Here is a 71,648-nt window from a genome sequence, read left to right on the forward strand (position 1 = left end):
CTGCCTACGCCTACTGGACCGGTGGTTCAGATGATAAAAATCTTCCTGCAGTGTGGGATCCCTGGGTCAGAAAGATCCCTTGGAGAAGAAAATGGCTACCCACTCCAGTATTCTTGCCTGGAGAACTCCATGCACAGCCAGGCTACCATCCCCGGAGTTACAAAGAGTCGCACATGACTGAATGGCAAAAACACACACACAGTGGACTGGCGAAAATTAGGAAGCCAGGAGCTACCAAGTATTAGCAAGGATGTGGGAGATGGGAGCTCTTCATCCTGCTGGTGTTTGGACTGACATGGTGCCAATCCAGCCACCCTTCTCCTGCGTGTAAAACCCGGAGAGATTCTTCCGCAGGCCCGGGAGGGGACCCTAAGAGGTAATGGGTCTCTGCCTGTGCTGAGGTGTGAAGAAGGGACCAGTCAACAATAAGCCACGTCTGATGTCACAGTAAGTGAGCCCCAGGGATGCGGGAGCAACGCAAACTGGAGTTAAGAAACACCAGGTGCGTGGGGGGATAAAAGAAGATAGAAATCTGTAGCACGAGGCCATTTCTATAAATAAATGACCACGACACCACAAAACATTCCCACATGGTTCACAAGGATCACGAGTATTCAAGCACACAGATTGGACCCGTAAGAGTGGGTGCCTGGGTGAGAGCGGAAGAGCAAGGAACATTAAGAGGGAAATCAGCAAGAGAGGGGTTTATGGGAACTGAGAACCATTAACTAAACTTTCTTGGCATCCACTCCGTAAAAACAAAATGAAGATAAAATGGGTATGATGGAAGGGTGGCCATAGCAATGTTTTCCTCAATGAGCCAAAGTGGGCAGAGTACTCAGCGCGGACATGGCACACAGTCAAGCTTCTGAGGTGTGAGTCTTCCAGCCAGTGGCTTGTCTTCCTTCTCTAGCTTCCTAGGCAGTGCTGCCCTCTCATGGCCAAAACAGTGATAAGATCGCTCAGTCTTGTCCAGGCTTACTGAGAGCCCATGGACTGCAGCATGCCAAGTTTCCCTGTCCTCTATCTCCCAGAGTTTGCTCAAATTCATGTCCATTGAGTCGCTGATACCATCCAACCATCTCATCCTCTGTCGTCCCCTTCTCCCACCTTCAATCTTTCCCAGCATCAGAGTCTTTTCCAATGAGTCAGTTCTTCGCATTAGGTGGCCAAAGTATTGGAGGTTCAGCTTCAACATCAGTCCTTCCAGTGAATATTCAGGGTTGATTTCCTTTAGGAGTGACTGGTTTGATCTCATTGCAATCCAAGGGAGTCTCAAGAGTCTTCTCCAGCATCAAAATTCAAAAGCATACTCAGGCCACTACCAGGGAATCAGATGAAGGGTGTGAAAGAAGGAAGGAGGATGGAGTCATAAGAGGAAGGGGATTTCTGGTTGGGAAAGATATGGATCAAGTGAGGCTTCCTGGAGGAGCATTTATGCTGAAGGATAGACACTATCTGGAGTCTGGGATATTGATGAGCTAATGAAAGAAAATGTGGAGTTATTAATATATTATCAAAAGCTGATCGCTGTGGACAGTGACTGCAGCCATGAAATTAAAAGTCACTTGTTCCTTGGAAGGAAAGCTTTGACAAACCTAGACAGCATATTAAAAAGCAGAGACATTACTTTGCTGACAAAGATCTGTACTGTCAAAGCTGTTTTACCAGTACTCGTGTAGGAATGTGAGAGCTGGCCCATAAAGAAGGCTGAGTAAGCAAGAATTAATGCTTTCGAGCTGTGGTTCTGGAGAAGACTCTTGAGAGTCCCTTGGACAGCAAAGAGATCAAACCAGTCAATTCTAAAGGAAATCAACCTTGAATATTCATTGGAAGGACTGATGTTGAAGCTGAAACTCCAATCCTTTGGCCAAGAGCTGACTCATTGGAAAAGACCCTGATGCTTTTCCAATGAAAAAAGGGGGTGATGAGATCTTTCGATGCAACTCAATGGACATGACTTTGAGCAAACTCCGGGAGACAGTGAAGGACAGGGAAGCCTGGCGTGCTGCAGTCCATGGGGTCACAAAGAGTCAGACACCACTTATGGACTGAACAACAGCCATGACTAAGCCATGCTGTGTGCCCGTCTTCACACTCCTGATATTTCATCCTCCAACACCCTGGGAATGAGTGTTAACACTTTTGGCCTCACTGACAGCTGTGAAAAGGAAGACTCAGGGAGCAAGGTGACACACCCAAGGATTCACACCCAGTCTGGGGGACTGGCTGGTATGCTCAATCGTTTTCACTTTGGGGTGGATCAAGGAAACCAGTGATCCCAGGCACAGTTTACCCCTGAATCTTGGCATCCAAACAACCCTTTAGCAGAATTTCACATCAGGTTTGCACAAGTAATGGAAATGGAACCCCCAGAGAGAGAGGGAAGCTCGCTGTGGGATGGCCGGCAGGGCCTCACCTCGGAAGCTGCTTCTTGCTCTTTGGCAGGCAACTGGGGTGCCCACACTTGGGGATCAAAGGTGGGGTCTCACTCTCTGCACTCAAGGATGTGTCTCTAAGACACTGTCTGAAAAATGCTTCATTTCAGAATTTATTTCAAAGCCTTTTGAATTTTTATTAAGGATATTATTTAATGACCAGTTTGCAAAATGTCTCCAAAGTATTTCATTTTTACTTTTTGGACTTGGTAATATATTTCTAACTCTTAAAAGTTAAAGGGAACAAGAGAAAAGCAAATCTCTTTTCCATGCCCTTTAACCGCAGCCCAAGCACACCACACTCTGCTGTGCAAGTAGCCTTTCCCAGGTAACAGTGGGTCTCGGGAGCACTCTGGGCCAGCACATCGCCTGCTTCCTCAAGTTTCCTAGCTGCACAGTGTTCATTCCATTGCAAGCTATGCGATTGTAGTGTAAACAGATCTCTTAGATATGTTCAGATGTTTCCAATATTTTGTGATCACACATAGCCTGCAAGGAATAGCCAAGTACCGTGTATGCTTGTCCCTTTGCACGTGAACAAGGCTAATTAGAGGATAAATCACTAGAAGTGAATTGCCAGGTCAGGGGACATGCACAATGTAATTCTGATAGATGTCGTCCACTGTAGAGGCTGGACTTTCCTGTCAGCTGTAGAGGCTGGCCTTTTCCTCTCTGTAGAGTTTGGGCTTCCCTGGGGAAGGTAGGAGTGAGCTCCAGAAGCTCACCCACAGCCCGGTGGTTTGAAATTCTGGCTCTTTGCCAATCAGATAGGTGGAAAACAGAAGCTCTGTGTGATTTTATTGTCATTTAATTTGAGTGAGCTTGACCATCTTCGCTAGTGCGTGTGAATTCTTATTCTAGATCAGTGTTTTTGCCATAAGAGAGCAAAGCCTTCGGGTGCCCATGCATGAATGAGAAGGCAGCCTGGTGGAGGGCAACGGTTTGAGCTCCCATTCCACTGCTTACTTTCTGAGACTCAGATTCCTTGTCTGTAAAAAAAAAAAAAAAACAGGAATAATAATAAAATCTCCTCCAGAAAGATCTAGCAGAGCACAAATCTAAGTTTTTAATGTTAAGTGCCTGGCACAAGTTCCTGGCTCACACTTAGTGCATAAGAAATGTTTGTTGAGTGAATAAACAAATACGTCATAATAAAAACTTTTATTGAGCTCTAGCTGTGTATATATAAACCCTTGCTCTTATGTTAATCTATTTAAACCTCACAGTGACAATGGGAGGGACACCTATTTCCCCCTTCTACAGATGAGGAAACTGAGGCACAGAGAAAACCAGAGTGTTAGTCACTCAGTTGTGTTGACTCTTTGCGATCCCGTGGACTGTAGCCCACCAGGTTCCTCTGTCCACGGGATTTTCCAGGCATGAATACTGGAGTGAGAAAACCAGAGGGTCTTGCCGAAAGGCTCAGCGATGGAGATGGGATTAGTGGCCTTGCTGTTTGTCCCTCCACCCTAGGAGAGAGGTACCACGGTCAACCCCTGTTTCCATTGTCTGTTGCTACAAAACCTTCCAACCTGAGAGGTGGAAAGCATCATCCATTTTACCGTGCTCATGAGTTCTGAGGATCGGAGTCCAGACAGAACAGAGCAGGGCTAGCTTATCTCTGCCGGGGCTTTGGCTGGGAAGACGCTACAGCTGGGGCTAGAAAGGCCAGGGCTGGCGGACCCACTCCGGAGATGGCTTCTTTAGTGGCAGGTCTGGCTGGATGATATTCTGCCTTGTGGGTGGCAGGTTGAATGGAAAAGCACTGCTAAAGGTGAGGCTGGGAGTCATGGAGGGCAGGGTGGGGAGCCAGCAGGTCCCAGGGCTGTCCCCGTGTTCTAGGGTCTAACAGCCTAAGAGCCTTAGGAATTCTGGGCCTGGCACCCCCACGAGCAGCTTCCTCTCCAGGCCTCTCTGCACCTACTGTTTCCTTGAGCTGGGACCCTCCCCGCCCATCACATTCACACCTCCTCATTCGTCAGTTCCCAGCTTGGCTCTCTGGGCCTGGAAGTGGAGCTCCCAGATTTGCTGTCCCTCCTGCTAGATCCTGTTCCCTGTGGAGGGGCCTTATCATACCATTGTATGGACTTGTCCACAGGCTGAAAGATCCAGGGACAAGATCTGGGTCCTTATCACCAACACCCAGCACAGTCCCAGGCACACAGCAGGCACTTTATGCATATTTACCAGGTGGATAAAGAGATGAGATCAATGACTTTTGAATGGCTTTAACTTGAGCCTCAATTTCCTCTTCTATAGACTGTTTTCAGGGATGCTATGAAGGTAGCAGGAGATAAAGGATGTGAAAATATATGCGCATAAGAGGCAGGCAGAAAAATGGGAGTTAATATAATCTATACTGAGGGGAGGAAAGTAAAGAAAATGAGATACTGCCCCTAAAACACTTAGCAGTGTCTGGCACACAGTAGCTCCTCAACACATAGAAGATATTCTTGTTATTAGTCCGCATTATTGTTATTACTTTTGTTTTTTTTGGTTATAAGAAAGCAGATTTCCTGAGCCAGAAGGACCAATAGCATGGTTTTCATACACGTGGAAATGGAAATGGAGACTATGAAGCTCCAGGAGTTGGGGGTAGGGTGGGGATGTTGTGAGTCTCGGCAGGAGGATCAGAATTGCCACCGTCATGGAGACTGGCTATGGGATGTTGGGTGAGAGTCCTCTGCTGAGTCCGTTCCCCTTCTGTGCGAGAAAGGGCCTGGGCTCCTGACCTCACGTCCGACCCTCTGGAACTGCGTGAATGCCACTCATCCCATTGCCACTGGTGGTCTGTTGCAAGCCTGTTTCTGGTTGGGCATCGCCCTCTAGTGACAGAAGGTGGGTAGAACAAGCACGTGGTGCCTGGTCAGGCAGGTATATGAAGTGAGCACAGGCCATGCAGAGAGGCTGCCTGGAGAAAGAGCCTTAGTGGGTCTCACTGGAGTGGGGGGCCTACAGGGGTCAGGTAGGGGAGCCTAAACTTGGGCTAAGCTGTTGTTCTCTCCTTCTGGGTAGCATCCGGAGGGGCCATCCCCCAGAACCTCCCCATGTATTCTGTCTGACTGCCCTCTCTTGTTGGGTGGCCCCACCAGTTTCTGAGCTTCTCTCTGAGCTTGATCTGTAAGAGGTGGTCACTTGGGAAGGTCCTCTTCCAAGGAAGGGGCTTAAATTCTGGAGAGATTGTGGGTGAGGCTGAGATTGTCAAGGCTGGATATTGTCACCTTGCTTATTTAACTTAGAAGCAGAGTCCATCATGTGAAATGCCGGGCTGGATGAAGCACAAGCTGGAATCAAGATTGCCAGGAGAAATGTCAACAACTTCAGATATGCAGATGAGACCACTCTTATGGCAGAAAGCAAAGAAGAACTAAAGAGCTTCTTGATGAAAGTGAAAGAGGAGAGTGAAAAACTGGCTTAAAACTCAACATTCAGAAAACTAAGATCATGTACTTTATGGCAAATAGATGGGGAAAAAGTGGAAATAGTGACAGACTTTGTATTCTTAGGCTCCAAAATCACTGTGGATGGTGACTGCAGTCACAAAATTAAAAGATGCTTGCTCCTTGGAAGACTAGCAGCGACAAACCGCAACAGCGTATTAAAGAGCAGAGGTATCTCTTTGCCAACAAAGATTCGTATAGTCAAAACTGTGGTTTTTCCAGTAGTCATGTACACATGTGAGAGCTGGACCATAAAGAAGGCTGAATGCCAAAGAACTGAAGCTTTCAAATTGTGGTGCTGGAGAAGACTCTTGAGAGTCCCTTGAACTGCAAGAAGACCAAACCAGTCAATCCTAAAAGAAATCAACCCTGAATATTCACTGGGAGGACTGATGCTGAAGAAGCTCCAATACTTTAGCCACCTGATGTGAAGAGCCAAGTCACTGGAAAAGACCCTAATGCTGGGAAAGATTGAGGGCAGGAGGAGAAGGGGGCGACAGAAGATGAGATGGTTGGATGACATCAGGGCCACAATGGACATGAGTTTGAGCCAACTCTGGGAGATAGTGAGGGACAGGGAAGCCTGGCCTGCTGCAGTCCATGGTGCCACAAAGAGTTGGAGATGACAGCGACTGAACAACAGCAGGAGCTGGGGTGGAGGGACAATGAACCGCCTGAGATCCAAAGGTTTGGGGAGGGGTTTGGGCCCTGAAGAAACTTCATCTCCTAACTTGAAAATGTTTAGGAAAAAAACCTTGTCTGTAGCCCCCAGTTGGGTGGGGCAGAGAACCAGGTCCTCTGAGGCAAAGAATATAGTCAGGGGATAGCAGGACTGGAACTTTCCATTTCTGTCTTCGTGTCTTGGAATTCAGAACATTCAAAATCCTAGAATTTGATGCTTATCAGAAAACTCCATGTAGAATATCAACTCTGTAGAATCAGATTACGCCTTGAGATCAGAATCAGAAGTGTAGTCAACTCAACTTTAGACCTAGTAATCCGGGACTGGGAGTCAGCGTCCCTCGCCCCCAGTCTGGTCTTGGAATGAATGTTGCTCTCACCTCAGTTCAGTTCAGTCGCTCAGTCGTGTCCCACTCTTTGTGACCCCATGGACTGCAGCACGTCAGGCTTCCCTGTCCATCACCAACTCCCGGAGCTAACTCAAACTCATGTGCATTGAGTCGGTGATGCCATCCAACCATCTCATCTTCTGTCATCCCCTTCTCCTCCTGCCTTCAATCTTTCCCAGCATCAGGGTCTTTTCCAATGAGTCAGCTCCTTGCATCAGGTGGCTAAAGTATTGGAGCTTCAGCTTCAGCATCAGTCCTTCCAATGAATAGTCAGGACTGATTTCCTTTAGGATTGACTGGTTGAATCTCCTTGCAGTCTAAGGGACTCTCAAGAGTCTTCTCCAACACCACAGTTCAAAAGCATCAATTCTTTGGCACTCAGCTTTCTTTATAGTCCAACTCTCATATTCCTACATAACTACTGGAAAAACCATAGCTTTGACTAGATGGATCTTTGTTGGCAAAGTAATGTCTCTGCTTTTTAATATGCTGTCTAGGTTGGTCATAGCTTTTCTTTCAAGGAGCAAGTGTCTTTTAATTTCATGGCTGCAGTCACCATCTGTAGTGATTTTGGAGCCCAAGAAAATAAAATCTCTCACTGTTTTCATTGTTTCCCATCTATTTGCCATGAAGTGATGGGACCAGATGCCATGATCTTAGTTTTCTGAATGTTGAGTTTTAAGCCAACTTTTTCACTCTCCTCTTTCACTTTCATCAAGAGGCTCTTTAGTTCTTTGCTTTCTGCCACAAGGATGGTGTCATTTGCATATCTGAGGTTATTGATATTTCTCCTGGCAATCTTGATTCCAGCTTGTGCTTCAACCAGCCTGGCATTTCTCATGATGTACTCTGCATATAAGTTAAATAAGCAGGGTGACAGTATACAGCCTTGACATACTTCTTTCCCAATTTGGAACCCAGTCTGTTGTTCCATGTCCAGTTCTGACTGTTGCTTCTTGACCTGCACACAGATTTCTCAGGTGGCAGGTAAGGTGGTCTGGTATTCCCATCTCTTTAAGAGTTTTCCACCATTTGTCGTGATCCACACAGTCAAAGGCTTTGGCGTAGTCCATTTGCTACTGTCTGCTCCTACATTTGTTCACATTAGTTAAGTCTGGGACAGGGCCCTGAAATCGGAATTTTTAGGTAGCACCAGAAAATGCTGTTAGGCCACCGAGGTTTTTGTTGTTGCTCTTTAGTCACTTCAGTCATACTTGACTCTTTGCGACCCCATGGACTGTAGCCCACCAGGCTCCTCTGTCCCTAGGATTTTCCAGGCAAGAATACTGGAGTGGGTTGCCATATCCTACCCCAGGGAATCTTCTCCACCCAGGGATGGAAGCTGCATCTCCGGCTTGGCAGGTGGATTCTTTACCACTGGGCCACCTGGGAAGACCCCTCCCCCAGGTTAGGCAATGGATTTAACCCAGTTATGCCTCCTCTTCATCCATCAAAAGGGAGCATTGAGGCCCAGAATGAGGAAATGATTTGGCCTTGACCTCACCGATTGTCGGTGACAAGCTGAGACTTGGACCTGTGCCTCCCAGTGCTAACTGCCCCCCCGCCAACAGCAGCCCAGGGAGTTTAGACAGCTCTGGGAAGGTGTCCTCCTAGGTGTCCCTGACCCTCCAGACATGTCATACAGGCACAGATGGGTTCCTGGGGCCTCTCCTGTGATCTCGGGGCTGAGAGGTACGGGAGTAGGGGAGCACAGCACCCGTCTGCCTCTGGCTGAGCCCCCTTCTCGTGAGAGGCCTGGAGGGGCTGAGGGCCCATTCCCCACCCAGTCTCTTACACACCCTGGTCCTCTGGTCCCTGGGCATTCCAGAGAAAACTACCCTACATTGTTTAGGTTCAATTACTCCAAATTCATCAGGATCATGATTTTGCAACACCACTTGATGCCCAAGAAGCATCTGAGAGTTTCTTTTCCCTTTATTAAAAAAAAAAAAAAGTAGAGTCTTGAAACAACAACAGAGCATTTCAGAGGCACTAACTTTTGCAGAAAAGAAGCTAGTGGTCTGGCCAGGTGAGGGGCTCTTGCTGACCTCAGGGAGACAAAGAGTGAGGCCTTGGGGGACAGGGCCCCCAGAGTCTGCTGGAGGCAGTGATAGGGGATTGCCTGTGTCAGGTGGAGGGGAGCCTGAGAATGGGCGCTGTCTCTGGGTGGGGCTGTCCTTCTTCATCACCTTCAGCCTCTCCTCCGGCCTGCTGACACCCCCATTTCCAGGCCACCCTGGGACCCTGGGGTCTCATGCGCTCCTTGTTCTTGGCTGCTGGCAATGCCAATGCAGGAAGCACCACTTTCTGGGGAGTTAGGAGAGCAAAGGAGACGGGAGGCACTTGATGGTGGAGTGACAGGCAGTGAGGAGGTGCCTTGTCTTGCTCTTCCTGCTGGTGTATGGCCTTGGCTGGTGGTTGGGGGGCGTGCCACAGGCTGGGGTGTCAGGGGTGAGGTGGGTGAGGAGGGGAATCCTCCCTTACTTCTGACCCGACAACTTCCTTCCTCACCTCCCCAAGGCTCCCAAGGCTTCCTTGCAGCTGTGGGTGTGCTGAGCAGGTGAGCAAGTGGAAGGCACAGCCCATGGGATCCCTGGGTGACCTTGGACAAGTCCCTTCTCAGCCTCAGTCTCACCAGAGGTACAACAAGCAGGAGGAGCTGGAGGGAATGGAGTGGCCTGGAGAATCTCGAAGTTCCTTTCAGCCTGCATGGCCTCTTCTGGGATGAGCTGGGACGCAGGACATAGGTGACCAGCAGCTCGGGAAACAGGGGCCAGGGCACCTTGAGAGGGAGGGTGCTGAGGGAGCACTGATGCGTGCAGCAGGCAGCTTCCAGAAGGGTGGACTCGGCACAAGGCTGGCTGTCCGGCCAGAGGCCCCGTCACGGCTCTTCCATGGCCAGCTGGGGTATCCAGAAGCCTGCGGAGCCTCTTCCAGGGGCTTCCCAGGGAAGCTGGGGGCTGTGGAGATGCCTCTAGGGATGGGCTAGAGCTGGAGGCACCCACAGCTCAGGGTTCCAGAGTCTCCTCTGGAGTGGAAGTAGGGCTCTCAGGACTCAACCAGCCTGCCTGGCTGTGGCCTGGGCCCCGCTCTTAGAAACACCTTCTCTGCAATGGGGCTGAGGAGGATCAGGGAAAGACCTAGAAAAAGAAGTGTGCTTTCTTTAAGGAGGAATAGAGAGTGAGAAGTTGGGGGGGGTGGGGTGCACAGGAGTTGGTCTCTGTCTTAATATGTGCATGGTGGTGGTGGGGACACAGTGGAGAAAAACAGGAGGAGAGGAAAAGATAAAAGGAAAGCAAGAAAAAGGAGAAAGGAAGGGTAGGAAGGAGGGGAAAACCGAGGTGGCAGAAATGTAGGAAATGCAGGAGAAAAGAGAGAGGAGATGTGAGTGAGAAAAAGAGAACAGGGAAGGGAGAGGAGGGGGAACAGCTAGAGAGTGAAGGGGTGAGAGAGAACTCCTGAATTGGCCAAGGCCCTGGCTGCAGATTGGGCGCCTAGGTGGGCGCTGGCCGGGGCCTCCCATCCCCCCTGCCGTCCAGCTTCCGGTCCTTGCGAGGGCGCCGCTCTCTCTGGCCCTTCTTCCGATTGGGGTTTCTTTCTGCAACAAGAGCACAGAGTGTTGCTGCTGAGGCCATCCTGACAGATGAGGGGTACCCGCACTCCCCGCAGCAGGCTCTGAATGACACAGCGGTGCTGACCTGACAACCACTCCTTTTGAGAGTTGGGACGGCAGTATCACGTACCCTAAACCGGACACTCTCAATTCCTTAGGGGCTGATGAGGGCACTGACTTGTGGGGCACCACCCATGCTGGGCATCTGCCTCATTTAGGGCTCGAGGTCCATGTGGGGCCCCCTTTGTCAAGAGATAGGGTGGCTTGGAGGGCCGTTGGGGTTGGGGGCGGGACAGGACCCGCCCACGTGCACTCACTGCGAGGTTTACTGGGCTCTTTGCTGGAGACGCAACACCTTTCACCGGAGTCTCAGCACCAACCTCCCCACTTAGCTCCCAGCCCAGCTCTGCCCTCAAACAACAGTGACAGCAGCACTTGGTTGATGCTCCCGCTGTTGCCAGCGGTGGCTCCAGGTGCCCCGTGTATCTCATCTCCAGGATATCCGGGAGGCAAGGGCAGCCCGGATGCCCCATATGACGCCGTCACCGGGGTCTGTACCCACTGGCTCTCCCACCGTGGGGAGTGGATGCAAACCCCAGACCTGCCAGGGAGTCCTGACCCCGCTGTGCCCTCCACCCCCCACGGAGCTGGCGTGAGTGTCTAACACAAACACACAATCAAGTCCCATTTCTCAGGTAAGGCCACTGAGGCCCAGGAGGGCCCTCGCTTACTCAGAGGCACAGCCTGGGCTGGAGTTCTGGGCATTACTTTTGAGTGACTCCCGGCTCACCCGGAGCAAAAGACCATGTCATCTCTGTGGCCTGTCCCCCAACCCCCGCCCTTGCTCACACCATCCTGGTCACTGGCAGGTTCATGCCACCGCCACACCTTCGCTCTGGCTGTGCCTTCTGCCTGGAATGCTCTTCCTGTTGTGAGCGATTATCCACAAGCAAGAAGATGGAGACATGGGTGGGAGCAAAAACGTGAAAGTTGCTCAGTCGTGTCCGGCTCTTGGCTACGCCATGGACTCTGCAGTCCATGGAATTCTCCAGGCTAGAATACTGGAGTGGGTAGCTTTTCCCTTCTCCAGGGGATCTTTCTAACCCAGGGACTGAACCCAGGTCTCCTGCATTGCAGGTGGTTTCTTTACCAGCTGAGCCACCAGGGAAGCCCAAGAATACTATCCCTTCTCCAGCGGATCTTCCCGACCCAGGAACCGAACTGGGGTCTCCAGCACTGCAGGCTGATTCTTTACCAACTGAGCTATCAGGGAATCTGGTGGGACCAAGGACAGCCCTAAATTTCTGATTAAAAAGTGTCTGCACATCCAGGCCATCTTCTTGCATCACTAGCCCCACACTCTTCTACAGGAGCTGCTGGTTGCTTCCCCAGGTCTGGGGTCTCTTCATTTCTGTGGTCCCATCTCAAACTCATCCCCTGTCCCCAGCTGCCCACCATGCGTGGGACAGTCCCCCCGGAAGAAGGCACATCCCATCCAGTTCCCTAACGGCTGCCCTAGCTTCACGTAGCGAGGAATCAGCTTGCTCAGAGCCGAACTCTTGTCTCGTGTGTGAATGAATGCCAAGTGCTGTGGGACACTTGTCCCCTTGCTGACTAGTCTAGGGCCACCAGTGTGCTGTCAATCAGGAGGTGAGACAGCTCTGTTGGACTTTACAGAGAACTGGTCGCCATTTGGGAAACTGAGTCTCTGATGGCAACACGGTGGTGCCTGAGGCCCTGACTGTGGACGGCTACCGCCTTCACTGTGATGTTACTTCAGTCAGTACTCTCTGGTGTGTTGGACCCAAGCACGGCCATAATGAAACTTGTTTCTCCTTATAGTTAGGCACCAGGCGTGGGTGCATGCTAAGTCCCTTCAGCCGTGTCTGACTCTTTGTGACCCTATGGATCATAGCCCACCAGGCTCCTCTGTCTGTGGGATTCTTCAGGCAAGAATACTGAAGTGGGTTGCCATGCCCTCCTCCATGGGATCTTCCCAACCCAGGGATCAAACTCTCATCTCTTACATCTCCTGCACTGGCAGGCACGTTCTTTACCATTAGTGCCACCTGGGAAGCCCAGCTAGGTACTATACTGATTTTTCTTTTTTAATGACAAGTGCAAATAGGTCACATTATCCATGACTTTGTTTCAGTGTCAAGCGGTTGTCCCAAGTCCTTTATTATAGGAGGTATCAGTCTGAAGGGGTCTCAAACCCCTGCTGGAAAGGACAAGCTTGATCTTCGTAAGGGATCTGAGGCTAACCCTTGCAGGTGGACACTGGGGAGGGCAATGCTCAACACACAGGAAGCTGTGACTAGTGGGGCCTTCGGGCAGCCTTGTGCTGTGCTGTGCTGAGTCACTCAGTTGCCTCTGACTCTTTGTGACCCCATGGACTGTAGCTCACCAGGCTCCTCTGTCCATGGGGATTCTCCAAGCAAGAATACTGGAATGGCTGCCATGCTCTCCTTCAGGTGGTCTTTCCAACCCAGGGATTGAAACTAGGTCTCCTGCATTGCAGGCAGATTCTTTACCATCTGAGCCATTAGCGAAGCCCTCAGGCAGCCCTACAGGGACGCTTTGTGGGGGCTGGGTCCTTCAGTCACTATGTCCTGCCTGTTGCCCACCGTGCCAACCCTGGTGCTCACCTCCTGGGCAGGGCCTCCGGATGGGGCATTTCCTTGACTCAGACAGCACCTGGCAGGTGGCCGCCTCTTCTCGCCCGGCCCGGCCGGCCTCCCTCACACGGGTCTCCAGGCCCCAGGCCGAGCCGCAGGTCTTCCCATTGTGTGTACAAGGGCTCCAGCTGCCCCAGGGGTTCAGCTCACACTCCTCTGGGGGTGGGAGAGGGAGACAGACAGATGGATGGGGTCAGTTGGCAGTGAGTGTCCCTCAGATCAAGTGCAGGGTCTGAGGGGTTCAGCTCCCTGAAGACACCATCTCCATGTGTTAGAGTCCCAGGCTACCATTAAGGAGCCAAAGGGGAACGTTTAAACAGCTACTTATGAGATCCTGGGATAAGAGCGCTACTAATGCAAACACAGGCCACTGCGGACAGGAAGCCTGAGTGACCGACTGTGTGGCTTTAAAGGGGAAGGCTTCCCTGAGGAGGTGACATAGGAGCCAGAAGAAGAGCAGACTTATCAGGTGGCAGCGGAAAGAAGTACATCCCAGATAGGTGTGCACAGCCCTGGAGGCCTGGCCATCCTGTGTGGGGCACGAGGATGCTATAGTGAGGGACAGAGGGGAGGTTCAGGATGGGAGGGACAGGAGACAGGCTGCAAGGTTGGCTGGGAGGCCCTCAGGGCCAAGACCTGGTTTCTGAACCTGATCGTGTGCTTCTGATAAGCTTTAGGAGGTGGGAGTTATGCTGTGCTGTTGTCATGGACAACAGCAAAATGAGGTCATGGAGAGAAAAGGTAGGGAGTAATTTTTTTTAATATATAATATATAGTATTCTTTCACATTTGATTCTTTTAAGAGTCCTGGAAAGGTAGGCAGAGAATAGGGCAGCTCTTAATACCTCCACTTTGCAGATTAGGACACGGAGGCCCAGAACAGGTAAGGGGTAAGCTGAAGCTCCAGTCCTTTGGCCATCTTATGCAAAGAGCCAACTCATTGGCAAAGACCTGGATGCTGGGAAAGATGGAGGGCAGGAGAAGAAGGGGGCGACAGAAGATGAGACGGTTGGATGGCATCACTGACTCAATGGACAGTTTGAGCAAACTCCAGGAGATGGTGAAGGACAGGGAAGCCTGGAGTGCTGCAGTCCATGGGGTCAGAAAAGAGTCGGACACAACTGAGCGACTGAACAACTAGGGAAAAGAGGCGCTCGCACAGCAGAACAGCAAGTGTTTACGATCCAGCAGGGCCCAGTGACCAGGTCTCCAGACCCTGGAACTACAGTCCTTCACAGACGCATTCATCTGGGAAGCACAGACTGAGTACCTGCCATGTGCCCCCTGCTGTGCGGAGTGCCCAGATGAGGCAGGGAAGGCACAGCCCCGGGTCTGCCTCCCAGAGCTCACTGTCTACAGCAGTGGGGCTGGAAGGGCAGAGTGCTTGTACAGACCTGGGGAAGCCCTGGCAGCAGTAGGAGACCAGGGGGCCCCATCCTGAGCCACCTGGCGGGCTTCCTAGAGGAGAAGACTCCTGATCTGAGTCTTGAAGTGGGCATGGGGAGGTCAGCCAGATTCAGGGAGGGGCAGGAAGGACAAGTGCTCCAATTGAAAGAAATGAAAGTGAAAGTGTTAAGTCGCTCAGTCGTGCCTCTTTGTTGACCCCATGACTGTAGCCTGCCAGGCTCCTCTGTCCATGGGATTCTCCAGGCAAGGATACTGGAGTGGGTTGCCATTCCCTGCTCCAGGGCATCTTCTTGACCCAGGGATTGAACCCAGGTCTCCTGCATTGCAGGCAGATTCTTTACCATATGAGCCACCAGAAAAGCCCATAGTTGAAAGAAATACCCAAGCGAAATCCCCAGATGACTCTGCCCTCCATGGGGAAGCTGGAGCACAGACTCAAGTGGGGGAGGAAAAACCTGATAGGTTGGAGAGGTGGCAGATGGGGACCACATTGCCCACAGCCTGGAGAACAATGGGAGCCACTGAGGGGCCTTGTGCAGAAGAGAACCTGATCGGATTGTCATTCTCAGATCATCGCTCTGGCTTCTGGAAAGAGAGACAGTGTGGGCTGCAGACAGTGAGACTGGAGGCAGGCATATGGGCAAGAGGCTGTGGCCAAGATCCTAGCAATGGGCAGAGAATGAGGAGAGAAAGGGATGTTTGGGTGTAGGGTGGGGAAAAGGGAAAGGAAGGCTGGGGCAAGTTTGGGAGCTTTATTCTGCTTCATTTCCCCCAAAGTTTTTTTTTTTTCTTTAAACCACCTAACATCTGTATTTATTCTTGTGCATCTTCCGTCTCCCCTGTAAAATGTCATGTCTACAAGGGCAGAAACTTTGTCTGTTTTGTTCACTAATATGTCCTCAGCAACTTAGAAAGTGCCTGGAGCATAGAAGATGCTCTAGCAAATATTTCCTGAATGGATGAACGAGATTGGATTGGATGTAGGATGATAGGCAAGAGTCCACAGTGATGCCCATGCTTCCAGGATGGCCAGCCTGTGGCTGGTGGAGCAGATCACTGATGGAGGAAGCCCAGAGGAAGCACCAGGCTGGGGATGGGCAGGGAGGGAAGAAGGCACCCACAGGGCAGGTGAGGATGTGAGTCTGCTGCCCATGAGAAAATGAAGCTGAGGAGAGCGAGTTAGGAGCCATCAGTGTTTGGAATGACCATGAACATGAGCCCAGAGAGACTGTGTGGGCAGAGATATGTGATTCAGGTGAGAACGCTGGAGAACAGCCTCATAAAAGGACAGATCACAGAAGCGGTGCTCACACAGGAATCTGAAAGGAGTAGGGGGAAAACAGCAGTCATGACAACTAATATGACAGGTAATAATAATGACATATATTGAGCACTTACTGTACCAGCTACTGCATTAAGTACTTTAAAGTGTATTAATTTACCCCTTACAACAACCCTCTCCCATGAAGTAGATTTTATGTTCTATTGTAATTTTCTTAACATTTGGAGAAGCTGAAGGATACAGAGCTTTACTGACTTGCTCAGGTTCACTAACGGATGATTTTTAGAGATAGCATTTGAACCCAGGTCTTATTCCAAAATCAATATTCTTCTTCTGTGCTCTGCAGCTGCCCTTGGCAATAATAATGATGTAGATGTTGGTAGTAATGGTAATCATCACAATAGTGCCTATGATGGGTCTAGTGTATTGAAGGGTTCCTATGTGTCCCTGACACGGCATTGGGTTTCCCATCATCACGTGACATTCTGCTACGGGTTCTTCCAGGTCTCCTAACACCCCTCACCAGCCCCTGCTCCAGGGAGGGAGGGGACAGGGCAGGGAGAGGATGCCCCCACTCACCCTGGCACTCCCGTGTGCTCTGCTGGGCCGCAGTGCCTGGCGGGCAGGTGGGCAGACACTTTCCCTTGTACAGGTAAAACCGCCTCTTGCACTGGATGCAGAAGTCCTGGCTGAAGCAGCTTTCACACGTGGCTCCGCATTCTGTAATACAGCCAGGACCAGCCCTGGTGAGGGGAGCTGCCTGGGGAGGGGACCCTCTGGGGCTGCCCAGGACTGGGGAGGGCCTCTGAGTCTGCATTCTGTAATACAGCCAGAGCCAGCCCTGGTGAGGGGAGCTGCCTGGGGAGGGGACCCTCTGGGGCTGCCCAGGACTGGGGAGGGCCTCTGAGTGACCCAAGCTCTGTAATACTGGGGTCCGGATTCAGTGTGTCTCTGGAGAAGGGAATGGCAACCCACTCCAGTTTTCTTGCCTGGAAAATTTTATGGACAGAGGAACCTGGCGGGCTACAATCCATGGGGTCACAAAGAGTCAGACACAATTGAGTGACTAACATCTCATTTGATGTTGTCCACAAATGGGGCTGCATTTCAGAACTCCTTTTCTCATTTGAACTGAGGCTCAGTGGGGGCAGGTGTCATGTCCAAGGTAGGAAACATGATTATATTGATTCTCTTTATCATATGACCTGAGGCTCAGAGAGAGCTAATACCTTGCCTAAAGTCACACAGTGAATCTGGGCTGGGAGTGAGGACTCCCTACTCCATTTCCACCAAAGCTCAAAGATGGTCATGATTTGCCCAGCTCACAGTGAAAACCAAAGTTAGGAGTTAGGACTCCTTTTCCCATTGAGCTAGGCCCAGGGAGAGTGAGTAGCATGCCAAAGGCCACAGAGCAAACTAGTGTAGAGGTGGAAGTTCCCTGTTGTTAGTGTTGAGCTCAGAGAGGGCACTGACTTGCTTAGGGCTTCAGAGCCAGCCTGAAAGCTAGCATATATCTGAGTCTGGGCTCAGGCATACATTGCTTCCCCAGGGGTTGTTGTGTTGAGAGGTGGGATGTGGACCAGGAGTGCGCAGGAGCGCAGTGCTAGCATAAGACAAGGGAGGGGCCACATACTTTTGCACCTGTTGACTTCCTGGCCGCGGACGCCGAAGTAGCCGGGGGGACAGTCGTGCACACACTTGCCGTACTGGCGGATACCTTCCCGACTGATAAACAGGAAGAGCCTCTGCTGGCAGGTTGAGCAGCCGTTCTCCTCTGAGCAGATAACACAGCCTGTGCAGTTGCCCCCTGGACCAGTGCCCACTGCCAGCCAGACCAGGGTGGAGGGTGGGGAAAGGGAGAGAGAGATAGTGAGACCACATGTGTCAGCAGCTCAGACTGTCTCATTGGGATAGAACAGTAATTGAGCACGTGGCCATTCAGATGACTGCACTTCCGATGCAACTAGATCATGTGACTTTGGTCATGTGACCAAAACCTGGCTAGTAGGTTATAAGGTAAAGCAGTGTGTGTGCAACTTCTAGAAAGCTTAAAGGGCAGGGGGCATGCCCTTTGTCATCCCCTGATCCTTCCTGTTGGGTGGAATGTGAACACGAGGGCTGGAGCACGAGCATCTGTTTTGGATCATGTGTTAAAGATGTTGGGGAAATAAGATTAAAAGTTTGGTCACTCACTGACATATTTAATCTTCACTAATACAGTGTGTATTTTTGAGTGTGTTTGTGGTGCACATGCATGAGGGGGTGGGAGAAGACCCTCGTCTCCTTGCTGCCTTTGTGAACAATACCCCATTCCTCACTGACGCCATTATCAAGGGCTCCCAACATCCTCAAGTACAGCAAGTAAAGGGAAGGAACTTTTTGTTCCAGAATTGGCAACCAAAGCTGGGGAGAAAAAGGTGAGAAATACCCTAGAAAGAAAGGTCCTCCAGGGCTTACAGGGAGTCTTTGCCATCCGACCACCTCTGATCATGCTGACACCAAGACAGGAGGACTCAGGAGAGTTAGGAGCTGTCAACTTGGGGAAGAGGGGGTTGCTGTGGCTTCCCCTCACTTCCCAAACCCCCAAACCAAGTGAGAGGAGATGCAAGGGTACCCCTCACAGAGACTGTTGCCTGCAAAAGGGGGTGACCAGCACCTCACACCCCGGTTGGATGTTGGCTTTTGTGGCTCTGCTCCTTCCAACCCAGCTTTGAGCACAGAAAAGAGACCAGGAGAGGGAAGGGAGGCAGCAGAAGAAATTGCACATCCTTTATGGCCAGCATGAGGGGTTCTCAGTGGCAAGTCTCCCAGGAGTAGTCAGGCTCAAGAAGCCTCACCCAAGAAGGCTGGTTTCTGGCAGGCGCCTGAGCAAGAGGCAGTATGGTAGACCACTGGGGGTAGGTGGGAGCTGGGGAGAGTCAGAAAGTAACTGGGTGTCATTAAGGGACAGGAAAGGGCCAGGCAGCTTCATAGAGGTGGAGATTAGGGAAACATGAAACTGTTGCGTGTTTATACCTCACCAAGTTCAGCTTGTTTAATAAACTAGTTACCTTGGCACTATGTAAGCCCACTGGCCCTGAGATGTGACCCCACCAACAAAGGGCAAAGAGACCCTCTATTGGCTTGAGGTGATCTCTGCCACCTGGCAGAATAGGACTCAGATTAGAAATTATGTTCAATGACAGAGAAACAGAAGGGTATTTCCTGAAAACTGAGTTTGTGGTCGGAGACCGCCTGACATGGGCGTGGGTGGTACTGCCCATTTTGCAAGTGAAGAAACAGAGGCTCAAAGAGGTGAAATGACACACCCAGCATCCCCCAGAATCAGTGGTGCAGGGACACACGTCAGTCAGCACCACACTGCCACTCGGCGCACTTGCTCAGGGCCTCCTCTGTGTCTGGCAGAGCCTGGGGCTGCAGGCGTGAGCAACACGTGGCCCTGCTGTTCTGGGACCTTACAGCCTGGTTGGGAGGGTTGCAGCCCACAAAAGTGACTGTAACAGCAACGCAGATGGTGCAAAGCAAAACCCTTACTAACTGTTGTCTCTCAGAAGAGTTTAGGGATCACGCATCCCAACCCCTGCAGCTTCACTGGGGACCCAGAGGCCAGAGAAGTTGGAGCCTTCCCCAAGGTCAGGCAGCCAAATAGCAAAGAAATTCCAATTAGAGCTACTGCAGTATTTGTAGAGTGAGATTTCAACATGCTGCAGAAAAAACAACCCAACAAGGACTCACCCCTGACCTGGGAGGGTTGTCAGTGTGTGTGCATTCATGCATGTATGTGGACAGGTGATGGATCTCAACTATCATTATTCATCACCAGCTCTTTGAAGAGCTGTTGCCTCTGCCTCTTGCTGCATCCCTGATCCCAGCAGTTGGTAGGGTGCCCTCTAGTGCCTTGCTGTTGTAATGACACCCCTGACTTTTTGAATCTGATGGCCTCACTCCGGCTTTCATCACATCTCTATAACTCATAGGAGATGAGTCCTGAATATTCTTTGGAAGGACTAATGTTGAAGCTGAAACTCCAGTACTTTGGCCACCTCATGCGAAGAGTTGACTCATTGGAAAAGACTCTGATGCTGGGAGGGACTTCAGTTCAGTTGCTCAGTCGTGTCCGACTCTTTGCGACCCCATGAATCTCAGCACGCCAGGCCTCCCTGTCCATCACCAACTCCCGGAGTTCACCCAAACTCACGTCCATTGAGTCGGTGATGCCATCCAGCCATCTCATCCTCTGTCGTCCCCTTCTCCTGCCCCCAATCCCTCCCAGCATCAGAGTATTTTCCAATGAGTCAACTCTTCACATGAGGTGGCCAAAGTACTGGAGTTTCAGCTTCAGCATCAGTCCTTCCAAACAACGCCCAGGACTGATCTCCTTTAGAATGGACTGGTTGGATCTCCTTGCAGTCCAAGGGACTCTCAAGAGTCTTCTCCGATACCACAGTTCAAAAGCATCAATTCTTTGGCACTCAGCTTTCTTCACAGTCCAACTCTCACATCCATACATGACCACTGGAAAAATCATAGCCTTGACTAGACAGACCTTTGTTGGCAAAGTAATGTCTCTGCTTTTCAATATGCTATCTAGGTTGGTCATAACTTTCCTTCCAGGGAGTAAGTGTCTTTTAATTTCATGGCTGCAGTCACCATCTGCAGTGATTTTGGAGCCCCAAAAAATAGTCTGACACTGTTTCCCCATCTTATTTCCCATGAAGTGATGGGACCAGATGCCATGATCTTCGTCTTCTGAATGTTGAGCTTTAAGCCAACTTTTTCACTCTCCTCTTTCACTTTCATCAAGAGGTTTTTTAGTTCCTCTTCACTTTCTGCCATAAGGGTGGTGTCATCTGCATATCTGAGGTTATTGATATTTCTCCTGGCAGTCTTGATTCCAGCTTGTGCTTCTTCCAGTCCAGCATTTCTCATGATGTACTCTGCATATAAGTTAAATAAGCAGGGTGACAATATACAGCCTTGACGTACTCATTTCCCGATTTGGAACCAGTCTGTTGTTCCATGTCCAGTTCTAACTGTTGCTTCCTGACCTGTATATAGGTTTCTCAAGAGGCAGATCAGGTGGTCTGGTATTCCCATCTCTTTCAGAATTTTCCACAGTTTCATGTGATCCCACAGTCAAAGGCTTTGGCATAGTCAATAAAGCAGAAATAGATGTTATTCTGGAACTCTCTTGCTTTTTCCATGATCCAGTGGATGTTGGCAATTTGATCTCTGGTTCCTCTGCCTTTTCTAAAACCAGCTTGAACATCTGGAAGCTCATGGTTCATGTACTGCTGAAGCCTGGCTTGGAGAATTTTGAGCATGACTTTACTAGCGTGTGAGATGAGTGCAATTGTGCGGTAGTTGACTATAACTCATTAGAAAGGGCAATGCTGTTCCTCCCATTTTCCCATGGTTACAGATGTAGAGACTTGAGTGCTAATTTTATGAATAATAAGTGATGACAACTACAGTTTGTACAATGTTGCTTTAGAAAGATCCAGACTTGATGGCTCCTCAACTTGACTATGCATAAGAATCTCCAGGGAGGCTTGTAAAGCCTCTAGGCCCAGGAATGTACATTTAAACAAGACCAAAATAGACATAATTGGCATTTTGTGTGTGTCTTTTCTTGCTCACACTCTTCTTTCCCTGAGAACCAGACCTGGCAGCTATGCTTGTACAGCTTGACCCTGTTCCCTAGCCAGTGGTGGACAGGCTGTATACCAAGGCCTGACAAGTCATCCAGGCTGGGACCATTAGACCATCTCTCTAGAGAATTTTGACTGTGGGTGGACAGACCATGGTTTAGGATGGCCTCTTGACCTAAGGACATTTGCAGGAGGGCAGGGTGGCCTGTTCCAGTGTACAAGTGTGAGGAGCTTTGGTGGGCACTAACACGCTTGTCTAGCAAAGGCCCATCTCTGACTTTGAGGTTCATGTGGTACCACCTCTGTCCAAATGCAGCTAACATGGGCTTGAGCAATCAGCATCCGGTCCCCTTGACTGCAGTGATTGGTCCAGACACAGGCACGTGTTTCGACGGAAGCTAGTCTTAGGATTGTGTGTGTGTGTGTGTGTGTGTTTACACTCTATTTGATTTCAGAAGATGTAGACCAGAGTTGGTGGACAACGCATGAGGGGAGAGGGTCCCAAGAATGGAGGCCATGCAAGAGATTGCCTGTGCATCTGATCTACTCCTGGGAGGGTCCATAAAGTTTCTTCTCTTCTAAAACCATTTTGAGTATGGTTTTCTGTCTCTTGCAGACAAAGACTCCTGACTACACAGAAGCACACACACACACACACACACACACACACACAGAAATAAATTAGATGCAGAGAGGTGGGGGTGGGGGGAAACTTCATGGGGTCCAGATGGTCAGAGTTTCTGAGCATCTTTTAAGTCCAATTTCTAGTCCCTGAAGTCTTGGCTCACTCCATAGTCCCAAAGAAAGTCACTAGTTAACGTGAGGTAGCTCTCCTCACTTCAAATTACAATCAGAATGCTATAGGTCACCAGGTAAGTGGAGCCCAACGGGTCATGGTAGAGCAGCTCGGCTTTAGCAAGGCTGAGGGCCTGAAGCTCTGCCCGCTCAGCCTGACCACATGGCATACTAAGGGGCCCTGGGGTTCTAGGGCACATGCTTTGAAAACCCCTGGCTCCTTCTGTACCTCAACTGGATGCTGGCCTTCATCACTGCCCTCTCTCCCCTCTGAGGCACATTTCTCATTGAAGTATCAGTATTTGAGCTCTGATTGCAACCTCCCTGAGTTTTCTTGGGGCATCACAGGGGATGACACCCCATGTGATTTCTCTTAGTAAGTATTTCCCTTCATCAAGACCATCCTCCCGCAGTCAAAGTACCAATGGCCCCGAAAGGATGATCTTGTGTTGCTCCAGCATCCAGAGGGGCTTGGAATGACATTGGAGTCACTTTGTCTTTCCTCAAGCAGCCAGGGGATAAGTTGAGACTTGGATGTCCATCTTACGGAGAATGACAGTGTGCTTTTTATCACATCGGGGTTGGTAGTTTACTAAGGGATGCAGGCTTATAACAACTCTGAGCACGTGCATTAGACCAAGGTTCAGTAATCCATCCATCCATCCAACCATTCATTCAACAGATAGCTAGTGAGCCTCTACTCTCTGTGAAGTCCAGTGCTAGGGACTCAATGGTTACGAAATGTGGCAGTGATCACGGGAAAAGTACTTCAACTCTCTGGGCCTCAGTCATTCTAGCTGTGAAAGGGGGTGGGACTTAACTTGCAGATGTGATGAAAGCAGACAGTATAATGCATGGAAAAGTCTTAGCATAGAGCGGTTCACCCTTGGGATGGTGAAGGGCTCAGGACAGAGACAGAGGAGGCAGCTTTGGTCTCGGGTGGAGGGCAGTTTATTCTTTCTGTTGGGATTACGGAATGACCTGTGTTCTTTGAAACGAGGGTTCCCAATCTCAGGGTCACCCACATCCTGAGAATGACCACAAACCCCTTGTTTTGATGGGAGTCAATGGTTCGGTGTTTGCAAGTGATCACTATATTTTTTTCATTTAGGGATCTGAGTGGATTCAGAGTCATTTGCAAGTGATCACTATATTTTTTTCATTTAGGGATCTGAGTGGATTCAGAGTCATCTCTGCATTATCATGCCTCCTGCCCACCTTTCCCTGAGGGGGTCAGAGGCACAGGGTGACATCTAGGATCCTGAAAATTACCTGGTCTCTCAGGCAGGCCCATCTCTTGGCAGCCCACTGTGAGCCTGAAATTGACAAATCCTCAATACCCAAGCCAAGAACTTCAGCTATACACTTAAAAAAACACCGAAAAACTAATTCACTAACAGTTAAAAAATCAGATTTCACATAAGAAGCTGGAAAAGTTATAAATACTTGCCCACACACCAGGCCTGCATTCCCGCAGGGCAATGCTTGGCTGGAATTCCACAGACAGGGCCTATGTTCTCCGGTTTGCCAAGGTCCCCACCACTCCGTTATTATCCCTGACACTGAGGGCAAAGGTCAACCGCCATTATTATCATCCATGTATCTTACAGCTGCTTCATTCATTCACATTAGAAGGCAATGCAGAGTAGGGGTTCCCAAACTTGGGCATGCATCAGATTCACCTGGAGGCCTGGTTAAATCACTGATTGCTGAGCCTTCCCCTCAGTTGCTGATTCAGTAAGTCTGGGTAGGGCTTGAGAATCTACACTGCTAACAGGTTCCAACTTTAAAGTGGAGCAGGGTTAAGAGCCACACTGCTTGCGTTCAAGCAGCTCTGCCCCTTATTCTTGTTCACGTCCCCTTGAACTAGTGCCTTAGCTGCCCTGTGCTTCAATTTTCCCACCTGTAAAATAGGGTTCACACTGACCAACCTGAGAGAACCCTGAGGACCTGAGCAGGCATAACAGTTAACGAGGGTCTCAGTAACGTTGCTATCACCACCGGCCATGCCTCCACTGGTGTTTGTGATCTCAGACTTGCTTTGGCAATCAGCGCAGAACTTTTAACTTGATGTTAACATTTTTAAGGTAGAGTTTCTTCACATTTGGGGTGTGCCCAGGGAAGTGTGTGTTGCATGAGAACAGTGTGTGTTGTGGTGGACTACAGGATTTAACACAGCTGTCCTGAAGGACTCGCTGGGAGAGAGGAGGATGGAGAAGAAGAAAAAGAGACCACCATCACCTATCCCAAGGCAGGGCAACCTGAGGAGGGCCAGGCCCTTGAGAAGGATCCAGAACCATGTATGTGGGGGGGAGACCCCCACACAGAGTGCTGGACGGCGCATTCTCCTATCCCCGCCTGGCAGCGGAAGATGCATGTTACCGATGACCAGAGGAAATAAACAACATCTGGGCTCCCATCTGCCTGCTCAGATCATCACATATGGGAGGCAGTCTTTGCCACTGGAGGCTGGCTCAGAGGACCCCCGGGCACATTCCTGCCTTGGGAGCAGATTTCACCATCCCAGCAAGGCATGGGCCCTAGCGATGACTCCTGATTGGAGAGACCAGGGCGGGCGGGTGTGGGGACACTGTCTCAGCTTCCAGCATGACAAACGCCCATTTTCTGGCTGTGTGATCTTAGGCAAGTGGCTTCACTATTCTGAACCCGAGTCGCCTCTTTTGCAAAATGCGGACAATAGTAGCAACCATCTCCCAGCACTTGTGAGCTCATCCATGCCGAGTACTTAGCACAGCTCATGGCAGACAAATGAGCACTGTTTTAGCACTTGATTGATGGGAGGTGCATGGAAAGCACCCCAAGGGGCTCCCTTGAGAGCTGGGAGTTCAGCTTGGCTCATTCTCCTTCAAATTTCCACAGTCTTGCACACTGCTGCTGCTGCTGCTGCTGCTAAGTTGCATCAGTCATGTCCGATTCTGTGCGACCCCATAGACAGCAGCCCAACAGGCTCCTTTGTCCCTGGGATTCTCCAGGCAAGAATACTGGAGTGGGTTGCCATTTCCTTCTCCAATGTGTGAAAGTGAAACGTGAAAGTGAAGTCGTTCAGTTGTGTCCGACTCTTAGCGACCTCATGGACTGTAGCCCACCAGGCTGCAGGTGCCTGATATTTCTTAAATGAATGAATAAATGATGGCTTAATAAAAGTTCTCAAAAGCTGTTTTCAGGGAAGCTGCAGTCTAGTTGGAGGAACTTGGTTCATATATTGCCAAAAAAGCTGATGATGTCTGCCCAGCAGAGCTCAGAGCTAAATGAAGGACCCAGGCAGCCAGGAGCTGGGTTCAGACTGTAGTTCATCAGGGATGGTTTTCTGGAGAGGCAGATGTGGGACAGGACTGGTTTGTGTCAGAAGAAAGGTTTCCTAAGAACGGTGAGTTTATGACAGTACAGGAAATCCCCTACATACGAATCTTCAGGCTGTGAACTTTCAAAGATGCCAGTGTGTCCACAGAAAGGATGAAGAGAGACAGGGGGAAGAATAAGTAACTGAAGAGCTGAAGAGGCCCACAATGCAGGAGATGGCAAGGGGATGTTCTTTATTTGAGAAGACTGTTCGTTTTTGAGAAACAGGACCTGAATGCAGAAAGGTCCGTGAAGTTTGCAGCAGCCATTCAGAATGCAATTCAGTGCTACCGTGTCATCTATGATGAGAGAAAAAGCTACTATCCAGATGTCACTGGATCAGTTTTTCAAGAGGGGCAAGAGGATTGAATCCAGCAATGAACCAGAACCTGTGCCATCAGCGTCAGGCGTGAGTGAAACTGCAGCTTGCCCCTACCTCCTATGGCTGATGACCCTTCAGCTCCACCATCCCAGCTCCCCTCCCTCTTCTAGTCAGTAATTTTATTGCCTCTTCACCTGATGCCAGCCCCTGTGTGCCAGATGTAGTACTGTACTACTGTGCTTTTCAAGGAACTGTACTGGAAGATTAAAAATGGTTTTTTTTGTGTGTGTGTGTGTTTGTTTTTATGTATTATGTGTGAAAAGGATAATAAAACTGTTATAGTCCAGTACTATATAGCGAACTGTTAGTTGGGTACCTCGGCTAACTTTGTTGGAATTACAAACAAATTGGACTTAAGACTGCACTCTGAGAACAGAACTTGTTTGTATGTAGGGGACTCACTGTATATAAGTTGGTGGCAGGGAGGGAGCTTGGGCAAGAAGCAGAGAGCAAATCCTTGCTACAGTGTCAATACACGACACCAAGGGTTTAACGGGTAGAACCCTCAGAATATAGTATAATAGGCACACATCCAAAATGGAAACTTTTAATACTTTCCTCCCTCTGCCCACCCCAAACTGCCCCTCCTGTCCATATGTGTCAATGGCCACTTCACTTGTGGTCAAACATCTTGGAGTCACCCTGCCTCTTCTACTTGGGTTACCCCATAGACAATCTATCAGAAATAAGTCTACACCAACGCCAATTACATTCCCTCCCAATCGCCACTTGCCCTGCTCCAGCCATGCTGGCCTCATCCTTGCTGTCCCTCAAACATGCCAAGACCACTCCCAACTCAGGGCCTTTGCACTCGCTTGCCATTCCCTCTGCCTGTAATGCCCTCCCTACATTCATCCACAGGGCTCACCCCCTTGGGGTCTCTACTGGAATGTTCTTCCCCATGAGACGTCCCTGACCACCTGCCTGAAGTCACACCCATTGCAGATCCCTGTCGCACCCTGCTTTGTTCTTCTTTGGCACTTATCTCCATCTGATATGTGAGGGGTTGGTGTGAGTTTTTGTTATCTCTTTCCCACCACTGAAAGGTGAGCTCCAAGAGGGCAAGGATAAACCACAGTGCTCTGCACGGCTCTTCAGCGCCTTGCTTTGCTCGCTTAAAGTATCCTGGCGAGTGCTGCACATCACTGCCTTGTCCTTTTTATGGCCGCTACCCCCTCCATGCAGAGACGCTGCATGGTTCATTAGGTACAATGATCGTATCCACTTCAGAAAAGAGGAAACTGAGGTCCAGGGCAATGCTGCTGCTTGCTCAAGGTCACTTACTAAGAGGTAAGTGACTTACGAAGAGGTATCTGACTGGATAGTCCGACACAGGCAGTGTGACTGCAGAACCTGAAGGCCTCACCTCAAGGCCACACTGCCTTCCCACCGCCAGTGTATCCCAATGCCTCCCTTAATCCTCCACATAGAGTAACAGGTCCCCTTGCTAAGGCCTTGCTAGGTTTCCTGTGCTGTGCTAAGGCTAGTCTCCTTCAATGTTCATTTGACCTTGATAGAGACAGGAAATTAGCCAGACAGTGGCAGTATAGGTTGTCCCAAGACTGATCCTGCCCTTCTGCATCTCATTCAATCTCCCTTCATCCCGTGCTCATCTCCCCTTATCTCCATGACATGGAGCAGATCAGTACCTATGTGTTCAATCAGGGGGCCAAATGACCGTTTCCCTGTCCTTCAGGTCCCCTCCAGCCTCTCTGAGTAATTCTCTTGCTACCACCTGGACTTGGAAGAGTGGGTAAGTACCCTGCCCCAGCTCCTGCTTGAATCCTTCTTAGACATTAGTTTCCACCGGCTGGGGAGGTGGGGAGATGGAGGCTGGTAGTGGAGCCAGGGCTCACACACACATCTGCTGTTTCCCAGCCAGTGGGGAGCCTTAGAATCAAATCCACATCAGAATCCCCTGGGGCTGTATGCATTTTCCTCTTAGACCCTGTATCTCCAATTAGTCTTTTAAAGATAACTGCTTATTTTACTGCATGTGTGCTCAGTCGCTCAGTTGTGTCCGACTCTTTGTGACCCCCCTGCCCCCCATGGACTGTAGCCCACCAGGTTCCTCTGTCCATGGAGTTCTCCAGGCAGGAATGCTGGAGTGGGTTGCCATTTCTTTCTTCGGGGGATCTTCCTGACCCAGGGATTGAACCCGCACCTCTTATGTCTCCTGCATTGCAGGTGGATTCTTTATTAATGAGCTACCCGGGAAGTGGTTATTTCATCAGTTACTACCAAATAGCCTATCTCTTTGAAGATATTTATTATGCTTATTGAAAATTAAAAAAAAAAAAGAATCACCTGGGGCTGCTTATTGAAAACAGAGGCACTTCCACTCCTCGATGTGTACTGTTGGTTTAACACTTTACGGTGGTTCACCTGGTGTCATATGTGTATGAACTCATGTGATTTTAAAATAACCACTCTGTGAGGTCAACCAGGGCTTCCTAAACTATTGAGCATACAAAGTGCCCAGGGGTCTTGGGTTCAAGTGTAGATGTTGATGCTAAAGGTCTGAGGTGAGGCCTGAGAGTCTGCTTTTTGACAAAACTCCCCAGGGATGCTGATGGTGCTGGCTTCCAGACCTCATTTTAAGAAGCAAGAAGGCAGGTGCTGTTATCACTTCTTATTTTATGGGAAAGGAAAAGTGAAAGTGTCAGTCGCTCAAGTCATGTCAGACTCTTTGCGGCCCCATGGATTGTAGTCCGCCAAGGCTCTTCAGTCCATGGAATTCTCCAGGCAAGAATACTGGAGTGGGTACCCATTTCCTTCCCCAGGGAATCTTCCTGACCCAGGGATCAAACCCAGGGCTCCCGCAGTGCAGGTAGATTCTTTACCATCTGGGCCACTAGGGAAGCCAAGAAACCTGCCTTTAGATCCCAGTTCCATACTTCATTCCTTGGGCCTGTTACTGGACCTCAGTTTGCTCACTGTAAGCTAAAGGCAATCATCCACTCACTAGAAATCCTGTTCCTTCCACAAATATGTATCAAGGACCTACTATGAGCCAAGAAGTGTTGTAGACATTGGGGATCCATCAGAGGACAAGACAGCCCTTCTCCTCATGGAGTCTGCATCCTAAAGGAGAGAGAGAGGTCATCTGAGACAGTGATAGGAAGTGAATGAAAGGAAAGAGTGAGCAGAAGAGAGGAGGGTCCGGCCACAAGACAGGACTCCCTGAGACATACAAGGAATGTATTCCTGGCAGAGGAACCAGCAGGTACAAAGGTCCAGGGGCTCAGCATGGAAGAGGGCAGTGAGGCCAGAACACAGAGACTGGTCAAAAAGGCAGGTCAGCCCAGAGCGAGGTGCTGGGCTCAGAAAAGGCTAGTTCTGGGTTTTCCTGGAAGCAAGACGGGAAGACCCTGCAGGGTGCAGGCCAACAAGAGTCTGCATCTCAAGAGGTCCCTTTGGGGCTGGGCAGAATGGATGGGAAGGGGTAGCAGTGGGAGCTGGAAGCCCAAGTTGGAGGCCTGTGGTCATCTGGAGGGCTCTGGACCAGGCTATTGGCTGTGAGCAGCAGATGGACAAGTCTTGCTCAACGGTAATTATGAGAATTAAAAGGTAAGCAGTCTAGTTCATGGTGCAGCAGGTAGCTGGTGTGAGCTGCTGTCAGCTCCCCATTCTCAGCTCTAAAGAGACCTGATCTGAGAATCCCATGATGGTATCTAGTCTGCAGCCTCCTCCAGAGGTGCCTGAATCCCTTCTGCTCCTTCACATCATTGGCTCTGGTCGTGCTTCCATGACCTGTGGTGGCCTCTTGATGTTCACAGGCCACTGGGACAAAGCCTCACTCACATCTTGCTGTTCAGTTGCTCCCTACACCTGCTGCATACCTGCCACCTCCAAGCTGGGCTGAAACCTGAGGCCCCATCTGGATGGCTCCCTGGGTCATTCTCGAAGGTGAGAAAAACAGAACAGGCATCTGCCTGCCCTGGCCCCCAGACCAACTGCCCAGCTCAGGAAGTAGGAGATGAGGGGAGGCAGCGTGGGGCAGGCAGGAGTCCAGGTCATATACATCTGAGTTTGAATCCCAGCTCTGCAACCTTGACCCTGGGGGGTCCCTCTCACTTCTCTGAGCCTCACATCTCAGCTGCAAAATGAAAATGATGCTATCAAAGGGTTGTCTGGAGGATGAAGGGCAGTAATAACCTACAGAGCACCTAGCAGCACGCCCGGTTCATATGCCAAGGACTCACCAAATGGGAGTCAGCTTTATCCTTGTTGCTGCCCTGGGTTCAGCTCAGCAGTTCCTGGCACGGTGAATAAGAGCTCTGGCTTCAGAGCCCCAGCTCGGCTTCCAACCCAGATGGATGGGGGCTGTGGAAACCTGGGCACGTGGCCTCGCCTATCTGGATCCTACTTTCCTCTTCTGTAAAACGGGTCCTATCTCCTGAGGTTATGGGTAATTAATGCACACAAATCACCTGGCACATAGTAGGTGCTCAAAACTGGTATGATGCCAGCAGAGAGGAGCTGAATGGAAGAAGGTGACAGAGGCTTTGCCTAGGAAACCTCTCATGGTCCTGGGGTACTGTCTCCACCACACCAAAACCCAGTCAGTTGGAGGGACCTAGGCTTGCAGGGCTGGGAAATTCCACACCCACTGTTAGCCGGTCTCAGTTTTCTCATCTGCAAAATGGGGATTGTAATCCTTCTTATCCATTTAAAGGCAGGATTAACAGCTAGAACCAAGACAAACAGCCACAGGCAGCGATGCCGATCTCTATGAGCTCCTATAGACCCTCTGAAGGACCAGGTCTGCAGAGGGGCAGAGCCAGGCCCATGCCTGCTGAATATCTACAGCATGCAGGACCCTGTGCCATCAGGTCCTTCTGTTAAATCACTGCAAACCCATCACAGCCTTGCAAAGCTGGGCTATATTTACCCACTTTCACGGACTGAAAACTGAGGCTTAGAAAGGTAAAGCAGTTGACCCAAGTACTCACAGCAAAGAGTCAAGTGGGATGCAAACCAGAGCCCTAGCTCCTAACTGCTGGGAGCTGTACCTCCCTGATGGCCTGTCGGCCCCTTCCTGCTGCCTCACGCCTGGTGGCTCTCCAAAGGTAGAAAAGTGCCCCTGAAAGTCACACGTCCCAGAGCCCAAGGCCCACAGGGAGGGGCCCAGAGCTGTGTGGTGCGGGGTCAGACGGGAGAAGCAGAGAGGAGGTCGCAGGAATGACTCAGTGGTCTTACGCCTGAAACCACCTGCACTGCAGATGGAGCCCTTAGCAGCATCCCCAGACCGTCAATCTTCAAGTCTGCATTACTCACAAATGTCCTGAGTGCCAATTTCTTTCTTTTTCCTTTAACAGGGAGGGGGCTGGAGGGAGGATTACTGATGCAAGAGAATAAGATGGTCCAAGAATTGAAACCATTCAGAGAAAGCAGCCCTGGCAGAATGTCAGCCATTGGTGGAACGCTCCACTCGTGGGGAAAATATCCAGCCAATTCCCCCTGACCCGGGACTGGTGTATCCAGCTGATACTTCTCCTATTCACTCTGTTGGGCCTGCCACCTTCATCAGTCTGGGGCCCTCAAGGACAGAGTCTGGCTGACAGCAAGGGTTTAATAGACGTGTGCGGCTGAAATGCAGTGACCCAGGAACAACCAGGAATGAAGGTGGACAGAGAAGAGTCACCTGCATTTGAGAGTTCCAGGAGTATCCTCAGGGAAGGCCCTAGGGCCGCTGCATCAGGACTGAAAACACTTGTCAAGGAAGAATCGCTCACAGGAAGGGTGATCTGCTCAAAAGACAGAGAATTGGGAACTCACATCCTTCTCATGAGACCTTTTTACAAGGAAATTTTGTAAGATCAAACAGCCCAGACCATAAGATAGAAAAACTCCACTCCTACCAAAAAAACCTTCAAACCTTTTCTTGAACAGTATTATAAGTAACAATGTCTACTCTCCAAAGTATATACAAAGTTAGCAGTTGGGATAACAGATTATAGAAAGATATCTTCCATGTGAAAACCAACAGGAGATTAATATGTAGGTAATACAAGGAAGTCTTATAAACTGATGGCTTCCCAGATGGCGCACTGGTAAAGAATTTGTTTTGCCCATGCAGGAGATGCAGAAGACATGGGTTCGATCCCTAGGTCAGGCAGATTCCCTGGAGTAAGAAATGGCAACTCACTCCAGTATTCTTGCCTGGAAAATTCCATGGACAGATGAGCCTGGTGGAGTACAGTCCATGGGGTCACAGAGTCAGACACGACTGACCAACTGAGCACACACATACCTATAAACTGATGAAGAAAATTCAGGAAACCCAATAAAAAAGTGGGCAAATAAAAACACAATAACATTATCTTAAAAGAAATTAACAACCCAAAAAGTAAAATTAAAAGATTTAAAATAAAACATAATTTAAACTAATAAAAATTTAAACTAAAAGGGCATTTTAAAATATAAGAGAAAAACAAAATGCTTAGACAAATAAAATGTAAGAATAAAATAAAAATAAATTTGTAAATTTAAATAAATTGCATTAACCCCTTGCAAGAAAATTTGAGGGCAATTTCATTTGATAGTAACAACCATTTAGAATGCATCAGATTCTGCAAACATGTTCACCATATGAAATTCTTATCATGTTTGTTCATCTGAGTTTGACATTTCTTGGGAAAAAGATTAACATTTGATACAACCCTAATAAAATCATTTTTAGACAAGCTGAACAAATCCACAAAAGACACTTAAAAGGAGTTCATATAAAGTATTTATTTATAAATGCCTAAATTCACTAATCTAAGGAGATATGATAAGCAAATTAGATATCATGCAAATAACACAGTTTATTAGCTTTTTACCCACAAGATCATGGCCAGAACAAAGACAGTAAATTATAAAGTGCTAAGGCACTATATATAAAACAGACAACCAACAAAGATCTAGTGGATAGCACAGGGACCTATACTTAGTACTTTGTAACGGCCTATAAGGGAAAAGAATCTGAAAAAAAAAAAAAATACATATATATATATAGCCGAATCACTTTGCTGTATACCCGAAACTAACACCACATTGTAAATCAACTATACTTCAATAAACTAAATACATTAAAATTAATAAAAATAAGATGTTTAAGTAAAATGAAAATTTTAAAATAAGTGAAGTAAATGTTAAGAGTTAAATTAAACATTGACAGTTTGTAACCATTTAAAATGGAGAAGGAAATGGCAACCCACTCCAGTATTCTTGCCTGGAGAATCCCATGGACAGAGGAGCCTGGTGGGCTAATGTTCATGGAGGCACAAAGAGTTGGACACAACTTGAGTGACGAAGCGCAATCATTTAAAAAATAAGGAAAAAATACGATAATACAAAATAAGCATTATCAGCTCGACTGAAGCTGATAATATGCTATGAATTAAGTCTCTTGGGCTCACATGTCTGCCAGAAGCAGGCAAGAGGGGAGGAGGAAGGAAAAGTATGTCTGAAAGGCAGCATCTGACTGCGTTTTTCCAGCTGCTGTGGGCAGAGGGCAGGATGTCAGGCCTCATCACATCATTTATATGTTTATAATGTGCGAGCAACACACACACACACTTCTATCTTCACTGCTGTTCTCTGAGGTCCCCCTTCATAGAGGAGTGAACAGAGGCTCAGAGAGGGTGAGTCACTGTGCTGTAGACACATAGCACTTAGGGCCTCCCTAGCCTCTGAATCTGGGCTTCCCCAAATAACTTTCTTTTGAAGAGTTAGGTCTGCCAAGGACTTTCAAGCCCAGGCAGGGGCTTGTCTGACGTTAGGCTGGAACGTCCTGGACAGTAGAGCAAGCTTTCCTATGACGCATGACTGGCGTCACCATTTATTAGCACCTACTGTCTCCCAGGTGGGTTACATGCACAATTTTGATCTTCAAGACAATCCTATGATGTAGCTGCTACTATTGTCACCATGGTACTGACAGACAACACTGAGATTCAGTAATGAAATATCTTCACACGAACATGGCAGTAGCAGAGCTGGGAGCTGAGCCCAGGCCTGTCTGAGCCCAAATCCCGCACTCCCTGCCCGGCACTAGACACTCTTCTCACCAACTGAGCACTCACCATGTGCCGTGGGTGCCTTTTGTGCCCCATCTTGCAAATTAGCCACCAGAGGTGACCTGCCCAACATCACTCAGCTGGTGAGCAGCAGAGCCCGTGGCCTTCGTGCCAGTCAGTCGACCTCCCACCGCTCATCTGGGACATGCTGGAGACAGCCGTGCCTGCCTGCCAACAGCAGAGCAGGCTGCAGAAGAGCAGTTGTGACATTCCTTTCTGGGTGTCCCCACCCTGCGGATGTGGGCACTGCAGTCAGTCTGCAGGGAAAGTGGAGGCTTCTGGCGAAAGGGAGTGGTTTCCCTACGTGGTCTGTGTCCCCCAGGCTTGTGCATGCCTTTCTTCTGAGCTAGTGAAACAGAACCCCCCCACCCACACAAACCCAGAGAGGCCCCCATCAAGGGCCACAGATCAGGGACCCTGTGAATCACGTGACATTATAAGAAATCATCCCAGGGCGGGCGGAGGCGGCCTGGCCTGAGGCAGCAGTGCCCAAGATGAGGGAGCTTCCCCCTTGCAGCGGGAACCAGACCATGCACTGTGGGACCCTGGAGGAATCCCCGGGGGGCGCCGAGGGTGTGTGTGTGTCCTGGGTGGTGCTGATGGCTGCACAGAGCTGAGACAAGGAGGCTCTGGCCAGGGAGACCTGGGGTGGGGGGCACATTCCAACCTCTCCCCATCCTGGCTGTGTGACCCTGGCAAGTTGATAGCCCTCTCTATGCTTGGAAGGCCTCTGTAGAACTACAGGATCCAACTACCTCGTGGGCTATTATCTGGATGTACTGGGAGAAGGCCAGGAAGGGTGGCTATGGACCCAACCTTTGGAATCAATCATCTGGGTTTAAATCCTGGCTTTGCCAAACTTACTTGCCAAGTTAGTAGACTGGAACATATGAAATCACTAATATTTGGCTTTTTTCAGCCTATAAAAATGGCAGTTTCACATTCTTTAACTCATGCTCCTTTCTCTCTTAATTCAGTCTCCTCGTCTGTGAAATGTGGATAATAACATCCTTTTCCAGGTTGCTGCAAGGACTAAATAAGGCTGGGAGGCAACTGAGCTTGGTAATTGGAGTCTGGGCTCTGGGACTAGGAAGGATTTGAATTTGGCTGTGTGACCTAGGGAAAGTCACTCAACCCCTCTGTGCCTCAGTTTTCTCATATGTAAAATGGGGACGATAATAGTACCCACATCACAGGTTTCTTAGGAGAATTTAGTCAGTTTATATGCACAGTGCCTGACATTGGTAAATAAAACAGGTAACAGTTGGCATAGAGGAAATAACCATAAAACAAAATCAAAAAGAGACTTTCTAAACCTTTGTTGCAGTGAAAATTAAGTACCTTTAAAGAAACAAATACATGTTTTTAGGAACATATATGTGTGTGGATATATACATGAGGGGCAGCGGTAAAGAATCCACCTATAATACAGGAGACATAAGAGACATGGGTTCCATCCCTGGGTTAGGAAGATCCCCTGGAGGAGGGCATGGCAACCCACTTCAGTATTCTTGCCTGGAGAATCCCACGGACAGAGGAGCCTGGTGGGCTACAGTCCATGGGATTGCAAAGAGTCAGACATGATTGAAGCGACTGAGTAAGCACACTTAACCTGTTCCTTCTGGGTAATTGAGGTGTGTGTCCCCATGAGAACCCCTTTGACACATAAACGACGTGTGTGTCCCTGGGTATCCACAGAACCTGGGGCTTTTCTACGTCCTAACAGTGTCCACAGTCTGGGCTCTGACAGAAGGACTTGCTTCAAGGGCATGGCTGTTCTGTGTGGGTCCCGGGCCTCCGCCAGGTGCCTCTCATGGAACCACACACCCAGGCCACAGACCCCGTGTGGCACTCAGGTAACCCTGGAGGCCCTTACAAGCTCCTGGACCTGGGCTGGCCTCTGGTTACTAAGAAACCTCTGCAGAGCTGTGCAAGCCCTCTCTGTTGCACCCTCTCATCTAACATTTCTTCTGGGCCTGGGAGAAAGACAAAGCAGACGGAGCATTCCCAAGTGACACGAGCAACTGAGGCTCTGAGAAGCTCTAAACCAGACTGCAGGCTCTGGAGCAAGCTGCCTTCTTCTGCCTATCCAAGGCCACCCTCGCGGCCCTGCCCCCTGTCCTGCATCCTCACCTCCACCCCGGCTGGGTGATCTTGGCTGAGGCACTTCCTCGCCTGGAGCTCCTTTTTTTTTTTTTTTAACACAAACATGGGTCTCCAAGGCCTCAACTTTTCAGCCCTAGCATTCCATCATTCGATAACCTGTCTCCAGAACTCCAGAGAGAAAATGGAAGTTGAACTGTTTTGCAAACTGTGAAGGCCTATATGAATGAGCGGGTGGGTACTGGCAGCATTAGATGGACCTTCTGGAGCACTCTTTAGTAGGCGGGACCTGCTCCCATGGTTCTGGAATCAGGAACATTGGCTATGTGACTTTGGATAAGTCGGTTTCCCTCTCTGAGACAGCCTGCTTCTTCTGTAAAGGAAGAAGGGTAACCATATCCACCCGGCAGGGCTGGGGGAGGGTCGATGTGAAAGGAACATACAGTGTCCAGCACTCAGCAGCTCCTTGGGGATGTCTGATGCAGGAGGACATTTAGACCCTGATGGATCATTCCATTTCCTGGGGCTAAAGTCCACCTTGAGAAAAGAAAACATCTTGGGAAGGACATGACCATCAGATTCAGGGCCGTTAGAAACAAGCGTAAGGACAAATATGTCGAGGGCAATTGCTACTTTAAAGGCAATTTAGCCTCCTGTTTGGAGCTCCAGAGCCAGACTTTTGGGGTTCACATGCCTATGGTTGTGTGACCCACGGGGCCTTCAACTCCCCATCTGCAATCCCAGGATCCCCTGGAACCCTCCTCTCAGAACTGTCGGGAGGACTGTACTGGGCCAGCTGATACAGTGGCCTCCACACTTTTTGGACAATAGTAAAAATTACATTTTTATGTCAGTACACACACAGTACACAGAGTACACACACCCCTCATCCACACTCACACACACCCACATCAATGTGCACACATCTACATACGGGTACACACATGCACCCACACACTCACATATGTATGTGAGCAAAACCCACTTCTCAAAGTGATAACTCATCTTAACATCTGCAACGCATTCTGGTATTTTCCATGAAGGGGGTTGGCAAACTATGGCCCATGGGCTAACTTAGTGGAAACAGTGTCAGACTTCATTTTTTGGGGCTCCAAAATCACTGCAGATGGTGATTGCAGCCATGAAATTAAAAGACGCTTACTCCCTGGAAGGAAAGTTATGACCAACCTAGATAGCATATTCAAAAGCAGAGACATTACTTTGCCAACAAAGATCCGTCTAGTCAACGCTATGGTTTTTCCAGTGGTCACGTATTGATGTGAAAGTTGGATTTCGAAGAAAGCTGAGTGCCAAAGAATTGATGCTTTTGAACTGTGGTGTTGGAGAAGACTCTTGAGAGTCCCTTGGACTGCAAGGAGATCCAACCAGTCCATTCTAAAGGAGATTAGTCCTGGGCATTGTTTGGAAGGACTAATGCTGAAGCTGAAACTCCAGTACTTTGGCCACCTCATGTGAAGAGTTGACTCATTGGAAAAGACTCTGATGCTGGGAGGGATTGGGGGCAGGAGGAGAAGGGGACGACAGAGGGTGAGATGGCTGGATGGCATTACCGACTCGATGGGCATGAGTTTGGGTGAAGTCCGGGGGTTGGTGATGGACAGGGAGGCCTGGCGTGCTGCGATTCATGGGGTTGTAAAGAGTCGGACACGACTGAGCGACTGAACTGAACTGAACTGAATGGCTTCTTTACGTATGGCTGTGAGCTAAGAATGGTTTAATATTTTTAAAGGTTTGTTTAAAAAAAAACAACAACAACAGGAAGAGTATGTCCTACAAAGCCTAAAATATTACCTATCTGGTCCTTTGCAAAAAAGTTTGCTGACTTCACCCTATTTCATTCTACTCTATACTGCTCTGTTTTATTCTATTCTACTCCATTTCAGCATTCTAAATTGTAGTTGCATTTACTAAATTTATTTCCCAGATCTGCTGAATGATTCCAAACCTCAGTTTGAAAAGCTCTGAATCAGCGTAAGCTTCAGTTTTTTTCACTAAATGGAAGGATGGAAAGATGGATGAAGAGACAGCGGACTAATAGATGGATGAGAGGAGGCAGGCGAACAAACTGAAGAGGATCCCCTTATCCTTTGACACCTCGGCTGAGCAATGTCCCACCTCTGAGTCTCAGATTCCTCAGCTGAGATGAGGACCACCAACGACCAGCCTCTCTGAGCTATACTGAGAAGCAGCAGGATCCTGTCTGTGCCATTTTTTTTCATGATGGATTCATTTCTGACACCTCTAGGAGATGCTGAGCTCTCTGACAGCAGGGACTGGAATAGGAAACTGCTCCAGTAGTTCTTGACTACTGGAGTATTCTTTTTTTTTTTTTTAATTTAAATTTATTTGTTTTAATTTGAGGCTAATTACAATATTGTACTGGTTTTGCCATACATCAACATGAATCCACCACGGCTGTACATGTGTTCCCCATCCTGAACCCCTCTCCCACCTCCCTCCCTGTACCATCCCTCTGGGTCATCCCTGTGCTCCAGCCCCAAGCATCCTGTATCCTGCATCAAACCTGGACTGGCGATTCATTTCTTATATGATATTATACATGTTTCAATGCCATTCTCCCAAACCATCCCACCCTCGCCCTCTCCCACAGAGTCCAAAAGGCTGTTCTATACATCTGTGTCTCTTTTGCTGTCTCGCGAACAGGGTATTCGTTACCATCTTTCTAAATTCCATATATATGTGTTAGTATACTGTATTGGTGTTTTTCTTTCTGGCTTACTTCACTCTGTATAATAGGTTCCAGTTTCATCCACCTCATTAGAACTGATTCAAACGTATTCTTTTTAATGGCTGTGTAATACTCCATTGTGTATACGTACCACAGGTTTCTTATCCATTCATCTGCTGATGGACATCTAGGTTGCTTCCATGTCCTGGCTATTATAAACACTGCTGTGATGAACATTGGGGTACACGTGTCTCTTTCAATTCTGGTCTCCTCGGTGTGTATGCCCAGCAGTGGGATTACTGGGTCATAAGGCAGTTCTATTTGCGGTTTTTTAAGGAATCTCCACACTGTTCTCCATAATGGCTGTACTAGTTTGCATTCCCACCAACAGTGTAAGAGGGTTCCCTTTTCTCCACATCCTCTCCAGCATTTATTGCTTGTAGACTTTTGGAGTATTCTTGACTGGAAAATCCCATGGACAGAGGAGCCTGGCTGGCTACAGTCCATGGAGTCGCAAAGAGCCAGACACGACTGAGCGACTGAGCACTGGACTGAGCGACTGAGCAGGGACAATGGAGCACAACTCTGCTGTCCTCGCCAACACCTAATTTAGGGCCTGATCGCCAGGAGGGGCTCAGTAAACATTTCTTTGTGACGATGGTGACAGGCAAATGGCATCCGAGGCCCTCCATGACAGGATGCTGGAACTGTCTGCAGTCAGACCTCCACCCGCTCTGCCACACAGCCCCTTTGGCCGTTCCCACCGGCCAGACCCTCCGCTCCGCCTGCGAGAGTCCCCAGCTCCTATGCTACTGCTGCTTCCGGCTGACAAATTCCCAAGACCTAGCCCTCTGATGGGGCTCCTCTCAGATGCCTCCTCCTTGCCACAAGTCTCTCTCTGAAGATACTGCCCTGGACATGCACGTGTTCCAGATGCAACAGATCAACTACTGTGGGAAGGGACGCCAGTAGCCCCCTCACCAAACAGTGGGCATGGTAGGTGCAGCCATGCTCGACCTCCGCACTGAGCAACTGGGGATGGGGGAGGGATTGGAAGTCTTCATTTTCTTTATTTTCTCTGTGTGCGTGTGTCTTTTAGAACTGAGAAACATCTTGCTGCTGCTGCTGCTGCTGCTGCTAAGTTGCTTCAGTCGTGTCTGACTCTCTGCGACCCCATAGATGGCAGCCCACCAGGCTCCCCCGTCCCTGGGATTCTCCAGGCAAGAACACTGGAGTGGGTTGCCATTTCCTCCTCCAATGCATGAAAGTGAAAAGTGAAAGTGAAGTCGCTCAGTCGTGTCTGACTCTATGCGACCCCATAGATGGCAGCCCACCAGGCTCCTCTGCCCGTGGGATTTTCCAGGCAAGAGTACTGGAGTGGGGTGCCACTGCCTTCTCCGGAGAAACATCTTAAGGATCTCCTAAACCAGCTCCTCTTCAGATGTGGAAAGTGAGGCTCTGAGAAGGGAAGACCAACAGAGCTCAGGAGACATCTTCTCAGAATCATGTCAGACTGATTTGAGCCTGTTTTACTACCAACCCTCCTCCTTGTATTGAGGGTGGAGGTCCGACTGCAGACAGGGCCAGCGTCCATTCATGGAGGGCCTCAGATGCCAAACTCCAATACTTTGGCCGCCTGATACGAAGAACTGACTCATTTGAAAAGACCCTGATGCTGGGAAAGATTGAAGGCGGGAGGAAAAGGGGATGAGATGCTTGGATGGCATCACCGACTCAATGGACATGAGTTTGAGTAAACTCTAGGAGTTGGTAATGGACAGGGAAGCCTGGCGTGCTGCAGTCCATGGGGTGGCAAAGAGTCGGACATGACTGAGCGACTGAACTGAACTCCTCCTTGTAGCCCTTGGCAAGTTTCTGATGGGATTCACTTCCTTTTCTATGCACAGACTTCGGAGCCTCCAAAACTCTGGGTCCACCTTCCAACTCAGCTGTTGGGAGTTCCTGGGCAGGTCTCTGTCTCTTTCGGAGCCTCGGACCTCTTGTCTAGGAAATAGGAGTAATGCAGGCAGCACCACAGTCAGACTTCACAACCCACACGCAGAGTTCCTGGCACGCGCTCGCCCTAAGGGTCTCCTTTGGTGGCTGGGCAGGGGTAGGCTTATCTCCACCCAGGGGAGAGGGAGGTGAGATATACTTTGCTCTGTGCCCAGCCATGGCCCTGACCTGGAGACTAGAAACCCAGGTCCTCCTCTATCACGGCCAATGCCCTGGGCACCTGCCTTCCGGGTCTCAGTTTCTCTGTCTTTGGGCAGGGGACAGTGCTGCCTGTCTGGACATAAACACAGGGGTTCTCAGTTTGGAGAATTATTATATTCAGTCCACCTAACAGGCCTCTGGAGTGGGCACTGCCATAGTCACTGTACAGATAATTTTCTTTATTTGTAAAGAAATCTCTATTTCTAGAGGCTCAGAGAGGGGAGAAGGGCAGAGGTGAGATTCAACCCACATGAGACTCCCTCCCCCCAGCCCAGGGAGCATCCGCTCTGCTGTAAAATGGAGGGGGAAGTGGTTGAGTCCTTATGAAGCACCCACTGTATGTCTTCAGACCCCTTTCCCTGTGACTGTGGTGAATTGGCCCAAACGCCAAAGAGGTACGCACAACCATTCCCATTTCACAGATGTGGAACTGTGAATTGGAGAAGGTATGTGGCCTGCCCCAAATCACACATGCAGGGCAAGAGAGGGCCCTGAATTCCAGAGCTCCTCCCTCTGCCCTTTGCTGCCCCAGGTCCAGAAGGATCTAAAGGCACCATGTGAATGTGGGGGACAACTGCATCCACAAGGCCCCTCCCTGGCAGGCCATAGACACTGAGGAGAGTCGGGGATAGCCTGTCTTCTCCTCATTGCCTAAATGAAGCTCCATATCAAGGCAGGGTTACAGACCAGGACCCCTCACCCTGCCTGACTCTCCTATTGCCGGGACACCCCAGCATGTTCAAGAGAAACGTCCCCATCTGGTTCTGATTCGTTTATACTTAATTAATCAACATGTTGTTTTGTAAGAGTCACTTGAGCTCTGAGAACCATTCTCAAGCCTTTTCTTTTCGTCTTTCTTGTCTTGGAAACAGAAAAATTAGGTTTCATCAAAAAAAAGTGATGTTGGAGCTTGACGAAGCACGGGTCTGTGGGAGCCAGGCCCTGAGGGTGACAGCTCAGCCTCGGCGGCTGCTGGGCCCAGAGAACGTTCCTCTTGACCTTGCAGAGCAGGTCAAACGCTGGAAGGGAGGTGGGAGAGGACCAGGGAAGGGCATCCCTCCACACTAGCTACTCCTCAAGGGCCCCAGGTCCATTTACCTTGACACTCCCAGACTTCCCAACACAGAGTCTGGCGCAGGGTCTGCCCTGTAATGCTTATTGAATGAGCAAGGGAAAGAGAGAGAGGAAGGAAAGAAGAAAGGAAGGAATTAAAGAAGGAAGCGGGGCTGGGAAGGAGGGGAGAGGAAAGGAGAAAAGAGGCATTGCTAATATCTACGTGCCTTCAGGACACATTCTCTTGCCAAAGTTAGACCAGAATGTCAAAGCTGGGAAGACCCTCGGGGATCTTGTGTGGAAGTTTCCAAGCAGTTGTCTTATGAAAAATGGTCGCTAATCTGTAACTGGTTTGGGAAAGGTCCTATTCTCTGTCCTCTGCCTCTTCACCACGAATGCTCTGATAAGTCCCGCCATCAAGAAATCTGCTGAAGCCAGCAATGCTCAAAGCTGTTTGGCCAAGACTCCTATGACCACCTTGCAGAATAGGTTACAGGAAGCTTTCTGCTACCTCCTACCTCCACCTTAGTGCCAATGGCGAAACCAAGGCTGTGGGTAGGAGGTAGGTTGGGGGAATCCACTCTCCCAAAAGGAGTGGGGGGTGGGGTGGGACTAAGATCCAAGGCTATCTCCATTGCACCTGACAGGTAAACAGAGTCACAAAGCCTCTCGCAGAAGATGCTGCCCCGGACACGCATGTGTTCCAGATGCAACAGATCAACAACCATGGGGAGGGGCACCAGTAGCCCCCTCACCAAACGGTGGCCGTGTAAGGTGCAGCCGTGCCCGACCTCCTCACTGAGCAACTGGGGATGGAAGAGGGACCAGACGTTTTCTTCTTCTTGATTCTGTGTGGCATGTGTTTGAGAACTTAGAAGCAGCTTAAAGCTCTTCTAAACCAGCTCCTCTTCAGATGGGGAAATTGAGGCTCTGAGAAGGGAAGACCAACAGAGCTCAGGAGACATCTTCTCAGCATCATGTCAGACCAGCTGGGATTCAAGCCTGCTTTGCTACTAACCTGCTGGGCCACCTTGGACAATCAGTTTTTCTCTCTGAATCTCAGTTTCCTCATGCAGAAAATAAGCATCCCCCCACCCTCTCTGGGCTGTTGTGAGTGACCAAAGACATGATGGGCAGGAAAGGAGAATGACTACTGCATTTGGCTACTCACTTAACAGATACGCTAACTCACTGAGTCTTACCCACATCTGCCCTGTGAGTTGGATATGAAGATCATTATTCCTATTTTAAAGAGGAGTTACTGAGGAGAGAGGTGTTTTACACTTTTAATTTTTTTTTTTGGTCTTTCTGAGAACTAAGAAAATCTTAGAGAGCTTCTAATAGACCCTCAGATGGGTAAACTGAGGTTCAAAGAGGCAAAGTGACATCCCCAAGGTCACTCAGCTGGTAACTGAGGAAGGCAGGCTGACTCCAGAGCCTATGAGCTTTACCATAAAAGGGCCGTTCACAGACCAGTGTCCCCATGAGGTCGCAGACTCCCCGCAGCTCACCTGAAGCCCACCCACCTCTCCCTTCCCTGGACCCCTCTGTCTAGTCACGCCTGGACCTGGAGTCCTTCAGGCCTCAGTCTCTCTCTCCCACCCAAACCCACGCCTCCATTCTCCAACAACCACTCTCAGCCCCCTGTTTCACTCCAGGAGTGATTTTGTCTATTCAGGGCTTTATACTAAAAGGGGCTAGAAGCCCCCAGAGAACAGTCTTGTTCTCTTTCCCATGCAGCCTTGCTCAAACCTAACACCAGAACTGGAAAGAAAGAAGACACAGGGTCTTACTCACCTGCTGGTCAACTTGGCAAAGTTACTCAGCCTGTCTGAGCCTTGGCACCTGGCTCTATGAATAGGATGATCCCTATGTCATGAGGATGCGGTGGGGACTCCCTCCGTGCGTGGAAAACCCTGGGCACAGAGGCTGGCATTTGGCCGTCAACTCTCAGACTGCCAACTGGACGGAGGTCAAAGGGCTGCCGGCTCAGGTGTGGGACTCGCTTACCCTCCTCGGTCTGCAGGGACAACCTCAAACTTACCTCCTGGGACATTCTGACTCCCGCAGAGAGGGAACATGGCATAGAGTCCCAAGGTGAGAGTGCAAGGGGCCCCCGACTTTGTGCCCCTGGTACATTTATAATCTGAACCTTGGTTCATCCTCTTAGTGGCCCTAGGTCAAGACAGAAAAACTGAGGCTCTTGGAGGGTGTAGATGTCTTCCAGGTCATCCCAGAATAAATGTTGTCAAACTCCAGTCTCCCTGAGCTCACGCAGCTCAGGCCCTCACCCAGGGAGAACCTACCAAAAACTACTGCCTTCTGAAAAGTCATGCAGAGATTCAGGGTCTATACTGAAACCGGGGCATTGGGACTCCCAGCTCAGGGCTCTTTACCTCACCTCCTGGCTCAATACTGATGCTTGGGATGATTTCTGAGCCACTAACTCTGTCCCCTAGTCCCTTCCACCCCTAGCCTGTGTCACCTGAGGCTTCTTGTCTCTGCAAAAGTCACTTTCCTTCCTCCCAGCAATACTATTATTACAGGGAGTGGGCATAAGGAGTCAGCCCTGCCAGCTCTTTCCCTCCCTAGAGACCCTTCTTGGTCCAGCTTGCCCCACAGTATCCTGGGGCCTCAGTCTCCCCATCTGTAGAGTGGGGTTGACAGCAGTCTGGAAGAGCTAACAGTTTGGGGAGCCGGGCACCAGGCAGATGCCCCCAGGGCCACCCCTCGACTATCCTGCTGCACTGCCCGGCCATCCTGCCGGCTGCCCCTCATACCTTGCTTCTTCCTTCGGTTCAGGGGGAGCATGTCCACGGCGTGGGCGACAAGCAGCAAGAGGCAGAGTGGCGCCCGCATTTGGGCAGCCTGGTCCAGGCGGGCGTGCGGGCGCCCTGGGAGAACCGACGACCCAGTGGCTACCCTGCGGCGGCGGTGCGGCGGGGCGCGGGGGCTGATTCCGGCGCATCCGCGGGCGCGGGGTCAGTCCCGCCGCCAGGGACCCGCCGTCCGCCCAGGGCCCGGCCTCCAGGTCGAGTGAGGGCGTCGGCAGAGCCCAGACGCGGCGGGCTGGGAGGAGCTGGCGCTTCGGGGGCGGCGCGTTAACCCGCTAGGGGCGGGCGCGCGGTGGGGGCGGAGGGGGTCGCCAGGCCAGGGGCCGAGAGGTCGGTCTGTCGGGCTGTGAGCGCTCTGGCGTCGTTCCTGCGCTGCCCCGTGGCGGACACAGGTATGGTCCCCCACGCCACACACACAGGTACAGACGCTCAGACGCCAGGTGACCCTGTCCTGCTCTCAGCCTCTCCCTCCACCCCACTCTCTGCCTCCGATTTTCTTTTTCTTCTTTTCTCCTAAGCCTCAAAGTGACCAGCACCTCATAAATTCGCCAGGGAAGGGGCCCGGGGCCTGGACTGTGTTTCCTCTAACCTTATCTACAGGTTGGGAGCAGCTGGCCCAATTTTAACCCTTTCAGGGTGAAATTCCTCCTTCTTCCCAACAAAGGGTACGTTTCTGCCTCCCGCCGCCCTGCCCACTGAAAACTGTAACAGTAATTAATAATACTGCCTGTCACTTTTGAGGCCTGTGTGCTTGGCGTTGTTCTAAGCACTTTATACAGAACACAGTCTTCAAAACAACCCAGTGAGATTCTGTTCTGATTAACTCCACTTTACCGGCGAGGAAAGGGAAGCTCAGAGAGGCTGAGAGACTTATCTAAGATCACACAGCAGGTCACTGGTCTGTCTGGGTCCAGTGTCTGTACCCTTTTAGCTACTACTTGGGGAACTTACCCTTGACAGTCTGTTGCTGAAACATTGTTCTTCCTTTTACCTGTGTGTGTAATTTGATTAAAAACAAAAAGGTAAACGCCCACATCTCCTTCTCCAGCCCCTATTTTCACCCTTAGTGAGATGCCCAGTGCATTGAGGACATTTGAGGGCGTGCCAGGGGAAGGGAAACAGTAAGGCTGCTCTGCCCTGGCCGGTCTTCTTCCATGCTAAGTCGCTTTGGAGAAGGAAATGGCAACCCACTCCAGTGTTCTTGCCTGAAGAATCCCAGGGACGGGGGAGCCTGGTGGGCTGCCATCTGTGGGGTCGCACAGAGTCGGACACGACTGAAGTGAGGGCGTGTCAGGGGAAGGGAAACACAGAGAGTGAGGCCGCTCTGCCCTGGCGGGTCTTCTTCCATAGGGTTCCACGAACACCAACAAACAACCTCATAGGGATCTGGGTAGAATGTCAGAGCCATCCCTCCCAGTGGTGCTATATTCTACAGATGGGCCACTGAGGCCTAGGGATAGGTGGTGCCTAGCCCAGGAAGCCCAGAAAATCTAGGGCAGAGGTGGGATGGCATCAAGGTGTCCCAGCATGGTCCCCATCCACCAAGCCTACCAAGTCCTCTTGTTCTCGCCTCTTTGATATCCCCTTCCCCTCTACCCCTCCTTTCACCCTTTGATCCCAAAGATCTCAACTCCTTGCAGTATTTCACAGATGTCTCCAAGTCTCTCACACCTCTGAGCCTTTCATGAGTGATCTCTTCATGGAATGTTGGCCTACATTCCATCCCCCTTCCCCGCTGAGTAATTCAGGACCCATCCTGAATATACCCTTCATCCAGGAAGCCTTCCCTGATTCTCGGGCCAGTCCAGGGCCTCCTCTGGGCTTCCACAATCTCTCTGTCACAGCTTGGATCACATGAGGTAGTAACTATAAATGTGTCTGTCCCTTCCTCTGAATTGTTAACTCTTTAAGGCCAGAGATGAGGTCATATCCGGATGCCAGAACCTGGCTCATGCTGGGCACAGAGGAGGTGTGCAACTTGTTTGTAGAGAGAATGAATGAATGAGTTCTCCAGATGCAAGAGTCTCTCAGCTTATACATGGAATTTGGGTATGCAGAGAAATAAGGTGACCCTAGAAGATCAACCGTTAGGAAACTGGAGAGTCAGCCCCTACCCATCCAGGTTGCTCAGTGGTATAGAATCTACCTGCAATGCAGGAGACCAGGGTTCAATCCCTGGGTCTGGAAGATCCCCTGGAGAAGGAAATGGCAACCCACTCCAGTATTCTTGCCTGGAAAATCCCTGGACAGAGAATCCTAGTGGACTATAGTCCATGGGGTTGCTAAGAGTCGGACACGACTGAATTACTGAGAATGTACACACTGCCTGGAAAATTCCTGATATCCTCAGGGCCTGTCTCCACTCTAGGTTACCTCCTCTGAGGGGGCCGTCTCTGACTACTCCAGACCAAATAGGATGCCTGTGCCCTTTGTCTCTTGGTCCTGTTTTAATGCCTGTAGTACCAAGCACTACCAGGCCTGTTCATGTTTGAAATTTGCTTGTTGGTGAGTTCCATGAGGGCAGGAATCTTCTATTTTATCCTTGCACTGGACACATAAACTGCTAAATAAATATCTGTGAAATGAATAAAAGAATGAAAAAAAAAATGAATGAGTGAGTGCCCACTCATCCCTTGATTTATTGTGGGACCGCAGGTACCTCCTATTCTCTCTCTTGGCCTTAGTTTCCCCATTCATTCAGTGGCACAGATGAGATTTTGTGTTCTCTTCCGATCCTTTCAGAATTGGTATTTCTAGGGTTCTAAGAGCCAGAATTCAGGTCCCCACCCAACCTAGAGCTGCTCAAAGGGTCTTGGGTTCTCTGTAACTGTAGTGGGGAGGGAGTCTGGGAATCCCAGTCTGCCATCCAGCCGCCCTCTCTGAACATAGGGAGGACATCAGGGTCAGTGGTGCTGATGGCAGAATAGGAGGTGTACACACCAGGAGCCATCAGTTAAGGAACTACTGGACGCTGTCACAAGTAAATGAAGCTAGATATAATGGCTGCACCGCATTATGCTCAGAGTGTGTATTCCTGATTAGCAAGTCCTCCTTTGCAGGATAGCCAGGACCTCAGTTCCTTCCAGCTTGTGCTGTGCTCTCTTTGTTGTCGCTGTTTAATTGCTAAATTGTGTCTGACTTTTTTACGATCCCATGGACTATAACCCATGCCTCCTGCATTACAGGAGGATTCTTTACCACTGAGCCACTGCGTGGCTTAAAGCTCACTGTGGAAGGGGCAGGGCATGGAGGACCACCTACGGGAAGTAAAGAGCGTGTCCTTCCATGTCTCATTGGTCAGAACTCAGTCATGTACCCCATATACCTGCAAAGGTGGCTGGGAAATACAGTCTCGCCTTACCATGTGCTCAGGAGGAAAAGCAAACGTTTGGCGAACCTCTGGCCAGTTTGCCCCATTGGGCCACGCTCACCCCAGTGATGTGGTGGCTCCTGTCTGTGTCACTTCCAGCCCCTGTGAGCTCTTCTTCCTAAGCAGCCAGAGGACCTGGCTCTTCTTCCAGGTGAGCAGCAAGGGCTGCTGGATGGCTCCTGCTTGAGTGACTAACTCCTGGTTGGCCAGGGATTGAAGAGATTCCTGGGATGCAATTTTATCTCCTGTACAGTTTCCTGTAACCATCACCACATTTAAATACCTAACAGGACCATCACAGCACTCCCTTACTCATGCTGTTCTTTAGGGCTGCACCCACTCCCTCCCCAACACCCTAATCCTTAACAAACCACTAATCTGCTCTCTGTTTCTATAATTATGTTGTTACACTTATGTTATATAATGGAATCGTGCGGTATGTGTCTTTTTGAGACTGGCTTTCTTCACTTAGTATAATTTGCTTGAGATTTATCGAGGTTATTGCATGTGTTAATAGCTGCTTTTTACTGCTGAGCAGTATTCCATGATATGGATGTTTTATATATTTTGCTTAGCCATTCATCCATCTAAAGACACTTGAATAGTTTCCAGTTTTGGGTTAATAAGTATAAAGCTACTATGGACATTTGTGTACAAGTTTCTGCCTATCTTCTTTAGCAAATGTCTATGAATGTCAGACATATTTGCCCATTTTAATTGGATTTTCTTAATTGTTGGATTTTAAGAATTCTTTATACTATATGTTATTTGCTAACATTTTCTTCTAATCCGCAGTTGGTCCTTTCATCCTCTTGCCAGCGTCTTTCATAGAGCCAAGGTTTTACTTTTGATGAGGTTCACATGATCAGTTTTTCCTTTTTTTTCCCCTAAAAGTCTTACAGTAGTGGTTTGATTATTTATTTATTATTTTTGGTTGCGCTGGGTCTTTGTTGCTGTGTGCAGCTTTCTCTAGTTGCAGCAAGCCAGGATTATTCTTCATTGCAGTGGCTTCTCTTGCTGCAGAGCACAGGCACTAGGAGCATGGGCTTCGGTAGTTGCAGCTCACGGGTTAAGCTGCTCTGAGGCCTGTGCGATCTTCCCAGACCAGAAATCAAACCCGTGTCCCCTGCATTGGCAGGCGGCTTCTTAAGCACTTTACCACCAGGGAAGTCCCAGGTGTACATTTTATGGATCACGCTTTTGGTGTCAAATCTAAGAACATTTGCTGGTCCCAGGTCTCAAATATTTCCTCTTCTTTTTCTTCTAGATGTCATATTGTTTTACATTTAAGTCCATAGTGCATTTTAAATTAATTTTTGTATAAAGGGTGAGGTTTAAGTCAGGGTTCATTTTTTGCCCATGGATGATGAAAAGACTGCATTATCTCCATTGGACTGCTTTTGCTCTTCTGTCAAAAAGTAATTGCGTATATTTATATGAATATATTTCTAGGTTATCTATTTGATTTCACAAACTATGTGTTGTTTTGTCTGCCAATACCAAGATTATGGTAGCTTCATAAGAAATCTGAAGTTGGGTAGACTGATTCTACCCATTTTATTCTTTCTCAGAGTTGTTTGATCTATTCTAGTTCCTACGCCTTTCAATATAAATGTTATAATAATTTTGTCTATGTCTGCAAAAAATCTTGTTGAATTTGATCAGAATTACATTAAACATGTAGATCTATTTGGGGAAAATTTATATCTTAACTATGTTGAGTCTTCCAATCCATGAATATGTGTCTCTCCATTTTTTAAGATCTTCGATTTTTTTAAAAAAATCAGTGTTTGGGATCATTTTCAGTATACACACACACACACACACACACACACACACACACACACGTGTGTTTTATTAGATTTACACCTAAGTATTTCTTTTCTTTTCTAAAGAAGCAATTGTATTTTTAGTTTTGCTGCCCATTTGTTCATTCCTAACCTATAGAAATGCATCTGGTTTTTAAAAAATTGCAATTTGACTGATTTGCAATATTGTGTTAGTTTCTGAGGTACGCCAAAGTGATTTGGTTTTCTTATATATATATTCTTCATCTTGTTCTTTTTTTATTCTAGGTTATTATATGACGGGCTTCCCAGGTGGCGTTAGTGGTAAAGAACCCACCTGCCAATTCAACAGACCTAAGAGACATGGGTTTGATCTCTGGGTCAGGAAGATGCCCTGCAGAAGGGCGTGGCAACCCACTCCTGTATTCTGGCCTGGAGAACCTCATGGATAGAGGGGCCTGGCAGGCTATAGTCTGTAGGGTCGCAAAGAGTCAAACACAACTGAAGCGACTTAGCACACATGCACACACACATAAGATAGTGAATATAGTTCCCTGTGCTGTATAGTAGGACACTGTTACTTATTTTATTTTTAAGACTTATTTTTTTTTGCTGTGCCATAATGCTTTTGGGATCTTAGTTCCCCGACCAGGGATTGAACCCAGGCATGTGGTAGTGAAAACAGAGTCCTAACCACTGGACGGCCAGGGAATTCCCCTATTTTATATATTGTGGTTTATATCTGCTAATCCCAAACTCCTAATTTATCCCACACACTCCCTCCTTTCCCCTTTGGTAACCAAAGTTTGTTTTCTATGTCTGTGAGTCTCTTTCTGTTCTGTAAATAAGTTCATTTTGTATTATATTTTAGATTTCACAGTAAGTGGTATCATATGATATTTGTCTTTTTCTATTTGACTTACTTCACTTAGGATGATTGTAGTTCCATTTATGTTGCTGAAAATAGCATTATTTCATTCTTTTTTGTGATTGAGTAGTATTCCATTGTGTATATATACATGAATGTTGAATCAGCCTTTCCACCCTGGAATAAACTCTGCTTAGCCACGGTGTATGATGTGTGTGTGTATGTGTGTGTGTGTGTGTGTATGCGTGTGCACACGTGCACACTCAGTTACTCAGTCACAACTGATCTTTGCACCCCTGTGGACTGTGGCCTGTGGCCTGTCAGGCTTCTCTCTCCATGGGATCCTCCAGGCAAGAATACTGGAGTGGGTTGCCATTTCCTCCTCCAGGGGATCTTCCCAACCCAGGGATCCAACTTGTGTCTCCTAGCATCTCCTGCATTTGCAGGCAGATTCTTTAGCACTGAGCCACCTGGGAAACCCATATGATTCTTTTTATATATTGCTCAGATCTACTTGACAATGTTTTATTAAGGATCATTGCTTCTGTATTCATGAAGGCTGCTGATCCCTGTGCATTTTTGTCTGACTTTGTCTGATTTTGGTAGTAGGATAACACTAGCACCACTAGCACCAGAAGAGCAAAGCAGACCAGACTAGAATTGCAAGGGCTCTGGAAACCAAATGGTCATTGCAACTACAGCCCCCAAAGTAGGTGAGAACCTATATGTACACCTAAACAGTGAAACTGCCTACTAAAATTAAAGATTTAAAATAGACCTAGATATAATATAACAGCCCAGATTTCTAGGATATGTGGAAAATTAAATGTCATACCAGAAATCAGAAAACCATAATTTGAATGAGAAAAGACAATTAACCAATGCTAATACCTGATGATTCAGATATTGGAATTATCTGACAAGGATTTTAAAGCAGCCATAAAAAAATGCTTTGAGAAGAAATCATACTTTCTTTTGAAAAAATTAAAATGGAAGATCTCAACAAAGAAATAGAAATTAACTGAAAAGAACCAGAAACTTATAAAACTGAAAAAATATTTGAAACAAAAACATTGCTAATAGAATCAATAACAGAGTGGAGATGCCCAATGATGGACAAATACCCCAGCTCCCTCCTTCAGCAAGTGGGGGAGCCTGAGGCATGGTCTACGCTGTCTCCCAGAACTCCCCAGCAGGGTTGAGCTCCTGTTTTTCCCAGTGGTAACTGTCTTAATGATCCATGGATTGCCTTTAGGTCCTGTTTCACTCATTCTCAGCCCTGTGTTTCCCAAGATCAATTCCCAAGAAAAGTTCTTGAACTCTAGTCTGTGTCTCAAGATCTCCTCAGCAACCCAACCAATACAGTTACTAATTCTTCTGACCACTCTTGAGGTGTGCAGGTAAAAGCAATGCCTATTTCAGAGTAAATCTTCACTAATAATTTCCATTATCTATACCAGTTTCATCATCTATAAAAGAGAGTTGGGCTTCCCTGGTGGCTCATTACGATAAAGAATCTGCCTGCGATGCAGGAGACATGGGTTTGATCCCTGGGTTGGGAAGATCCCCTGGAGAAGGAAATGGCAACCCACTCCTGTATTCTTGCCTGGAGAATTCCAGGGACAGAGGAGCCTGGTGGCCTAAAGTCCGTGGGGTCACAAAGAGTCAGACATGACTGAGCAACTAATACACAAAAGAGAGGCACCCCAGCTTCTTCCACTGAACTTTGTATTGTTCTCTTAAATCACAACCTCTGCAACAACCCCTGTCTTTCTTCTTTACTTGGGCTATTTTTTCCCAGGGGAAGGCTAGCAGCCTTGGCCCTGGGATGCTCAGGCAAACAAAGGCACTGCTTTAAGCCAGCACTGCCCCCCGCCTCGCCAACCCCAGTGGAATCACAGCCTCCATGGTAGGTTGGGGTTATTGTTTTTAATACCAGTGTGAAATAAATTGAAAAATTACCCATAAAATACAGGTTTTCAACAGCTGGCCTGAAATTTCTTTCCATAAACAAACAAGTTTAAAGAGATGCCTTAATGCCACCCGCCAACTCCTCCCCCAGTCTTTTATGTCCCCCTGTGGGAGTGGGGTCTGCTGAAAGTCTCGCCTCCCGGGCACAGGCAGGCTGCTGGGGGCCACGGGTCATCCCTAGGCCCTTTGCTAACCTGCATCTCTTACCCTAGTCTGTCTGCTCCATGAGGAACCTCTCAGACTCATCCCCCACCCCTAGTTCCCATACTGAGCATAGACTTAGAAGCCAAACTATCTAGGTTTGAAACAGAGATTTCATAAATATTTTTAAGCAAATTACTTATCTCTGCTTCTGTTTCCTCCACTGAAAACAGGGATCATGTTAGTACCTACTTCATAGGGTTGTTTGAGGATTAGATTAAATATATATGAAGCTCTTAGAACAGTGCCTGGCACGAGGCCACTCGGTGTAGCTGTTAGCTATTATTAGTTTTACAGGCAGAAGAGAAAGTAGGATAGAAGATGGAGCAGGAGGCTTAGTGACATTTAGATTTTCCACAGTGAGCCTTGTTTGGGGTTTCCTCTGGGGTGTTTATGTAAACATCTGCCCAGTGCCCTGCAGTTTGCAAAGCTTGCTGACATCTGCTCTTTCATCCCACCTGACATTGAACTGCAGAAGAATACAGGGCATGGGTTATGATTAGCCCAGCTTACAAAAAGGAAACTGAGGCCTAGTAGGTGAACAGACTCCCCCCATGTCTCAGAAAGTGGTAGACACCTATTTGGTGGTTCGAGGATACAAGATGAATCCTGATCCTGGTTGTAACACTCTGCCTTGACTCTCATCATAGACTTAGCCTTGGTCCTTCATCACACACTGATTCTTGACCCTGATCTTAGAATGAATCATAATCCTGGTCCTATACGGGGCTCTGACCCCATTCTTGATCATGGGCTGAGTCCCAGTTTAAGTTGTCATCTTGGGATCAGTTGGAACCTCGAATATTGTTTCACAGTAGATGCTGACTTCAGGCTCTGATGGAACCCTGATCCTATGACAGACTGAATCCTGGTCCTTTTTATAGCCCAAGTCATACTCCTAGCCCCGTACTGACATATGATCCTGGTTTCATCCTGAGCCTCCACTCTGGCCCCAGACAGAGCCCTCAGTGGGGTCTCTAACCTGGGACACTACTTCTAGCCTCTTTCTGTATCTACTCTGTGAATCCCAGTTTCCCCTCTTCCCCAGGATTTAGTCCATCACCTGGAAGACAATGAGAAAGAAAACTGCTCTCAGCACCCTTTGGAGAAGACCCAGGCATCAGAGCAGGATTTACAACCTATTATAGGAGGCAAGACCCTCATCTCCTTACCTGTGTTTGAAAACCCCCCTAATCCCACCCAGAGCCAGCCTCGAAGACCCAAGCCCTCCTGATGCCAGAACTCTGAGGAGTTCTATTGTTTGGGTGGCTTTCAGTTCTGATTATTTAATACAGTAGTTCATGGTTTTACACTCACAGCCCTGGTCCGCTGGGATAGGGGTTTTCTTGCTTTTGCGGTTAAAGTTGTAACACTTTTTCAAACAAAGGGAAAAATTTTAAAACAACAGTGAAAATATTTCTAAAACATGTTCACCATCAAGTTGATCTCTCAGGAACTGACTAGGGGAGAGAAGGGAAGGACAAAGAGAAGTTTTGCATAGTTGGGGGAGGCAGGTCTCTGGTGGGCTGGGGCAGATGTGCAGGGACCAGCCTTGGCTCTGGGGAGATGGGGGGGGAACTGACTGGGAGATGGGGGGGGAACTGACTGCAGGAAAGTGAAGGAAAAAGTCAAGGTTCATACCTCTGAACCTTCCCACTCTTGAAGAAGTTGAGCCTCTTACTTGCTACGCACCCTTAACTGTGAGCCTCACTTTTTGTCTGTGAAATGGAGATGATACATCTGTCCAAGGAAGACTCTGGAGATCAAATGACGACTGCAGAGCACCCAGCTCAAGTTCTGACTTGAGTGGGGGTGGGTGCAAATTATAGCAGTTGATGTCGTTATTATTTATACATATTTATATATAAAAATATGTGTATATATATATATATAACAATATAGAAATATATTGTTTGTCAGCTGAGAGGCAGTAGAGCTTGGTGGTAAATGGAGGCCAGCATCAGACCACCTGGGTTCAAGTCCTGGTTCTATTACTTATTTATTACTTGACCTTCCGATGGCTCAGCAGGTAAAGACTCCACCTGCAATGCAGGAGTCACAGGAGACACAAGTTCAATCCCTAGATCAGGAAGAGCCCCTGGAGTAGGAAATGGCAACCCACTCCAGTATTCTTGCTTGGGAAATCCCATGAACAGATGAGCCTGACGGGCTATAGTCCATGGGGTTGCAGAGTCAGACCCGACTGAGCATGCACACATGATATGTGACCTTGGGCAATTTGTGGAACCCTTCTGTGCCTTAGTTTCCTCGTCTGTAAAATGGGCATGGTAATCAAGTTATTGTGAGGGTTAAAATGAGTTAAGGCATGCAAAGCACTTAGAACTTGCCTGGCACACTGTAAGTGCCTAATACGTGTTGTTGTTTAGTCACCAAGTCGGGTGAGCATTTCAGGCAGTGGAAACAGCAGATCCAAAGGCTCAGAGGTGGGAATGAACTTGGGCTCAAAGTAGTGAAGGGAGGTAGAGTGGCTGGAGTGGAGGGAGCAGGGAGTGGTGTGTGGGAAGTAGGGCAGAGCAGAAGCACCGGTGGTGGGCTTGGGACATGCACAGCCTTGTTGGGGTGTATTCCCAGGGAGATGGGAGGGGTGGGTGGTGGTGGGGATAAGGAAGCAGGAGCTGCGACCTTTGAGGAGGACTGGGGAGGGACAAGATCAGACACTAGCATTAGAAAAGCTGGAGTTCTGGGTCCTTCTACTCTCTCCCCTTAATTCTCACAACAACCCATTTCACAGATGGGGAAATGGAGGCCCCAGAGAGTCACACAGAGGGAACACAGATCTGGCTGCCGCTAGGTCCAGAGCCCTAGCTCCCTGATCTCCCCCTTGTCTTCTCTGGCATCTGACTCCCAGCCCTAAGGATCCTCAGGACCCATAGCCTCCCGCAGCCCACACAGTCCTCAACCACCTTCTTCCTAGCCAGCTCAGCCAAAATTGGGCTGAGGAAAAAGTGACAGGCATCAACCCTCCAGTTATCTTCAGTCCTCTTAATCCCAGCCCTTACCTGGGGGCCTCCCTAGTCTCTCTCCAATTCCTTGTAACTTCAGACCAGTTCAGTTCCTGGGAATTCTTGGTAAAGATATCCACAGTCCCAAGTCTCCCGCTCCTGCCATTTCTCCGGCTCCATCAGTGGGTGCCCTGCCCATACCATTTGGTGTTCACCATTTAGATACTTGCTGGCCAGACCCTGGGGCTCTGACCACCCACCAGGCAGGCTGGGAGAGTTAGCACCCTGGGAGATGGTAGATAAGCCTTAGCTTCCTTGCCCCTTGGGTGGGATGACTCTTGTCTCCAGACTTCCCAGTAGGATGGAAACCAGGTTGCCCACTTGCTTTCTGGGGTCTGCTCCCAAGTAACCCATTTGCACTTGAACTCTCAATGGCACCCCACTCCAGTACTTTTGCCTAGAAAATCCCATGGACGGAGGAGCCTGGTGGGCTGCAGTCCATGGCGTCGCTAGAGTCGGACACGACTGAGTGACATCACTTTCACTTTTCACTTTCATGCATTGGAGAAGGAAATGGCAACCCACTCCAGTGTTCTTGACTGGAGAATCCCAGGGACGGGGAAGCCTAGTGGGCTGCCGTCTATTGGGTCGCACAGAGTCGGACACGACTGAAGCGACTTAGCAGCAGCAGCAGCAGCATGGATGTTGTGAGGATTAAAAGAGATTGTTGCAGCAGCAGCAGCAAGATAAGCACCATGGCTAGTCAGTTTTACCTGTGAAATAGCTCTCAAACCCAGATCCTTCTGTCCATCACCTCTGTGACTGCCCACCTAGTCCAAGTGCCCGGCACTTCCTGCATGTATGCATGGGAAGGCCTCCCAGGTGGTCTTCCAGTTTTGCCTCTGCCTGCGACCCCCCAAAAGCCAAAGGGATCTGATATAAAGGAAACCAGGTCATTTCCTTCTCCTGCTTAACACTTGCTGTGGCCCCCGTTTCTCCCCTCATCACAGCCTGCAGGGCCCACAGGATGTGGTCCTGCTGACCTCTTCTCACCTCTCCCCCTGGCCACACTGGTTGCCTTCCTGCTCTTCAGACACACCCCCTGACAACGGTCTTGGGGCCTTTTATCTTGCTGTTCCCTCTGCCTGGAACACTCCCCAGATCTCCCACGCTGAGCTCTTTCTGGTCCTCCTGTTCTCAGCTTGAATGTCACCTTCTCGGGGAGGCATTCCTTGATCACGTAATCAAGGAGTCCCGATTCTCCATCACCATGCTCCGTCCCTTTAGCCTGCTTCATTCCCTTTAAGCCTTTTCCCACCATCTGAGTTGGCCTTGTGGATTTGCTCTCTTGCTGACTGTGACTGTACTCCCAAACCAGGGACCTTGTCTGCACACAATGGGCTTCTTGCCCCAGGCCCTCAGCTGGCTTCTGAGTCTAGCTGTGAGTTTGGTGATGTCCCCGCCCTCTTGGAGTTGATAATCTGATTGGACAGGGGCTGGGGGTGGCAGACAGATGATGCACCAGTTGCGGAAAACGCCACAAAGGAAAAGGACTGGGAGAGAGAGAGTAGCCAGCTGGGGGAGCAGTAGTGGTTTAGCCGCTCAGTTGTGTCCGATTCTTTGCCACCCCATGGCCTGTAGCCCGCCAGGCTCCTCTGTCCATTGGATTCTCCAGGCAAGAATACTGGGGTGGGTTGCCATTTCCTTCTCCAGGGGATCTTCCTGACCCAGGGATCGAACCCAGGTCTCCTGCATTACAGGCAGATTCTTAGGGGTAATATTCTCTAAGAGAAAGGGAGATTGGATATGGGGTCCTTGCCTCAGGTACCAGCAGGAAGCTTACCAGCCCTCACTTGGCTGTTTTCTGCATCCCTAGTTCTTGGTTCTTCTTTATGTGAGGAGGAGGGAAAGATGGCTGCTCATGGTCCTGAACTAGCCAGAATTCCTACCCCTGGGTGCAACCCCCTTTGCTAGCTTCCTTCTTCTCTTGGTTCAGCTGGCCAGCTCTGCCTCCCCACCCTCCTCCATCTGCCTCCAGTCTCTGGTCTCTGTCCTGTCCACCCCACTTTGCTCCCATCTTCACTTCACTTCTCTCTGTCATCATGAAACATCTCAGAAGTTCTGCCCATCTTTGTGGTGGCTGCTTTCTCACCCTCTTCTCTCTCCATCCTCCCTGAAGGTTTGGCTTCCACTCTTCCTCTGTACTCAGCGGATCTGGTCACTTTTTGTCAGGAGATCCACTTTTTTCTAGGACTCTGCAGCTGGTATGGGTTGGGGCTTCTGGCTCAGAGTCTCCCAGGAGGTTGCTGTCCAGATATCAGCTGGGGCCACCCACGCCTGAAGGTTTCGCTGCAACCAGAGAGTCTGCCCCCAAGGTGGCTCACTCACATGGCCAGCAAGCTGGTGCTGGCTCTTGACTGGGGATCTTGGTTCCTCTCCATGTGGGCCCCTCCACAGGCCTGCTTAAGTCTCCTCGCTACATGGCAGCTCATTTCCCCAGTGAAGGATTCCATACTAAGCACATTACACACAATCTCTTTTAATCCTCACAACATCCATGCTGCTGCTGCTGCTGCTAAGTTGCTTCAGTCGTGTCCAACTCTGTGCAACCCCATAGATGGCAGCCCACCAGGCTCCGCCGTCCATGGGATTCTCCAGTCAAGAACACTGGAGTGGGTTGCCATTTCCTTCTCCAATGCATGAAAGTGAAAAGTGAAAGTGAAGTCATTCAGTTGTGTCTGACTCTAGCGACCCCATGGACTGCAGCCTACCAGGCTCCTCCATCCATGGGACTTTCCAGGCAAGAGTACTGGAGTGGGGTGCCATTGCCTTCTCCGTACAACATCCATAAGGGCCCCAAATAATGATTATATACATTTCTCAGATGAAGAAACCAGAGTTCAGAGAGAAGAAGTAACTTACCCAAGTCAAGGGCACAGCTAGGATTCAACTTCAGATCTCTCTGGTTCCAAAGCCCTACTCCTTACTACTGGGCTGCCTCTCTGAATCATCACAAAGTTCCAGCAAATAATCTGTGGCTGGGAATCACTTTGATTTGATTTGATTTAAATTTCCTCTTACTGGTAGCCTGGTCCCACTCACTCCATTGTGGGTGCCGCCCTTTTTTAGACCCTTTATCAATGAGTCACTGGTGTTACCCATTCTTCCTTCCCAATATTCTCGCCATCCCCTTCTTCTTTTTCCCAGCCCTACACTTTCAGTCTTATCTTGGGCCATCTGGTCTCCTACCTGGAGACAAAGTCAGAAGAGGCAATACTTTCTGCTGACATTCTTTGATCTTACCCACCCAGTCTACCCTCAGCTCTCCTCTACCCATCCTCTTAGAAGACAGAGATGCAAAGGATGACCCCATAAGGCAGAATTCATTTTGCATATTTTGCAGATATGGAAATAGAGGATCAGCTAAGGTAACATAAGGAGTGGGGAGAGGACTGGAACAAAAACACAGGCTTGTCTTATTTCAAACCCTAAGCTCTTTCCACTCTACCCACTGACCTATCAACTCATCCACCCACCCTCCTATCCTCTCATCCATCCATTGACCCATCCACCTATCAATCAGTCAACCCATCTTCCCATCTACAAACCTATAATCACCCATCTTTTTACACTTCCATTCTCTCATCCATCCATCCGTCCATCTATCCATCCATCCCCCCATGCTCCAATCCACTTAATCCACCCATTTATTTGATAGTTACTGAGAACCTACCATCCATCAATCACTATTCTAAGGACTGAAGTTGGCTTTGAGCTAGACAAAGTCCTGCCCTCTTGGAGTTCACATTTTGGTTGTGGGAGGCAGACAACAAATAAATGCACTCTGCATGTGAGGCTTAAGTGCCTCAAAGAAAAGTAAAGAGGAGAGCAATGTTGAGAGCAACTAAGACAAGTTGATGGTTAAGGAAGTCCTCTCTGACAAGGTGTCACTTAAGCAGCAGTCCGAAGGAAGTGAGAAAGCAAATCTTTGTGACAACTGCAGAGAAGAATATTCCAGGTAGAAGGAACAGCCATGCAAAGGCCTTGAGGTGGAAATGGGCTTCATGGGCCTGAGAATCAGCAGGGAGGCTGGTGTGGATGAAGCAAAATGAGGGAAGGAGAGATGGAAGAGGAAGAGACTGGTTAGGCTAGATGACCTCCACCCTTGTTGGTCACTGTGAAAACAGTTACCCACACTATCTGAAAGTAAAGCATTCCTATGAAAACTTTTGTAAGCCAAAATGGTGTAGGCTGAAAAAACAATTGCCTTAGGATACACCTTGATGCGGAAGCTGAAGCTCCAATACTTTGGCCACCTCGTGCAAAGAGCTGACTCATTGGAAAAGACCCTGATGCTGGAAAAGATTGAGGTCAGGAGGAAAAGGGGTCAACAGAGGATGAGATGGTTCGATGGTATCACTGACTCAATGGACATGAGTTTGAGCAAACTCCAGGAGATAGTGAAGGACAAGGAAGCCTGGCGTACTCACAAAGAATCAGACACGAGAGCAACTGAACAACAAACATCTTGCTGATGGATATGCACAGTATAAACCGAGATAAAGCACAGATGCTCACAGACACAGTTCAAAGCTATGGTGGTTTGATACTGAGATGCTGAGTGTAGTTCTGGGCGGATGGAGCTGGGTGCGGCCCCTCTTGCTGCCCAGGCAGTGTGCTGGCTTGATAAGGACTTGCTGCAAAACAAACGCTGAGTGCTATTTTGTCTTCACTTTTTTTTTTTTTGTAAAAGTGAAAATCCTTTTTGGATTTATTTTGGTTAGTGTAAACAGGTACTAAAGTAGATGTTTCATAAAAGCAGAGTGGTCTAAAGTGAACTTTCATAAAGCGGGGGATGCCTATAAATGAATTCTGTTTCCATTGAGTTAGCCAACAGGGTCACTCCAATAATAGATTGATTCCTCATCTGCCAAGGAAGGGGCCACAGAGCTGTGGGCATCAATACTTCCTGATCTCTCTTTTCAACCAACCAGCCCAGTGCCTTTCACAACTGCCACTGGAGCTGGTGCCAGAGACAGGTGCCTAGGAGGCTGAGTCCTGTGCCTCAGTTTCCACAGGAGATGAGCCTGTCCTTCACTGGGTGAGGAAGGAGAGGGGCTAACCATTCCTGAACACTATTAACATCTCTCAACCTATTTCATCTTCACCACTTTCCAAAGCTGGTGTCATTGAATCCATCTTATAGAAGAGGAAATTGAGGCTCTGAGAGGTCATGAGCTTGCTTCAGGTCACATGGCCAGGAGATGGCACCAAATTCACCCATATTTCTACTTTTTCAACTCTACTCAATTAAATCTTTCAAAAACTTAGCTTGAGTTCCTACTGGGTGCTGGACTCAGCGTAAGAGACACTTTTAGCTTTTTGGCCAATTTTGAAGGCCAACTTCATAGTCACCTGGCACAACCCACCATTCTCTTGATGGGAAACAAGAGACGCTCTGAAGGTACATCCTGCAGGTCACACAGCTTAGAGAGGAGGAGGCTGGGAGAGTAATAGCTTATTTTATTACACCTCTGAACGGTCAGAAAGGGAGAGAAGCCATATTTTCCTCCACAACTTTAGTAACTTGACTTGGAGCTTGACAACAGATGTGTCCCCAGACTGTTGGCTATAAACCAAACCAATTTTCTCTACCGATTGTCATTGTGTTTGGGGGCATAGAGCCTGGGACATAGTTGTGCCTATTCTGGGGTAATAATTCCATCAAATAAGCACATCTGATAAAAGGCAGAATTTATTCATCAATAGATTTCTTAACTGATCAATCAATTGATTTCTATGTCCCTATTGTACAAAGGATTTGAGGCAGCTTAGGAAGAAAGTAAAGAGTGGAAACTGGTCATCTTCTGTGAATCTTACATTCTGCTCATCAAGGAATACAAAAAAAAAAAAAAAAATCCAGCTGCTACATAGCTGGGGAACAAATTCTTGGTATGGAAGTAATTCTTCTAAGGCCAGTGTCCTCAGAGTACATTCCAAATGCTTTTCCTATTTTCAAATTTAATTAGGAGATGTTTCTGTAGTGTGAGTCATCTTTTAATAATGGGGGGTGTTTATTAGGGAGTGGGTGGGAAGGGGACAGGACAGTTGGACAATTCAAATCTGAGCTCCCTGGGTGTGTGATCTTGGGTAGCCACTTCACTGTCTGAGCACCAGCTCCTTTGTCTGTAAATTAAGATTTAGGTAGCATAGATTTGGGGAATGCTAAACTAGCTCATACGGGCTTCCCTGGTAGCTCAGCTGGTAAAGCATCTGCCTGCAATGCAGGAGACCCTGGTTTGATTCCTGGGGCAGGAAGATTCCCTGGAGATGGGATAAGCTACCCACTCCACTTTTGATGGGCTTCCCTGGTGGCTCAGATGGTAAAGAATCCACCTGCAGTGCAGGAGACCTGGGTTCAACCCATGGATTGAGAAGATCCCCTGAAGGAGAGCATGGCAACCCATTCCAGTATTCTTGCCTGGAGAATCCCCGTGGACAGAGGTGCCTGGCTACTGTCCACGGGGTCACAAAGAGTTGGACACAACTGAGTGACTAAGCACAGCACAAACTAGATCATACATATGAAAAAAAACCCAGCACTGTCTTCTTTTCCCATTCTTCTTCTCACTTAGTCTACTAATCAGCCTTGGGGACCATGGAAGGAATGTTGTTTTCTTCCTCCAGCATGAATTACAGCCTTCCAGAGACCATTCAGCCACTCCTCTGAAATGGCATTTCAGATCAAGTCAGATGTACCTTCTTACACTGGCATATCTTTCTGTCTCCACACAGAGCCAAGCACATAACTGTAAAAATGTCTTTGGATAGGGTGGGAAGTTCATTCACAAAAGGGAAAAATCTCCTGGGTTGGGAAGGAGCCCTAGAATATAAGTGCTAAGATTTGGTTAAAGGGTAAGAAGAGGGCATCTGGGAGTTACCGCAAATGGAGGCAGGACTGAGCTGAACAATGCTGTTGTTGAAGGTGATGGTGGTAGATTATAGTCAAAGAGAGGGAGAGAGCACAAGAGCTGGAAGGGAAAATATGAGCTTCCATGAAAGAAAAGGGCTGATTCACTGATTCGTTTTGGGGATGAGCATCTCTTCCCCCCTGCTGGAGAGATCTCTGCTTCTCTGGGACAACAGGCATTGGTCAGGGTTTGCCCATCATGCTTTCTTACTCCCTTTCCTCTGTCTCTGGGGAACTCTTTTCCAATTCTGGGAGTCTGGATGAAGGTGTCAGTCAAGATGCCTGTCATTCTGGCTACAAGAGGAGGGCTTTCTAGTTAGACTAGAACTGGAGCCAGTTGGAATCTTTTCTTTCTGTTGGGGCTACAGAGAGGATCTCCCTCTTCAGGCTATTGCAGTGTAGTCTTGGGGATGTTGTTTCATTATTTATACCACATGGAGCAAAGCTTGTCTGAAGCAGAAAAAAATGATGCTACCCAATAGAGATACAGAGAGAAGCAAAGCTAAGTGTAGGGGGAGGGCTGCCAATATTGTCCATGTGTCTGCATCTCACCATACCCACAGCCCATTGGACGTGACCTTTTTGGGATTACTACATTCCCTTTGTTCAACAAGATTTCTGAAATAGGGAACTAAAATACTTCTGATTGGTACAGTTGGCAAATCAAGACAGACCTCCTCTTTAGAAATAGCCAGAGCAGGAATGGAATGCAGTAGACATGGAGAGGCTGAGTGAAGGTCTAAGATGTTCTGCTGACTCACTGCAGCCCTTGCTCAAGTCACTGCCCCTCTCTGGGCCTCAGATTCATCATTGGTGGTGAAATGAACAGGAAATAACATCATTTATTTATGCCTCATCTTGTTGTGATTATATTTTAAGGCAGCTTAGAAATATTAAGAGATTGAGCCAAAGCAAGAATGACACCCAGTTGTGAATGTGACTGGTGATGGAAGTAAAATCTGATGCTGTAAAGAGCAATATTGCATAGGAACCTGGAATGTTAGGTACATGAATCAAGGCAAATTGGAAGTGGTAAAACAGGAGATGACAAGAGTAAACATCAACGTTTTAGGAAGTAGTGAACTAAAATGGACTGGAATGGGTGAATTTAACTTAGATGATCATTATAGCTACTACTGTGGGCAAGAATGCCTTAAAAGAAATGGAATAGACCTCATAGTCAACAAAAGAGTCTGAAATGCAGTAGTTGGGTACAATATCAAAAATGAAAGAATGATCTTTGTTCATTGCCAAGGCAAACCATTCAATATCACAGTAATCCAACTCTATGCCCCAACCAGTAATGCTGAAATAGCTGAAGTTGAACAGTTCTATAAAGACATACAAGACCTTCAGAACTAACACCTAAAAAAGATGTCCTTTTCATTATAGGGGACTGGAATGAAAAAGTAGGAAGTAAAGAGATACCTGGAGTAACAGGCAAATTTGGCCTTGGAGTATAGAATGAAGCAGGGCAAAGGCTAACAGAGTTTTGCCAAGAGAATTCACTGGTCATAGCAAACACCCTCTTCCAACAACACAGGAGAAGACGCTACAATGGACTTCACCAGATGGTCAACACCGAAATAAGGTTGATTATATTCTTTGCAGCCAAAGATGGAGAAGCTCTATACAGTCAGCAAAAAAACACCAGGAGCTGACTGTGGCTCAGATCATGAACTCCTTATTGCCAAATTCCGACTTAAATTGAAGAAAGTAGGGAAAACCACTAGACCATTCAGGTATGACCTAAATCAAATCCCTTATGATTATATAAGTGACAAAGAGATTCAAGCAATTAGATCTGATAGACAGACTGCCTGAAGAACTATGGATGGAGGAGGTTCATGACATTGTACAGGAGGCAGTGATGATCAAGACCATCCCCCCAAAAAAAGAAATGCAAAAAGGCAAATGGTTGTCTGAGGAGGCCTTACAAATAGCTGAGAAAAGAAGAGAAGCTAAAGGCAGAGGAGAAAAGGAAAGATATACCCATCTGAATGCAAAGTTCCAAAAATTAGCAAGGAGAGATGAGAAACCTTCCTCAGTGATCAGTGCAAAGAAATAGAGGAAAACAACAGAATAGGAAAGACTAGAGATTTCTTCAAGAAAATTAAAGATACCAAGGGAACATTTCATGCAAAGATGGGCACAATAAAGGACAGAAATGGATGGACCTAACAAAAGCAGAAGATATTAAGAAGAGGTGGCAAGAATACACAGAAGAACTATACAAAAAAGATCTTCATGACCCAGATAACCACGATGATGTGATCACTCACCTAGAGCCAGACATCTTGGAACATGAAGTCAAGTTGGCCTTAGGAAGCATCACTAAGAACAAAGCTAGTGTAGGTGGTGGAATTCCAGTTGAGCTATTTCAAATCCTAAAGATGCTGTGAACATGCTGCATTAAATATGCCAGCAAATTTGGAAAACTCAGCAGTGGCCACAGGACTGGAAAAGGTCAGTTTTTATTCCAATCCCAAATAAAGACAATGCCAAAGAATGTTCAACCTACCACACAATTGCACTCATCTCACACACTAGCAAAGTAATGCTCAAAGTCCTCCAATCCAGGCTTCAACAGTATGTGAACTGTGAACTTGGAGATGTTCAAGCTGGATTTAGAAAAGACAGAGGAACCAGAGATCAAATTGCCAACATCTGTTGGATCATAGAAAAAGCAAGTGTTCCAGAAAAACATCTATTTCCGCTTTACCGACTATGCCAAAGCCTTTGACTGTGTGGATCACAACAAACTGTGGAAAATTCTTCAAGAGATGGGAATACCAGATCACCTGACCTGCCTCCTGAGAAGTCTGTATGCAGGTCAAGATGCAACAGTTAGAACCAGACATGGAACAACAGACTGGTTCCAAATCGGGAAAGGAGTATGTCAAGGCTGTATATTGTCACCCTGCTTATTTAACTTATATGCAGAGTACATCATGAGAAATGCTGGGCTGGATGAAGCACAAGCTTGAATCAAGATTGCTGGGAGAAATATCAATAACCTCAGATATGCAGATGACACCACCCTTATGGCAGAAAGCAAAGAAAAACTAAAGAGCCTCTTGATGAAAATGAAAGAGGAGAGTGAAAAAACTGGCTTAAAACTCAACATCCAGAAAACTAAGATCATTGCCTCTGGTCCCATCACTTCATGGCGAAGAGATGGGGAAACAATGGAAACAGTAAGAGACTTTGTTTTGGAGGGGGCTCCAAAATCTCTGCAGATGGTGACTGCAGCCATGAAATTAAAAGACACTTGTTACTTTGAAGAAAAGCTATAACCAACCTAGATCAGATCAGATCAGATCAGTCACTCATTCGTGTCCGACTCTTTGCAACCCCATGAATTGCAGCACGCCAGGCCTCCCTGTCCATCACCAACTCCCGGAGTTCACCCAGACTCACATCCATCGAGTCAGTGATGCCATCCAGCCATCTCATCTTCTGTCGTCCCCTTCTCCTCCTGCCCCCAATCCCTCCCAGCATCAGAGTCTTTTCCAATGAGTCAACTCTTTGCATGAGGTGTCCAAAGTACTGGAGTTTCAGCTTTAGCATCATTCCTTCCAAAGAAATCCCAGGGCTGATCTCCTTCAGAATGGACTGGTTGGATCTCCTTGCAGTCCAAGGGACTCTCAAGAGTCTTCTCCAACACCACAGTTCAAAAGCATCAATTCTTCGGCGCTCAGCCTTCTTCACAGTCCAACTCTCACATCCATACATGACCACAGGAAAAACCAAAGCCTTGACTAGATGAACCTTTGTTGGCAAAGTAATGTCTCTGCTTTTGAATATGCTATCTAGGTTGGTCATAAATTTCCTTCCAAGGAGTAAGTGTCTTTTAATTTCATGGTTGCAGTCACCATCTTTAGTGATTTTGGAGCCCAGAAAAATAACCAACCTAGAGAACATATTAAAAATCAGAGACATTACTTTGCCAACAAAGGTCCATCTAGTCAAAGCTATGGTTTCTCCAGTAGTCACGTATGGATCTGAGAGTTGGACTATAAAGAAAGCTGAGCACTGAAGAACTGATGCTTTTGAACTGTGGTGTTGGAGAAGACTCTTGAGAGTTCCTTGGACTGCAAGGAGATCCAACCAGTGAATCCTAAAGGAAATCAGTCCTGAATAGTCATTGGAAGGACTGATGCTGAAGCTAAAGCTCCAGTACTTTGGCCACCTGATGCAAAGAAATGACTCATGGGAAAAGACTCTGATGATGGGAAAGATTGAAGGTGGGAGGAAAACGGAAGGACAGAGGATCAGATGGTTGGATGGCATCACCAAATCAATGGACATGAGTTTGAGCAAGCTCTGGGAGTTGGTGATAGGGAAGCCTGGCGTGCTGCAGTCCATGGTGTCACAAAGAGTTGGACATGACTGAGTGACTGAACTGAACTATAGATATTATAAAACCAGAAGATGAGTAAACAGGTAATGAAATTGAGAGGAGGAAAAAGAATGTGAGCTCAAGGATGAGACCAAGTTCCTGAATGAGTGCTGTGAGGTTCTGAACAGATGTCAGAAGTGACTAGCACAGTTTGTTCTGAGCTTTCTTACAGTCAAAGTGAAGAAAGAAAAACGTGGTTACATGGTTTCATAGCGGGGAAACCCCCAAGCCAGTTCCCGAGCAGAAGACCAACTTTTCCTGGAATAAAAATTTAGACTAAATTTTCTGTTTTTCCCCATTATAAAGACTTTGTGAAACACCATGATCAGAGAGAAAAGACAAGTAACAGGCTGGAGAAAATATTAATAGTTGCAACAAATATAAATCAGAGGATTTAAATCCATAATAAATCAAGACCTCATTCAAATCTGTAAGAAAACACATCATCATAAAATGGGCTAAGGGGAATAAAGAACCAATTCACAGCAGAATTCACAATAGATAAAATACCTGTCAAATCGGCAAAAACCATCAAAAGAATGGGCAATACCAGTGTTGTTGAAGATATGAGGCAATGGACCAGCTCAGACACCTCTGTTTTCTTTTAGAAAACGAGATGGCTGGTTGGCATCATGGACTCAATAGATATGAGTTTGAGCAAGCTCCAGGAGATGGTGAAGGACAAGGAAGCCTGGTGTGCTACAGTCCATGGGGTTGCACAGAGTTGGACACGACTGAATGACTGAACAACAACATCATTTGACATATTGTATGTTTATGTGTTTATCTGTTTGGGACAGTTTCCCTGACCAGACTGTGAGTTCCATGAGAATGACTATTGCCTTTTCACTGTTAAATCCCCAGCACATAGAACAATATCCCAGAACAGAGTCATAGGTGCTCAATAAATATTTAGCAAAGAGCATGAGCAAGTGACATGAATGAACAGACAGCATGTAAATTAGTGTAGCATATTTTGGAAGGTGATCTGGCAGCATCCATTCGATTTTAAAGCCTCACTCACTGATTCAGAAATTCCTCCTCTGGCCATCTTCTCAACAGAAACACACAAATTCTCAAAGGAATGGATCAAAGAATGTTCTGTTAAATGGCATTGTTAAATGGCAAAAGTTGGAACTAATCTAAATGCACAATAACAAGACACTGATTAAGTTATGGTATGTCCTCACTACAGTCCATGGAATTCTCCAGGCCAGAATACTGGAGTGGGTAGCCTTTCCCTTCTCCAGAGGATCTTCCTAACCCAGGGATCAAACCCAGGTCTCCCACATTTCAGGAGGATTCTTTACCAGCTGAGCCACCAGGAAAGCCCATGGAATACCATATGTACTTCTTTAAAAAAGTAAGAACAGATTTATGATACTTAATGTGGTCTGATCTCTAGGACACATTACTCAAAGAAAATAGCCAGACACAGAGCAACAGCAGGTAGTATCTGTGGGAAAAACAAAAACTCTATTTCTCATCCACCTATGTATCTATATATCTATTTCATATATCTACCACTGTGAACAGTTTGGTCAATCTATCCATACAAACAGACAAATATCTTGGAAAGAAAGACCAAACTGTTCACAATGGTAGCGTCTGGAGAAGAGGGAAAAAAATGGGGGTGGGGGGCAGTGTGCAAAGGACTATGTTTACTTAGAATTCTATTTAAGTATAAAATGCTTTTAAAGTGAGCACACATAGGGGTAAAAGTTGATAACATTTCACAAAATCTATACATCTAACCAGCATTCAGATAAAGAAGGAGAATATGACCAGCACCCAGGGCCCCTCTCTGCTCCTCATCCTCTTGAGGGTCATTATCTGTATCCTCCTATCACCTTTGTCACCTTAGATTCATCTGTCCACTTTTGAACTTTGTATAAATGTGACCCTAAGATGGATACTTGCCAACAAAGGTTCATCTAGTCAAGGCTATGGTTTTCCCAGTAGTCATGTATGGATGTGAAAGTTGGACTGTGAAGAAGGCTGAGTGCCGAAGAATTGATGCTTTTGAACTGTGGTGTTGGAGAAGACTCTTGAGAGTCCCTTGGACTGCAAGGAGATCCAACCAGTCCATCCTAAAGGAGATCAGTCCTGGGTGTTCATTGGAAGGAATGATGCTAAAGCTGAAACTCCAGTACTTTGGCCACCTCATGCGAAGAGTTGACTCATTGGAAAAGACTCTGATGCTGGGAGGGATTGGGGGCAGGAGGAGAAGGGGACAACAGAGGATGAGATGGCTGGATGGCATCACTGACTCGATGGACGTGAGTCTGGGTGAACTCCAGGAGTTGGTGATGGACAGGGAGGCCTAGCGTGCTGAGATTCACGGGGTCGCAAAGAGTCGGACATGACTGAGCGATGGAACTGAACTGAACTGAAGATGGATACAACTCTGTGTTTGGGCACCCAACATTCTATTTGTGTGTTTCACTATTTTTACTTTTTGATTGATATATTTGTGTACATTTCAACTGTGTTCAAAGAGAATGTATCACCTGTATTCTACATATGTGAGTTGGGTAATTATAATTTATTAATTAAAATACATCAACACAGACAGTGTGTGAGCACCAACAATTTGCCTTCAGCATATACAACAGGGAGTTCCCCAAGGTAAGAGTAGAGAATGAGGTCATAGGCTGCTGTTTCGGACCCCTCCTCCCAGAGCTGGTGGCTGGGATCAGGGAATCTGTTTTCTGGGCTTTCTTTGGCTGTGGCTGAGGCTTTCCTGAGAGTTAGAAGTTTGGCTTCCCTGATAGCTCAGACATAAAGAATCTGTCTGCAATGCAGGAGACCAGCGTTCAATCCCTGGGTAGCAAAGATCCCCTGGAAAAGGGAATGGCCTCCCACTCCAGTATTCTTGCCTGGAGAATTCCATGAACACAGACTTGTGGACTATAGTCTACAGGGTCGCAAAGAGTCAGGCCTGACTGAATGACTAACACACACACAGAGGTTTGGCAGATGGTGCTCATTTTTCATGATAATACAGCTTCCCTCTGGTGGCCCCACCTCCCTGAGCTTGAGCAAGGTCCCCCGCAGGCCAGCACAACCCAGAGAGGAGATGGACTTTGGTGTAGCATGGGCTGAACCCAGATTGTCTGGCTTTAGATTCTGAACCCATATTTTACAGTTTGGTAGCGAAATGGGCAACCAAGAAAATGACGAAGACTTGCTAACCAAGAGGCACAGGGCTGCACAGATATCGGCACCCGGGGAGACTGGGTGGGCATGGATTGGGGGAGAATGGGAGTTCAGGGACCCTGGTGCAAAATGCAAAAGAAAAGCCTGCAGGCCAGGCGGGGTGGTGGTGGCTCGGGTGGGTGGAGGGGGTTCCGAGGCTGTGTGTTCCTTTGGGACCTTCTTGACCTCTGCGGGTGAAGGAGCCAAAGCTACCATCTTTGGTCACTGGGAAACATTGAAGAGTTTCATCTGTCATCTGTGATTCGTTATACCCATTTCCAACGTTGCACGGGGAAAGCAGGCATAAGCAGACAATATTTGAAAAAAATTTTTTTAAGAATTTTTATTAACTATTCCCCTCCCTCCCTTCTTTTCTTACTTCCTTCACTTTCTCTTCTTTTCTTCTCATTTTGTTTCTCTCCTTCGCCCTCTCCTCCTGCCCTTCTTCTACTTCCTCCTCCTCTTTCTTCTCCTCCTTCTCTTCTTCTTTCTCCTCTTTTTCCTTCTCTTCTGAATATTTAACAGACATATGCTGTACAAACACAGATAGTACAAAAGGGTTTACTGGGGAACATGTACACTTGTCCCCTAGCCCCTCAGTTCCCCTTCCAGGAAGCAGCAACTCTTTTTAGCTTCTTTCTTGTGTTTTCACTCAGAAGTGGTTTGTGTAACCAAATGGAAAAGGAGGTGACAATGGGAGATGATATCAGACGTGGTCCCAAGACCTTCCCTTTAAACACCAGCCAGCCACAAGGAAGGCCTCTGCTGTCCCCATTTCTGGAGCCTGGGTTAGCCTCCTTAAAATCGAAGCATCCCCCT

At 48.2% G+C, this 71,648-nt stretch overlaps 1 protein-coding gene across 1 annotated transcript; it reads right to left on the reverse strand.

The window, feature by feature from the left end:
* Positions 1–8,868: 8,868 nt before the first annotated feature.
* On the reverse strand, positions 8,869–45,266 carry RSPO4 (R-spondin 4). The gene is made up of 5 exons (XM_027558929.1): positions 45,046–45,266; positions 17,562–17,750; positions 16,508–16,648; positions 13,210–13,395; positions 8,869–10,546 (listed from the first exon to the last, which is right to left on the reverse strand). The coding sequence occupies exons 1-5, from the start codon at positions 45,122–45,124 to the stop codon at positions 10,443–10,445; spliced, it is 699 nt and encodes a 232-aa protein (XP_027414730.1). The 5' UTR covers positions 45,125–45,266; the 3' UTR covers positions 8,869–10,442.
* Positions 45,267–71,648: the final 26,382 nt, after the last annotated feature.

Source organism: Bos indicus x Bos taurus, chromosome 13, assembly GCF_003369695.1.
Source record: "Bos indicus x Bos taurus breed Angus x Brahman F1 hybrid chromosome 13, Bos_hybrid_MaternalHap_v2.0, whole genome shotgun sequence".
Classification (NCBI taxonomy): domain Eukaryota; kingdom Metazoa; phylum Chordata; class Mammalia; order Artiodactyla; family Bovidae; genus Bos; species Bos indicus x Bos taurus.

Coding starts and splice junctions, on each gene's coding strand:
- RSPO4 (XM_027558929.1), bottom strand. CDS start 45,124: ATGCGGGCGCCACTCTGCCTCTTGCTGCTTGTCGCCCACGCCGTGGAC. Junction 16,649..17,561: donor GGAAGTCAACAGGTGCAAAA/GTATGTGGCCCC, acceptor GCTGTATTACAG/AATGCGGAGCCACGTGTGAA. Junction 10,547..13,209: donor CCGGAGGCCCTGCCCAGGAG/GTGAGCACCAGG, acceptor CTCTTGTTGCAG/AAAGAAACCCCAATCGGAAG.